The sequence below is a fragment of the Bolinopsis microptera genome, chromosome 2, assembly GCF_026151205.1.
Source record: "Bolinopsis microptera isolate Bmic1 chromosome 2, MBARI_Bmic_1.0, whole genome shotgun sequence".
In the NCBI taxonomy this organism is placed as follows: Eukaryota; Metazoa; Ctenophora; class Tentaculata; order Lobata; family Bolinopsidae; genus Bolinopsis; species Bolinopsis microptera.
This window is the reverse complement of record NC_087073.1, coordinates 4,898,338-4,970,426: the sequence shown is the minus strand read 5'-3', so window position 1 is coordinate 4,970,426 and position 72,089 is coordinate 4,898,338. Positions and strand designations below refer to the sequence as shown.

Here is a 72,089-nt window from a genome sequence, read left to right as displayed (position 1 = left end):
CTCAATGCTGTACCATACCAGGTAGTTAAGTACGCGCGCGCGCACGCGTACAAACATGTTTTTTGATATACCACAGTTGGTGATTAACTGTTCTACATCAGACCTCCACTAAAAGTATTGGGCACGATGGTGGCGACATAATGTATAAAGAAATTAAGCATAAACTAAATATGTTGGCTTACAATATATTGCAGATGGTTAAGTACGCGCGCGCGCCTACACTATAACATAAACATATAAACCACTCCACAGACAACATTTATTAAATTTTTTAATTTCCTTCTTCAACTATGTGTCAATGAACCATTTTTATTTGATTCACGATGTCAATCCTTCGCATTTCGCCGATCTGCATACGTTGCGAGAAGAATTATTTGATGCGCGGCGCGACCCAGTAGTGCATCGCGCTACAACATTTTTATTTAATAATTACCATCAATTTTAACTGTACTACTCATATTTTCACTATACTAAGGGTTTGGGTGTTAGAAGTACATGACAAAATGTCCACTAACAAATAATAATCTCGTCTTCGATGCAAAGTAAGAATGATAGTTTTAATACTTTCAACACTACTATATAACAAATAATTTGAGGACTAGCAATGGTTATGTTAACAATGAACTAGAGACCTTGTTTGGACGATGGGGGGCTCAGGGAGGATGGATCACTGCTCCTAGAAAATGAGTTGAGTTGTCAGTTCGGTTCGTCATGTGTTCACATACCACTAGTCACTACACCTAATAAAAAACCATTGCTAGTCCAAAAAAAAATATATAGTAGTGTTGAAGTATTCCAAGATAGGCATTCTCTGAATACCTGTCTCAACAAATTTTTTGCCCTGAATTTATTTATTTTTACTCTGAAAATTCTGCTCAAACAATTTTACCTACACACTTAACAATTTCAAACCAAATCACCCCATCCAAACCCAGTTTGTCCTGTTGTTGTTAGTGTGTCTGACCTTTGAATGATTTACATATTTTTGAATACTTCAATCACTCTTTTGAAAGTTCTTGAAAAAATTCTATTCAATCATATTCCCACCAAACCCACCTCATATCACTCACAATGAACCGGCTGATGCTCTTCTCCTTTCAGGTGCGGGGGTCTGTCCAAGCTGGCCCCCTGGACTCCGGACATATCTCTGATATCATATCATCATGGCTACTGCCTCAAGTGCTAGTACCCAAAGGCGTTCCCCTAGACACACTCCTCCTCCATTGGTTATAGCAACGTCATCTTAGTTTGTGGGACCAACCATCTACGAGTTGAAAATGTGCAGTCACCTGGTGATATACACCAGCTGGTAGACATTCTCCACCTGAAAATCCAGCAGATCCAGAAACTGTGCCCTAAGGCGAAGTTGTTTGTCACAGCAGTTTTACCGTCTAGACTCCCTAAGATGAATAAAAACATTATGGCATTCAACAGCTTGGTTGATGAAATGTTGTACTCTAGCTTTAACCAGACTGTATGGCACCTTGGTGTTGGCCACTTTTTAGACGGTAAAGGGTTGCTTGCTATGAAACTCACGAGAAATGGTGATGAAATCCATCTCGGAGAGCTTGGTATTGCTAAATTTGTGAGATGTCTGAAACAGTGGGTGTATGTGAGGGAGAGACAGGAGAGAGTAAGACAAAGGAAGGCCACCCGACCAGTGGGAGTTTATCCCACTTAGTTTATCATGATTATGAAACTTATCAAAGATGTGTGCGACCCCTGCAGTAAATTCATTAATATTGGCCAGCCACTCTTAAAATGTGAAAATTGCAGCAAAACAATTCATACTAAGTGCTTCAGATCCGCGAAATTTACAAGCAAAAACGGTCTATGGATGTGTAGTGATTGCTGTAGTACAATAGAAGATAGGTATTGCCCATTTCCAAGCAACCAAAGATATGATGATTCAGATAAATTCTATGATACAAACAACCAGGAAGATGTCACCATAGCTAAATTCTCTTCAATACTTGAAGACTGTAAGCGTTATGTACAAAACAAGAACTAGCAAACTCAATCAGCAAACTTTTTCCTGAGAAAAATAAAAATTCTGCTTATCTGCCCGCTCTGTTTTGCAATATAGATGGGTTTGCTATTAATTTTGACAGCTTTTTAATAGAACATAAGACCCTCCCGTGTAATTTTGATGTCATTGGATTGGCTGAGACCAACATCGATCCAAGCCAACAAGGCTTATACCAAATCCCCTCGTATACAACATTTTGTCAAGTACCATTCCCTGATATAAGGTTTTTTTTTTACAAATGTCTCAGACCCATAGCTAGATCTGTGAATTTTAGGCAGACCCACTCGACAGCGGCCAAATTTTGCGCATTATGAGCCCCAAGCCCGATACCCACTTTGCCTCCCAATTATATTATCATCTCGTAACTTCATAATGAAGGTTCCGTTATTCATTAAAAGATTAAGTTTTTTCGATTCTGGGCACGTAGCCCGACTCGACACGTAGCCGGGGCGAAGCTCCTTTGGTTGGCTAAGGAGGGGGGAAGGCGCAGCCCCCCAGAAAATTGTTGAGAAATTATGTGTTTTAGACGACATTTGGCATTAAAGAAATTTGTAGGACAGTAATAATCAGACATCACAATAATACAAAGTTGGGGGGCTAGGGGGCGCAGCCCTGGCCTTCGGAAAATTTTTGAGAAATAGGGTGTTCCAGACGACATTTGTAGGACAGCAATAATCAGACATTACAATAATACAAGGTTGGTGGGCTGGGGGGCGCAACCCCCGGAAAATTTTTGAGAAATAGGGTGATTCAGACGACATTTGGCATTAAAGAAATTTGGGGACAGTAATAATCAGACATCACAATAATATAAAGTTGGGGGGCTGGGGGGCCGGGGGGGGGGGAGGCGCAGCCCCCCAGAAAATTTTTGAGAAATAATGTGTTTTAGAAGACATTTGGCATTAAAGAAATTTGTAGGACAGTAATAATCAGACATCACAATAATACAAAGTTGGTAGGCTAGGGGGGCGCACCCCCCGGACAATTTTTGAGAAATAGGGTGATTCAGACGACATTAGGCATTAAAGAAATTAGTAGGGCAGTAATAATCCTGAGACATCACAATAATATAAAGTTGGTTGGCTAGGGAGGGGGGGGCGCAGCCAATCAGAAAATTTTTGAGAAATTATGTGTTTTAGACGACATTTGGCATTAAAGAAATTTGTAGGACAGTAATTATAATCAGACCTCACAATAATACAAAGTTGGAGGGCTAGGCAGGCGCAGCCCTGGCCTTCGGAAACTTTTTGAGAAATAGGGTGTTCCAGACGACATTTGTGGGACAGCAATAATCAAACATTACAATAATACAAGGTTGGTGGGCTGGGGGGGGGCGCAGTAATAATCAGACATCACAATAATATAAAGTTGGGGGACTGGGGGGGGGGGGGGCGCAGCCCCCAAGAAAATTTTTAGAAATTATTTGTTTTAGACGACATTAGGCATTAAAGAAATTTGTAGGACGGCGATAATACAAAGTTGGGGGTGCAGCCCCCGGAAAATTTTTGAGAAATAGGGTGTTTCAGACGACATTTGGCAATAGAAATTTGTAATTTCAGACATCACAATAATACAAAGTTGGGGGCTAGGGGGGAACTCAGTACTTGTCACATGAATGGAATAAGTACATATTGTATAGTGGGATTTGGGAATAATTTACGAAATGCTAAAGTCGATCTAATCGTGTCGTTTAATCAAACAGTCATAAACACAGCCCACTTACCAGGCGACCATGGGGACTAGGGGGCTTATTTTTTTTGGGGTTCAATTTTTTTCCGGGGGTCTTCGCCTTGGCTACGTGTCTGCATTCTAGTTGCCAGACCCACTCTATTAGAGTGCAGACTCAACATTTTGGTTGCCAGACCCACTATTCTAGAGTCCAGACCCACAATTCTGGTTGTCATATCTCCTATATTCTAGTTCATAGACCCCCAATTCTGGTTGACAGAGTGAAGAATTACCATTCTGGTTGCCAGATTCACTCTTCTAGAGAGGAGACCCACTCTTCTAGTAGGTATAGAGTCAAGACCCACTATTCTAAAATGCAGACCTACCATTCTGGTTGCCAGACCCACTCTTCTAAGGCGAAGATTTATCATTCTGGTTGCCAGCCCCACTGTTCTAGAGTGTAGACGCACCATTCCGATTGCCAGACCCACTATTCTTGAGTGAAGACCCACCTTTCGGGTTGCCGGACCCACTATTCTAGACTCTAGACTCCAGACGCACAATTCTGGTTGCCATATATCATATATTCTAGTTTAGACCCCCAATTCTGGTTGACACTTGACAGAGTGTAGACTTACCATTCTGGTTGCCAGACCCACTCTTCTAGAGTGAAGACCCACTATTCTAGAATTCTTACCCACCATTCTTGTTGCCAGACCCACTCTTAGCTAGAGTGAAGACCCAATGTTCAAGAATTCTGACCCACCATTCTTGTTTCCAGACCCACTACCCTAAGGTGCAGACCCATCATTCTGATTGCCAGACTCACTCATCTTGATTCCCTTGATTGCAGACCCACTATTCTGGTTGCCAGACCCACTCTTATAGATTGCAGACACACCAATCTAGTTGCCAGACCCACTCTTCTAAAGTGTAGACCCACCATACCTATTATTCTAGAGTGAAGACCCACCATTCGGGTTGTCCAAACCCACAATTCTGGTAGCCATATCTCCTTTATTCTAGTTTATAGACCCCCAAATCTGGTTGACAGAGTGAAGACTTACCATTCTGGTTGCCAGACCCACTCTTCTAGAGTGAAGACCCACTATTCTAGAATTCTTACCCACCATTCTTGTTGCCAGACCCACTCTTAGCTAGAGTGAAGACCCAATATTCAAGAATTCTGACCCACCATTCTTGTTTCCAGACCCACTACCCTAAGGTGCAGACCCACCATTCTGATTGCCAGACTCACTCATCTTGATTCCCTTGATTGCAGACCCACTATTCTGGTTGCCAGACCCACTCTTATAGATTGCAGACACACCAATCTAGTTGCCAGACCCACTCTTCTAAAGTGTAGACCCACCATACCTATTATTCTAGAGTGAAGACCCACAATTCGGGTTGTCCAAACCCACAATTCTGGTAGCCATATCTCCTATATTCTAGTTTATAGACCCCCAAATCTGGTTGACAGAGTGTAGACTTACCATTCTGGTTGCCAGGCCCACTCTTCTAGAGTGAAGATCCACTATTCTAGAATGCAGACCCGCAATTCTGGTTGCCAGACCCACTATTTCAGATTGTAGACCCACCTTTCTGGTTTCCAGACTCACCCTTCTAGGGCGAAAATCCACCATTCTGGTTGCCAGACCCACTCTTCTAGAGTGTAGACGTACCATTGTGATTGCCAGACCCACTCTTCAAGGGTGCAGACCCACATTCATGTTGCAAGACCCACTTCTAGATTTCAGACCCACTATTCTAGCTGACAGACCCACTCTTCTCAAGTGCAGATCCACCATTCTGGCTGCAAGACCCACTTTTAGATCGCAGACCTACCATTCTAGCCGCCAGACCAACTCTTCTCAAGTGTAGACCCACCACTCGGGTTGTCAGACTCACTCTTCAAGGGTGTACGTACACCCACCATTCTGGTTGCCAGACCAACTTCTAGATTGCAGACACACCATTTCAGCTGCCAGACCCACTCTTCTCAAGTCCAGACCCACCACTCTGGTTGTCAGACCCACTCTTGAAGCCTGAAGGGTGCAGACCCACCATTCTGGTTGCCAGACCAACTTCTAGATTGCAGACCCACCATTCCAGCTGCCAGACCCACACTTATCAAGTGCAGATCTACCACTCTGGTTGTCAGACCCAATCTTTAAGCCTGAAGTGTGCAGACCCACCATTCATCTTGCCAGACCCACGTCTAGATTGCAGACCCACCATTCTAACTGCCAGACCCACTTCTAGATTGCAGACCCACCATTCTAGCTGCCAGACCCACTCTTCTCAAGTGCAGACCCACCACACTGGTTGTCAGACCCACACTTCAAGAATGCAAACCCACCATTCTGGTTGCAAGACCCACTTTTAGATCGCAGACCCACCATTCTAGCTGCCAGACCAACTCTTCTCAAGTGTAGACCCACCACCCTGGTTGTCAGACCCACTCTACAAGGGTGCAGACCCACCACTCTGGTTGTCAGACCCACTCTTCAAGGGTGTACGTACACCCACCATTCTGGTTGCTAGACCAACTTCTAGATTGCATACCCACCATTCCAGCTGCCAGACCCACTGTTCTCAAGTCCAGACCCACCACTCGGGTTGTCAGACCCACTCTTCAAGGGTGTACGTACACCCACCATTCTGGTTGCCAGACCAACTTCTAGATTGTAGACCCACCATTCCAGCTGCCAGACCCACTCTTCTCAAGTCCAGATCCACCACTCTGGTTGTCAGACCCACTCTTAAAGGGTGCAGACTCACTATTTAGCGGCCAGACCCACGCTTCTCAAGTGCAGACCCACCACTCTGGTTGCCGGACCCACTCTTCTAGAGTGAAGACTCATTATTCTCGAATGCAGATCCACAATTCTGTTGCTAGACCAACTTCTAGATTGCAGACCCACCATTCCAGCCGCCAGACCCACTCTTCTCAAGTGCAGACCCACCATTCTGGTTGTCAGACCCACTCTTCTAGAGTGAAGACTCATTATTCTCGAATGCAGATCCACAATTCTGGTTGCTAGACCAACTTCTAGATTGCAGACCCACCATTCCAGCCGCAAGAACCACTCTTCTCAAGTGCAGACCCACCATTCTGGTTGTCAGACCCAATCTTCAAGGGTGTAGACCCACAATTCTGGTTAACAGACCCACTTATAGATTGCATACCCACCATTCTAGCTGCCAGACCCACTATTCTCAAGTGCACACCCACCACTCTGGTTGTCAGACCACTCTTTAAGGGTACAGACCCATCATTCTGGTTGCCAGACCCACTTCTAGATTGCAGACCCACCATTCTAGCGGCCAGACCCACTCTTCTCAAGTGCAGACCCACCACTCTAGGCAACAGGGGTGAATAATATCAACAAATAAAGATCGTTTAATTTTTGCAAAAAATTTCTCGTCATGTGACAACCCTTCTCAACCCCCCTCAACCCCCTACCCCTCCCCCCTAAAAAACTCATCAGATTTTTGCTTCCCGCGAACATGATTTTTTCTGAAAATTTTTGTCAAGCCAGATCTGTAAATCTATCAAATATGTAAAAAAAAAACCTTACCCTGATAAGAAAAAAGGAACAGGAGTATCCTTATATGTCTCTGATCGCCTGAATGCTGTAGTAATCGAAAATCTATCTCACTGCACTAAAGATATTGAGTGCTTATTTGTTGAAATTACTCTTAGCTCGGGTGACAAACTGACATATGGGGTTGCTTATCGTCCTCCAAATGGCTGTAGTGAGACCTTTTGTCAAACTCTTGAGGATATATCTAAGCAGTTGTCTGGTAAAAAGTTCCATATTCTTGGCGATTTTAACTCTAACCTCCTCAATGTACAAACCTCCAGCCAGCTATTTGAGGACACGTTACTTCGTAACAATATGTATCCTACTATATCACTTGCTACCCACTTCCGTCCTAACTGTAAAAACTCATGTATTGACAATATCCTCACATCAGAGATAGATCATGTACTTCTCTCCGGTGTATTGAATGATAGGATTGGTGACCATGCCTTTATATTCACCTTCACGTCAATTCCTACCGAAAACAGTACTGAAAAACTTAAACATGTTCGCTACTATGATTATTCAAGGTCCAAACTCACTAATTTTGTTAATGAACTCGAGGTGAAGGTGAATGACTTGACTCCTTCGGTAAACTTCAATGAGTTTTTGGACTGCTTCAATGAAACACTTGATAAACACTGTAAGCTTGATGAGCCAAAAGTTACCAAAAGGACTCCCAAACTCAACCGTGGATTACCGATGGAATCATTGTCTCAGTTGAAAGAAAACATGAACTCTGTAGAGACTGGTCAAGCACTGTAACAAATAGAAACCCTGAGGGTAATGTACTGCTCTATAAAGTCTTCAGTGACTACCGAAGAATGCTTAAAAGTATTATCAAGGTCGCCAAACGATCGTACTACTGCAATGAAATCTATAAAAACATAGAAAACAGCAAAAAAACGTGGCAGATAATCAATGAGCTCAGGGGCAAGAAAAAGAAGCAAACTAAGCCTCCCTTTATCATAAACAACGAACGAATCATGAATCGTAGAGTCATAGCCAATGGATTCAACTCTTACTTTGTTTCTATTGCCCCTAAGCTCAATGAAACACTTAGTAGCAGTGAGGCCTCTGGTTTACCAATTCTCCCTATAAAAACATTCTATGATTTCCTTGGAAAGAAAAATGAAAAATCGATTATGTTAGAAGACTGTACACCTAATGAGATAAAATGGAAAAGCAAGTGATATTCCTGTTAGTGTAATCAAAAGATCATCTCACGTAATTACACCGATCCTTAGTCGATACATCAACATCTTAATGTCCAATGGCACGTTCCCCGACGTTCTAAAGACTGGTAGAATAACTCCTGTATTTAAGAAGGGAAACCCTGAAGAGATAGAAAACTACCGCCCAATCTCTACTCTCTCTATATTTGGTAAAATCTTTGAAAAGATCATTTACTCAAGAATATATTCGTTTGTTAGCTCACAGGGTATAATATCTAAATCACAATTTGGCTTCAGGCAGTCACACTCTACTTCACATGCAGTTAATTACTCAGTAAACCTTATAACTGAATCTCTAAAACTTAAGCATCATGTCTTAGGCATATTCATAGACCTTAGCAAAGCTTTTGATACAATAGATCATGGTACATTACTTGTAAAATTACAGGGCTATGGGATACGTGGGGTGGCAAATAATCTTATAAAAAGTTACTTAACAAATAGATCACAATATACTGAAGTGGTTGGTGAGAAATCTGACGCCTTGAAAATACAGTTTGGAGTCCCCCAGGGTTCGATTCTCGGACCTCTCTTATTTCTCCTATATATGAATGATATCGCCAACTGCTCCAGTCTGGGATCATTTTTCACCTTCGCTGATGACACCAATATATTTGTGACTGGGAAATCTAAAAAGGAGGCACATATGCGTGGTAATTCTCTTTTAGCTAGTTTATCTTCCTACATGCGAGCAAACAAACTCCATGTCAACATGTCTAAATGCTGTTTCATTCACTTTAAACCAGCATCGTCCTCCCAGACTGACAATAATTCTGAATATACCCTAACCATTGATAACTTTCCAATAAAACAAGTTGCATCTGCTAAGTTTCTGGGAGTCGTCATCGACGAAAAGCTGACCTGGGAAGAACACATAAAATCACTTAGGCGTTCTCTCAGCCATGCAACATCAACTCTCTGCCGCCTACGCTGCTCCCTCCCAGATTTCTTACACCGCCAGTTGTATTACACTCTATTTGAATCACACCTCTCCTATTGTATCACGGTTTGGGGTGGGGCAGCCAACACTCATATAAGTTCTGTATTCAAAGCGCAAAAATATTGTCTCAGGGTACTGTTTGGCGACAGGGAGGCATACCTAGATAAATTTAAGACCTGTGCTCGTGCTCGACCGTTTGAAAACCAAAATCTGAACAAAAAATTTTTCTTGAAAGAGCACACCAAACCTTTGTTCAAGGAACACGGAATACTTGCCGTCCAAAACCTGTACAGTTGCCACTGTTTTCTTGAGCTCTATAAAATCATGAAATTCCGTGCTCCGATTTCCCTCCATGAAAATTTCACCTGCTCAAGTAGGAAACCCACCCTTATACTAAGCCAAGCAGACCCCCCTGACAACTTCAATAGCAGAACGACTCGTATTTGGAACGTAATTGTGCCTAAGCTTGGTATACGTGACTACTGTCTGAGTGTGGCCTGCCTGAAGTCTAGGATGAAGCAATCACTGCTCTTCAACCAGCATAACCATGCTGATCTTGATTGGACAAACAAAGATTTCGAATGCTCTAATTTAAATTTTGACACCAAGTCTACCCTAGGGTCCACACATCCAAAATGATTATCTTGAAATTGAAAATTAGCTGGGTGGCATTTTCCTTTGCCTTACTAACGTGTGTGAGCGCAGTGTAGTGAGAAAGTGTTTTTAACTTACGATTATGATTTATGATTTTTTAACTATTACATTGATAAGATTTATTTTTGATAGGTACTTAATAAAGTTGATGAATTCCCCTCCCTATTAAAATTTTAAAAATATTTAGTGAAAATTGATTAACGAAGATCTAGATATTGATACATATTATAACCAACATTGCTTATCCTCTGCCTTGTTAACAAAGAGCAAATTTTCTTAATGCCTTCTCCCTGTCCTAAAACCAAAACTTCATCCTATTAAAGTAAAGGCCTGTTGTTACCACAAGCTATTATACAGTCCCTCTCAAAAACATGCCTCAACCTCCATCAAAAACAATTTTAGTTTTCAGTCCTTCTAGTTTCCAAAAATGTACCGAGCTAGTGTTCTGGTGTGCACAAAAGCCCCTAAGCCCGTGCATTCCTTGCCCCGCTAGCTGCCAGTCCTTGGCAAACTTCCAATAGCAAAGATCAACTAGTCGTTTACAAATTGAGCACTATACAATTTTAATTGTTTTAAATATTTGACTTTGTAAAATGAGCTAAAACATTGATTTTATTAGTTTCATTGATTTTATTAGTTTCATTGAGTTTGCGCGGCGCGTCGAAGTCCTCCAAGCAAAAACAGTCAATTACAACCAAACTTTGCTTTTATTTTGGCGACGTTTGACTACAACTGATCATATTTATATTTTAAAACAACGTTTGAGCGAAAATTTAGTCTCAGCTCAGTTGTTGTGCACCCCGTACCCCCTTTATTTGTATTACGTCGTGACCCCACGGTCGTTTCACTATAGAAATCAAATCAAATCAAAATATAATGACACAACCATCATCACACATCATTAAAAATATATCTACTAAAGTTTAAAAATTATCTTAAATCTATTGGCCTAGACAACCAAGTTAAAATGAATCTAATTTACATACTTTCCACTACTATATACAGTTTCTACGATACAGGGGGAGCCGCGCACTCGTGCGCGGCGGGTCATACAACGTATGACAAACTAACATAATACCAGAATGAAACTAATAATAGTTATGTTCTTCTTTATTACATAACCTTGTAGGTTTATAATCTTCCAAGTACACCGGGTTTGACTCGTCGACGGTCTTGCAACCCCTTTTCGTGCGCGAAAAGGGGATGAAAAGTGTGTCAAGGTCAATTTTATATTACATTGATAGTCTTCAATTTTAAAACACAAACCTTGCTGAGTTGAACCTGGCATAATTTCGTGACTGCTCATGCTGTTGTTCTCTAAAAATATTGATTCGAAAAATCTGATGGGACTTCTCAATTGAGTGAATCAGTAGTTTATTGGCAATTTGACATACGTTGCATGCCACTTTTCGCGCGCGAAGCGCGCGCCGCCGAAGGGGATACGAAACATGTATCAATTGGCAATCAACAGTCGACCTCTGGTGGAATGGGTGGTGAAGCTGAGAGACTGGTCAAGAAGCTGGCCAGTAAGATGGAGTACCACACTGGCCAGAGGTACTCAGACGCTGTAGGATACATAAGAAAGCGCCTTCGCTTTGAAATCCTCAGAACAACAGTGATTTCTCTCCGTGGAGACAGAGGTGCGAGAAAAAACATCGTTGATATAAACAGTCTAGATCTTAACTTGGAGCCACAAGGCCAAGGGTAAAAAAATTTTTGATTGTTAAGGGAATTTTTTGAATTCTTAAAGGGTTGATTTTATATAGGGTCATTGCTATATTATGTGTATATTGTTTGAATATTTTACTACTAAGTCTAGTAGTAGTGTACTGCTTATATTACTTTCTGTGCACCGTTGTGGGATCCATCTGCTGCTCAGATCTTGATATTTTGTGAATTATCCTTGAGTTGGAGGCTGTCCATTGCCGGTTCTCATGGTTAATCAAGGGTAAAGCGATCAATGGATCACCAAAGACCTTTTTCTATTTGGCTATTATTATTATATCTGTTGTGCATTGTGGCCCACTTCATCGACAAGCCCTAAATGTAGTTTATATTTGGTTATTTATCTGGGCTGTTTTGCCCCCTGCTGGAAACAGCTCTGTAGTGAGTGAGAAATAATCTCTCGGCTACTTTAGCTGAAGCAGGATCTCAATTTATTGAAACTCATCAGATTATTTATGAGCGTGCCAAATCAGTCTACAGTAAATCTTCGAGGTTGTTCTAAAAGGGCCCCGACAGTTTAAACCAACTTGAATCGATGTGTTTTCGTACGCTGATTCAGAATCACCCCTATGACATAGGATTAAAATGTTCCTCTGGCGAGATATTGGCGAAAACTGTCTCGATCACGTGATATGACCTATAAGGAAGTTAGTCTAATTTCTCGTTAGGGTTTCAGCATATGCTTTTGTGAAGGAATGGGTTAGGGTTAAGGTTTCGAATAGGCATTTTAAAAAGTCAAGTGACAGTCGAGTGTAGAGTCGAGTGTAGAGTAAAACATCAATCATATTACAAATATATAATCCAGTAAATTTCCAGTTTTGATGTCACAGTTAAGGAATTAGGCCTTGTAAATTACACACAGATTTAAAGAGGTCCTTTCAGTTAATGTAAATCTATTGTATTTCATTATTATAATTATGTGACTACTTTCCAAATTAATAATAATGATTTTTTCTAATCGAATCAATAATTTAGGTACAAATGCGAGAGGTAAATTTGTAGCTTAAACGATGTCATTATTTGACCCCGTACCTCCTGCCGAGGTAAAGAAAAGCCAACTATGCACTCGACCAGCACTTGTTCGAGGTTCAGATGGCAAGAAAAAGGTATCTATTTCACACTTCAATGCTCTTCTCGTAGGGTTCTCTTCATGCAGATTGTAGTAGTTACTTTGTCTTAAAACCAATAAGCTTATGGGAGAATTTTTTTCCTGTGCCTATTTCATATTATAATATAAAACATGAAATGAGATCTCACCTTTACTGTTTGTTGTTTGGAATAACCTTAAACTTATTTCAGATAAAGCCATCTGCTTATTTCAAGATCACATCTCTAAGCACAGACCAAAGGTTGCTGCAGACCAAGGATATGCGTCTCCCCAAGATAATCCAACTACTGGACATATCAGCCTTTTCAAATATCAAAGATACACAATTAGCGATTGATGAGCCGCTGTTTCAACCATTCCCTTCTGAGCTCCACTTTCAAAGATTTGTTCCCTGCCAATCATATGAACTTCCATTGTCGTTGCGAAACAATGATAAAGTTGCCAGAGCAGTTAGAGTTTCTCAAGTCGAGTCACCTTACTTTGAAATTATCACACCCCCAAATGCTAGTGCAAAGGTTGCTCCAGGAATTGATATCACTTTCACGATAAAGTTTATGCCAACTGAGCAAAAAGACTATTATCATGAGATAGTAGTTTCAACTGAAAGGGAAAAGTTTTTAGTCCCAGTACATTGTATGGGATCAAGGGCTGTGCTTGATTTTCCTGACACTGTTGACTTTGGCACACAACCTGTGAAACACGAGTCCACAAAAACTCTACTGATACGAAATGTAGGTAGCAGAGAAGCTAGGTTCTCATTCAAGGTTACAGATCCATACTCTGTGAAGCCAACTCATGGATCTCTTGGTATTGGTGGATCCATGCAAGTTCACATCAGCTATAATCCATCTGTTACTGGTTCTCAGATGCAAGACATGGTCCTACAATACGACACAGGTAAACATCTTTACAATTACATAACTATTTAATTTTGAGAATTTGTTCACTTTAGAAGCATTATTTTGTATCATAAACTTTCTGACAGTTTCTTCAAATTTATCACAACGTGCTGTTGTTAAAATTATTAAATAGTGACATAATTTTAGGTGAGGATGTGTCAATTGCCTTGTGTGGAAATGCCACAGACGCTAATGTCAGACTGGAAAAGACTATGCTGAAGTTGGAGACTACGTACATAACGATGTCCACTCAAAAGGCAATCACCATTCACAACCGGAGCAACATTGTCGTTCACTATCAGTGGAAGAAGTTCGCAACTCTTGCAGAAGAGCACAACACAAAGGATGTGTAAGTTAACTTGTTAGTTCCTGTCTACCGATCTTGGTGGTGATTAATGAAAAACGCAATTTGTACTGTGAATTTATTCAAGTTGCAGCGAATTTGAAATAACTATAACAGTAACACAAATGATTATGCTGCTATTGGAGCTAGGCCATGCACAAAGTTAAGAAGTAAGAGTGCAAGTGTGATACCAAACCCTCAGCATCAATAAAGTTTTATTCCAGGTGTTTTACAGACTTGGAAAAGGATGAGGAAGACGAGATGCAGGCGTTTATAAACCAGTGCATCATTAACCCAACTAAGAGACATGAAATGTCTCTGATAACTAGATCGTATCACAACAAGAAGTCCGCTGTGAATGATGATAACATGCTCTTCTCAGATGATATCATTGTGTTGGAGCCAATGTCTGGAGAGATATGGCCCAACTCTTCTACCACTATTACAGTCATGTTCAAACCAGAAGCAGCTCAAAACTACACTCGAATGGCATATTGTGACATTACTGGAAGAGAAACGAGATTGCCACTCAAGATTGTCGGTGATGGTTTGGGGCCTAAAGCCATATTCTCTTGTGATTCGATCGACATTGGTAATGTTTTCATCGGATCACGACACTCGTATGAAGTTATACTTGAGAACAAAGGTGACATACCGATCGATTTCAATTTGATACAGCCGGAGTCGATATTTGGCCCTCTCTTTAACTTCTACCCGAGCGAAGGAAAGATTGCAGTCGGAGAATTGCAACTGATCAAGATAGTTTTCTCTTCTCACATTTTGGGAACATTCACGGAAACTTTCAAGTTTGCTATAAGAGGAGCACCCGACACATTGGCGCTACGTGTACATGGAACCGTGATCGGACCAACATTCCACTTTGACACAAACTGTATCAAGTTTGGAAATGTCAGCTACGGTTTCGTGAACTCAAAGATAATCACGCTCTCCAACACCTCTGATATCGTGATGAGATATAGGATACGTATCCCGGATGATGTGCACGGGAAACACGTGCCCGGTGATAAGAAAGGTTATTGTGGAGCAAACGAGTTCGATATAGCTCCGTGTGAGGGTGTCCTGAATCCGGGACACGAACAGAGACTCCAAGTAGACTTTGTTCCGACCAATATTGGCAGATACGATAAACAGCTCGTGGTGGATGTTCACGGGGTTGGGGAGGCCATTCTATCAGTTCCTCTTACAGCTAAGTAAGTTGCTCAGCGTAAGCTTTGACACTTAAATAATGGTTCATTTTAGTTTCCGTTATTTCTATATAGAAATAATCACCATAAATTAACCACACGTAAAGTTACAGGCCAACAAATGATATATCCACCAAACCCCTCTGAAAAGTATATCCACCATTATTAGCCCTGATTTAAATGCGTGTATCTCTGCTCATAGACATAGTAGACATTTTATTCTTTTTGTAAAAGTTGAACTATCGCAAATCCTCTGCTGAAAAAAAGTTTAATCAAAATATTGAGTTTATCCACCAAATGAGAGCTTCTAGAAGTTGAAATTTTTCCCGTGACAGATTCGTTAACATAGTTTTTGAAAGTGCCCTATACTAGTCTTTAAATGCTCTTACACGATATCACAAGTAAATAATAGGAGACGTACACTGTACAGGGTATTTCAGTTCTAACAATTCACTTTTTAGATGTATCGTGCCTGCAATTGAATTGACTACACAAGATCTAGACTTCAAAAGGACGTTTATCCACCACCACTACACTCTGAAAGCGATACTCAAGAACCCTGACGACCACCCAGCTAAGTACGAGATCCTGGACACTGAGGGCGAAGATCAGAACGGAATAAAATTCTCCAGTTCCTGTCCAAAGAGTGTAATCCAGCCTCACTCCACTATAGAAGTGCCTATAACTATTGAAGCAACCAGACTGGATGATCTTCACAGGTCTATATTCTTCAAGATTATTGGCTCACAGCAGTCTCCCCTGGAGTTATCTTTATACTGTGTGGGAGAGGGACCTGTACTGAGTATTAGCACACCTCAGATTGACTTTGGAGTGATTGGTGTCTTGAAGAGAACCTCCCTGCCATTAGTTCTCACTAACGAGAGTAGCATTCCTGCTAACTTTGAGTGTGTTCTCGAACGTGCAGTAAGTTGTTATTGTATCTTCTGAACACTTTGACAGGAATTTAACATCACAAAACGTATGATCATGTATTATATGAGATGCACAACTTTATATCAACTTAATGAGTTAAATAAACAATAATATTGACCTGTAAAATGTGTTTCTACAGAACCCAGCGTACAAAGTGACACCCCGCACTGGAACACTGGAACCACAACAGAAACTAGAACTGGACGTGTCAGTCTACTTAAGTGACAACGTGAGGTTCAGTGACAATCTGACAATTCTCGTGGAGGACAGTTCCAGTCACTCTATCTCTCTGGTGGCTGCCGGACAAGGTCCCACCATCGTGGCTTCTCCGGAGATTAGCCCTGTCATGGATCTGGGTCCTCTGTTTTCTTCTAGACCTGTTTACTACAGGTTAGCTGTTATTATCATGAAATGTTCATAATGTTTATACTTTTCAACTCTCTTGTTCCCTATTTCGCTTTCTTACTATTTGTGAATTTTCAACTTCATTTCAGGTTCCAACTGCAGAACAAAGGCAAACGTCGACAAGTACTTTATTGGACTGTAGATGGAATTAAACCTACCAAAAAGCATAACGTTAAACTTGCCAAGGTAAACTTGGTCACTCTTTTAATTAGCTCATATTACATAGCTGTTAATTCCATTAATTATTACTCCTCCAAACTTCATCTGACCAGTAACACAAAACTAAAACCTAACATTGCAGCTTCCCCAGGAGCCGGCCCCACCACGTCCCACCTTCACAGTGAGCCCCAACAAGTTGGTTATTGAACCTAATAGCACCGAGGAGATCACCATTCACGGGTTCTCTAGCACTGCTGGAGCTGTCAAACAGAAGTTACTCTGTCAGGTGACTATCCCACTTCTTCTGAATGTCAAACATTGTTGTTTTATTAAAATTAGACCAAATAATTGTAATGTTCAAGATGGTATTCTTTACAAATTTCAACATTATTTCGTCAGGCACTCATTGGGAAAAGTACCAGCAAGGAAACGGTGTACAAAGTTGATTTGTTCGCTCAGTTCATTGATCCTTTCCTCAGCTTCTCTGAAAAGAGTTTAGCTTTTACAATTCTCAAGGTTAGAATCGATAAATCCAATTCAGCTGACTGTTAGATAATGATGTGTGAAATTTTTTAAAAACATATAAACAATCATACTAAACTGCATACTGTATAAAAACCAAAAAGTCTTGTAAATAAGAAAGTCAGCCTGACACACAGTTTGATTCCAGGGCCCCAGTGATAGATTAGAGCGAGTAGAGCAGCCTCTACAAATGATAAATGTCAGCACTCTGCCCCTGACTGTCAAACTGATGCTGAACTATCCCTTCTTGCTGTGCTTGAACAACGGAGATGAAACTGAGGAGACAACTGTTCATCTTCAGAGCAACGAGGCCCTCAAGGTAGGATGGATTACAGATATAGTAGAATAGCCCAGGCCTTTGAAAAACAGCGGTTTTGTTATCAAATGAAGGTTTACAAGTCTGTGATAATACATATAAGAAAAGTTTGATCTTTACCTTTCTATTTCAGGTGAGAGTACAGTTTGATCCATCCTACAAAGAAGAAGACTGGATCTGTAGGTCCCACACCTCCCAACTGACTATCACGTACAAGGAGCACCCCCACATAGACTACATCAACCTAATGGGGGAGGTGGTCTTCCCTAATCTCAAGTTCGAGGATCAGACCATTGATTTTGGGTGCATCTTGAACGACACTGAGATGTCCAAATATGTGACTGTTACTAATACTTCCAGACTTACTGTTAACTACGAGTGGTATTTCAACATTCGGAAACAAGCCGCCTTTTTACCTGGTAGTTAATTTATTCTGTTATTTCTCTTTTTTACATTTTATATAATTTGTGCCATATTCATTGGAAAGCCATCATATTATCCTTAATTTTAAACCGCTTATGATATTCTAACGATAATTCTCATCAGAATTCAGCACACCCTATCCTACAGTCACCCACTTTGCTCTCTCCACCACACCTGATAACAGTGTCTCAATACCTTTACACGCTGGATCGCGCTCAAACACACCCGTCACATCCGTCACCCCACGCTTCACCACACCCTTGCACACTGACCACACCACGTGCACATCGTGCGCTGATCGCACTACTTGCACTGATAATCTCAACACTGATCACATTTGTCGTCCTCACGCGACTCTCTCGGAAACAGAAACTGCACCCTCAAACTCTCACTCACAGTTGAACTCGCCATGTCATAGTAACCGTATCAAATCCACAGTGAAATTCGTTGACAACGACGCTGTTGTAGAATCTATTAGCGTGAATAACGCTAACATTGAATCTATTGGCGTGGACAGCAACATTCAGGGTGAGGTGGACATCTTAGAGGAAAAGGTACATTTTAAAATAAAATCACGGTCCCCCCCCCCCCCCCCCCCCCCCCCGACCGGGGTGGCAATAATGAGTTTTGTCAGTAATTTACCAGTCCAAGTCTTCTGATATTGATAGTTCTAACTTCTCAATTTCTTTATAATTTATAACTCTGTAATAACTTATTCAGGCAAGTATGTCGTCTGGTTCTCCTTCCAACGGTGAAGGAAGCGATTTAGAAGAGGGTTACATTTCTGAAATAGAAGAAAAGAAAGATCTTGAGAAATCTGTCATCCCTATCGAGCAGGTAGCTTGCGCGGTTCTGACGTTAACCTTAACTGACTTCTTAGGAATTATAACAACTAACATTGATTCAAATAGTGTCAACCTACCACCAATGTAATGAATAATGATAACTTTGTAAGGTTGCTAGAACTTCTCTTTACCAGGTATTTGACATCCTGCCACTTCACGGTACAATAGAGCCAGGAGACAGTCAGACCTTACAGTTCTCTTTCTACGGACATGAGAACTCGGATAATGCGGTGGAGGCTGTATGCCAGGTGGAGGGAGGCCCCAAGTACAAGATACAACTCCGAGGACAGGCAGCACTGGTCCAGTATTCCTTCGACAAACACTTTATCAACTTCGGAGAAGTGGTCAGTTTCAATTGATTGTACATAATATATTGAATTTCGTAATCTATGTTTAAAACGTAGCTATATATGTCTATAATGCCTAATTATTGTCCAAGTTCACCAGTTCAGAGCTGTTTTATTAAAATCTCTTATTTAGAATTATTTCAGCACTACGATCAAATAGCAGTAGCAGAAATTGAACTGTTCAACGAAGGAAGGATCCCACTAGATTACAGCACAATGTCCACATGTGACGGAAGCAAACCGCAGCCAGGCGAGCTTACAGTCACTCCGGTGGAAATGGGGCAAATCCCTCCCTTCTCCAGCCGCAAACTGGTTATCAGATATTACCCGGGTGTACCGGCTAAGTTCGACAAACTCTTCAAAGTGCAAGTAGCTCACTTTGAACCTGATGTGATACAGGTGGTGGGCGAGGGTGTCTTCCCTAGGATCAAGTTAGATCTGCCACGCTACGGAGATCAGGATGGGATGTACGCTGGCTTCCTTACAGAGGCACACGAAGCACTCAATATTGAGGAACCAAATTGTGCACCTTTAGCTCTGAGTGGACGCTCTAAACCGTCAGGCAAAGCTTCATCTAAATATTCTGAATCAGGTCTCAATGCTTCCTTCCCGTCTGAAGATCTGTTGGAGTGTGAGGCTGAGAGACTGATGGTGAAGAGGTTCGCTGAGAATCTCATTGTGGGCCCACAACCTGTGGAACCTGTTAGAGGAAAGAAGAAAAAGCCAAAGTAAGCACACTACGTTTTAAATCATGAATTATTTTCAAACTTCACCAAATAATGTTTTCTTCGAATAAACCAAGGAATTCTATGCCAACTGCGCTAAAATCTAATCTCTTTACCTCCCACAGGGCCCATCTGGCTGACTACTTCCTAGATTTTGGACACGTTGTAGCCGGGAACACATGCTCACAAACACTGAATGTAACCAACAACGGGTTCTTCCCCGTTTCCTTTTCTGTGGACAGATCCGTAATTGTGGGATCTGGTTTCTTCCTTGGTCTGGACCGAGTGAGGCAGCTGCCTCCTGGAGAGACACTCTCTTTTAATGTCACTTTCGATCCTAAGTCTATAGATCAGGGTGTTCATTCTGCAATTGTTCCTTTCAATGTAAGTTTCTAGAATCCAAATTCCAACTTGTCTTGTTAATCTATAACAGTTTTTATATCATAAATACTGTAATAAGTTTACCAGACAAGAAGGATTCCGACCGGATCAGCTTTTTCAGCATCTAGTACTCTAGTAGTTCGTCCGATTAGTTCAAATGATTGAATTTGATGGATTGATAAAAGAATTCTTAGGTAATTAACTTGATATGTTCCTTATCAGATAATAGGAGGGCCGATATTCTCACTGAGAATGCAGGCACACGTGACCATGCCAGACTTGTTCGTCTCGAGTGACACGCTAGACTTCGGAGATGTGAAATGTGGCGAGTGTTGTATTATTACCATACAACTGTTCAACAATAATCAAGTTCCTTGCAGTTGGAATAGTCGACCTAGCAGTGCCGCTAAAAAGAAGGTAAGAGCGAGATAATTCAACATATTCACAAAGTTTAGGCACTAACAATGACACACTGAACTTAATCTCGAATCTACAGAAACTGTTGTCCGCTGATAGAAATGTCGCCCAACTCCAGAATTCATCATATTAAGTTGTAAATCCCATCAGAAAGAACGGATGATCCCGATGTACAGACGAAAGCAAGTTGCCAAGATGGAAAAAGAAGCTCCTCAAGAATTCCAGCTCATTCCATCTTCCGGACATCTTCTACCAGGACAGAGGAAAAATGTGCAAGTCAAGTTTATGCCCCTTGAAGAGGTTAGATCTCCGTTTATAATGATATTATGATTATGATTAGTCCGTAGAATTTGTTAGCTCCTCCTAGTTAAGGTTTATTGGTTTATTTTCCAGCTGTCACATTGATGTAGCTCTTATAACTCTTGTAACTCTTGTATTGAACAGGATTAAAACAGGATTACCCATAAATTTGTCAATGAGAGCCCTAACACTCACGTCTTGACTATACATCAATAGAGAAATAAACAAATAATGTGCAAGAATGTTCTCACAATAAAAATAAAAAAATCATTAAAATTTAACTTCGTCGTGCATCTTTATCGAAAGAGAAACAAGTGCAAATACAATAATCTAAAGTTCCCAATTTTCCAAATTCCCATGTTCCATAATGATATGAATTAGCAAGAAGCAACCGAATATCAACAGTTCAGTGTCATATTAAATTGAAGTTCAACTTATTGGCCGTCACTTATCTTGTATGTTCGATCGGAATTGAATCAGGAGGATGTCACGATCCCAGTTCAATATCTAAATTGTGCTTATCTTTCCTTTCAGACTCGATACATACAGAGGATACCAATCAGAATGTCACAAAGCACCAGAAAAATCACCATGACGGTTATGGGTCACGGAATGGAGCCAAAGCTAGACTTTAACATGGGTCACGTGTCATTTGATCCAATCTTACCACACTCACTGGGTGACGAAAAGGAAGTTGTTGTCAGTAATCCTTGCCCATTTGCTGTTGAGATGTACAGCCTGGAGTTTGATAAGCAGTACTTACAAGAAGAAGAGGTGAGCCAATTTAGATTTAATTATCTTCCCTAAAAAATTTTCGTTGTTTAAAATTCATAGCATTATTCTGAGCTGCATTTCCGCCACTTACCTATAACACCAAATATTTCAGATCTTGAGAGGAACAGCAGGGTATAACGAACAGGGGATGTTGTTATTACCACCTCGCCCAGCAGGAGAGAAACTACCAGAGGAGATAGTCCGGGCGTACGAACCTGACCCTGTTAGTGTTCCAACTCTGGAAGCTGATGAGAGTGTTGATCATCCTGAAGCTGATCCTGCTAATGATAGAGATTCTCAAGGAGTTCCAAGTTAGTGGCTCTTCAAATTCCACTTTGAAGAAAGTGCCGAGTTTATTCAAAATAATAAATACTTTCAGAATTCAGATATCCATATCATCTGCTAAACTTCATAACCATTAACCATATTAAAAATATCACAAAAATTGCTGACAGAACTCACCTTAGCGCCGGGAGTAGGACAAAGAACAGAACCAGTACCCGACATGGCCCCCTCAGTAACCGGGCCAGGAGGCAGGACTTCAGCCGGGGTCACCTCCCGTGTCTCATCTACTGGATCTGCACTAGGACAAGTCGAGGAGGACGCAGACAAAACAACAGGTACTAGAATATATATATTATATAAGTCTGAAGCGCAGACAATAAATTTGATTTTTTAATATTATATAATAAATATATGATTATGAGTTTTGACGGTTGAGATTTTATCACATAATGTTTGTAAACGTTAAGTGAGTACACCTATTTATAAGAGGAATCTGATAGTGGTAACAGGTTGCAGTAACTGGATATCAAGTGTTTTCAGGAGATGGAGTAGGTGATTTAGAGATAACCCCTGCAGCTGCGTCTATAGCGAGGTACCTGGGTATAGATCTCAGTCCTGAGGGGAAAGCAGCTAGGTACAAGAAGGGACTCAACGTCATCATAACTGGACCTCCTCTTAGTGGCAAAACATTCCAAGCCAAGGTTCGTTTAATAAAATTTGCAAAACTATAGTACAACAATTTTTCATATGCTAGCAAGTATCTGATTCTATCACGAACTCATTACATCAAGAACCAAGTTTCAATCTATTAAAAACTCAGGAAATCTCAACGGCTTACAACGCTGCCATCATCGAGTTGGATTCGGTGATCTACGATGCCATCGTCTCTGGGACTCTAGAAGCAGGACTCCGAGCCAGAGAGTTCTGTCACAACGCCAAACAAGCTGCTGCTGAGGAGGATGCTGCTGCTCAATCTGCCATCGACGGCAAGGGGGGTAGGGCCGCTAAGGGCGGAGGTAGGCGTATGTGTAAGTCATTATGATCTCATTATGTTTTCAAACCAAAAAAAGAGCAATCGCGCAAGGCTGATCGCTGTTGCATGTGCTGTTTATATTCCATACGATCAGTCCTCCTCAAATCAAAATTAGACCACCCAAATTGATTCATGGATCCACATTTTAACGGATCAGAAACTTCGTCATCAAACCCTCATCCACAAATTTTAGGTCACAAAATCTTTTCACCGTTTGAAGCAGAAGCACTTTTTGGAGCCCACGTTTACGTTAAAAGCCCGCATGTATAATAATTGTAGATAAGGTTTGTTTATATAATCAGATAGCCTTTTGCTTTGTTTGCAAGCTGAGCTTTGAAAGCCAACAAAGCTGAGTTTCCCCCTAATCCCCCTCAATCCCATGTACAAAACGAACCTTTCAGCCAAAGCTGTTGCCCCTGCGGGTCCACCCAAAGCCGCCGCAGCCGCTCCTAAAGGTGGGGCAACATCCACTACGAAGGAGAGTGTGCAGGCTCCTGCTGATTCTCCTTTGGAGGTGAAGCCTGAGGACGTCACCCCCTTCCCTTGTGCTCTTCCTGACGATATTGTCGCGGAAATCCTAGCCAGCAGGTTCCTCAGACAAATTGTATTTCTTTTTTAACCTTGTCTCAGACCTCAGTTCACTTTATACTAAACATTTAAAGCGTTATTTTGTCAATTGTATAATTTAAATCTATGTTTTTATATGCTCTAGAGTCTAGCTCTCTTCCCCCCAGGTTGAAGTGGTCTGATTGCCAGAACGGTATCGTATTTGATGGATTGAACTGTAAGTGGACTGGTAATGAGGCACAAACAACCCAAGTAGTCCTCAAGGCCTTGGGTAATCGACCATACATCTACACCGTCGACCTCAAGATCACTGAAGACGAGATGATTAACAAGTCAGTGCCCTGGAATAACGTTATTTTTCTTCGAGTCGATCAGCTAATAGGATGTCGAATGTCGATCATTATTGACCTTAACGATTTATAAATGCTTTCAACATTAAACCTTAGCTATAAACCTCGAAACTTGGAGAACTAACGCTAACCTTTAAGGTATATTCTCAGACAAGAAGCAATCGCTGCCGAAGCTGCCCAAAAAGCAAAGGAGAAGCGAATCGCGGAGGAAAAAGAGATAGAAGTAGATTATTTGTCGGAGGATGAGTATGATGCGCTCGAGGAGGAAGAGAAAGCCGTCTATGATCACAAGGTTCCAATAAATGCACGAAAACTAGTTTTTAAATCATTGCATTATTGCTATTTTCACAATCCTGCTGAAATAAAACGTTGCTGATCGTTAATTTCGGTATTTGCTACTCCGCTGTTTTTATTGCTTAGTGCATGCGATTTGTAATGAGACACTGAAGTTTAAACAGGTTATGAAGTTACAGCGGGAGAGACTCCGGAAGGACCGGGAGGCCCATGCTGAGCGTATCAGACGCGAACAGGAGCAGGCTGAACAAGACAAAATAAAGGAAGAAGAGGAGAAGTACGTGTTTTAAAAAAAATTTTGTTTAGAAGAGTAAATAATCTCAGTAGATTTCTACCAAATTATGAGCAGATAATGAAAAATATTCTGTTTAAATGTTGGAAAAGAAATAAGAATGCACAATAATGATAATAATATGTCGTTAACAGGAATACACGACGTAAGAGGGGAGGCAATGCACCTAAGAAGGAGGGTGCAGCTCCAGCTCCTGCCGCCGCTCCAGCACCTGCCAAAGACAGACCTACCACTACTAAAGTAAGTTATAGTATATATCAGGTTATATCTTTATATGTAATTCTCTTACATCTGCTGTCATTATGAACTGTTCAACGTCTTCAAAACTCACCCACAGGCCACTGTAAGGGGACTCACATTTAATTAGCAGGCTAAGACGTCACGGCCAGACAGTGGTAAGAACGGAGCTCCAGCAGAGAGGTCCGAGTCCAGGACATCTCACACCGGCAGTCAGGCTCCTGTTGAGAAGACGGAGAGTAGCGAGACTCCTACCAAACAGAGGTATGTGTGGTATGTGTGCCGCGCGTGCACGTGCAGTGGTTTTCTTGAGACTTTGTTTCAAGTTCTAAAAGTGTTTTATAACCAAGGATGACCTTCATTAAAATTAGCACGACTCACTTTTATTTCCTTCTCACACACCATGTTCCTGTAGACGGAAGAGTGCTATGGGTAAGAGGACCCCAACAGGAGCAGCTGGAGGAGCCAGTATGTGTGATATCAGCAAGCAGGGCGGCAGTGGAGACGAGGCCCAGCCTGAAGACGAGAGGATTGAGAAACTGCTCCACCGGTTCCAGGTGTATGACGGAGCAAACGACGAGCTGCATCACATGATCGGACAGTGGGACAGGATCAACGGTGTTGTGTACAGAAAACATGGGGATATTCCTGAAGAGGACCCCAACGCAGGTACTATTTCTTGTGTTAAAGCGATGTTCAATTATTTCTTGTTTTCATTTCAAGCCGCCTTATTGGGCTTATTTTGAGTGAAAATCATCGTCAAGCAAAAGTTTGTTTTTCCCAAAAAACAACGTATCCAATAAAACGGTCTTAAAGTAGGACTAAATTCTGAAACCGTAGATACATTTCCAGCTCCACCAGTGAGTAGCGGAAGCAGCAAGAGGAAATTTAAGGAGAAAGACAGCAGAGATAGTGTAGCTACTCGTCAGGACACCAAGGTTGGTATTGTTCAGAATTTACACTAAAATTTCAACAATTAGCATGCATTGAACACTAAATAAGAGTTTTATATTTTATTATGGATCCCTTTTCCAACAATAGGATCTCAATGTGTTCATACATTATATCCCCTCAGTCAGCAGTACAAAGTGCACCAGCACCTCCAGAGTCACCAGTAGGATCAACCGTCTCCGAGGACGTTGAAGACGATGAAAGTAAAGAGAAGATCGGCGTGCCCCTCTTCGTGATCAAAGCAGGAACTTATGATGAAGACGTCTCTCACCAAATCATGGCAGCAGGTTTGCCGACTGTGGAAGAGATTCTAGACGCACTGGGTCTGGGACCTAACGGACCTCCCATTCCACCACCTGCCACATTCTCTGTAACCAGACTACCCGTTAAGAGAAGAGATGTTAACCCACCCCTTCAGCACTTCGTATTCGTGGCCTCTTCATCTGACGACGTGTAAGTAGGCCCATTGTCAAAAATAAGTTTCACTGTACTGTTATGTAACACTTTACTGTATAGTAAAGTAACATTTCAGCTCTATATATACTTAGAAACATATATGAAGGTTTAGTGTATGCGTGATATAAGTGTTATATGAGAGGATCTTGATAATAAATATGCAGGAATGTGGAGAAAGAAGAGAAGAAAGAACCGGAAGACGCTGAGAAAGTGTCCACCCCACCACTGTCAGTTGAAACGAAGGAACCTGTATCAGTTAAGAAAGGTAAAGGGGGACGAGGAACATCTCCTAAACCTCCTAAGGGTGTCAAGGGAACTAAAACCACTGCTCCGTCTCCCATCTCTGTCGAGGAGCGTCCTAGTTCTGTGGCTGAGTCCACTGGAAGCACTCCCAAGAATCCACTGTAAGTTAAATAAAACCAAAATCGTTGTATGAACCAACAATATTGGTAATCCACTTACTGAGTACTAGCCTGTCGCTGATGGTCCTAAAATTTTACAATGCAGTGGTTAATAAAAATTGAATATTGAATCTCATGACTCAATATTTCAGACTCACCTCGCATAGATGGGTAATTGCCCCTAATAGCGATATAACCCTCCGCCTAAGATTCACCTCTACAGACCTGGGAACTTTTGATGAGGTAACAACTAAACTACTTGATTCATTTATGACTATTATTACGAAATGCACAGTTATAATCATGCGAACAACTACGTGAAATAAATTAGGTTCTCAAGAGCTTTCTGTATTCAACTCTTTACCTTGTTCAGTATATGCTTTTAGGGATACGCTGTCTTAAATCTAAAATTTTCTGGAATTTATAAACGAATCTTCCACTCAAATTTTATCATCGTGATCACAAAATACTGTTGTACTGTTATCGTACCCAGTATTATAGTTCTCTGCCAAACCAACAAACCAATGATCATATTTTGACAATAATTAGTCATTTAGTGAACCTAAAGATTTATTATATAATTAGTTTTATTTTAGATGTAATAAGCGTGGTATTTTTAAATGGCATCATGTCTAGGAGTTTACCCTTGCTGCTATGACACAGTTATCTTGTCCTGTACCCGACGCTGATTGGCTAACAAGAGGTCACGTGGTTATCCTTCTTAATGCTGATTGGTCGTAGATAGTCGTTCCGTTATCTTGCTCTTTTATCTTCCTCGGTGCTCATCGACTGACTGGATATAAAAGCTTCCATTTCGATCACGTGCTGCTGCTATCTCTATCACGTTCTATCTCGATCACGTTTCATATAAGGGGTCCAATTGGAACGTTTAGATTTACTCGGATCTCTTATCTCTTATCTTATCTTATGAGGATTCGTTGCGACGCAACAAGGCCATCGAATGAGTCGACCACCTTTGTTATTTTACTTCGGCATTACCTGCATTACAATATAAACCAGCACTTTCAAGGAAGAGCTTTACAAGAAGCCGAAGGATCGTTCCTAAGGCCAGCGACGGTTAAGGCACTATGCCACACTTTCTTCGCCCGAGGCTTCGCTGTGTTGATCAAGCACAGCTCCTCATTTAACCCTCACACCCGATTTCTCGAGCATTCGGCTGAGTGAACCGTGGGGCTACATAGACCACTCGGGATCCTTAGCAGAGCGTCAACGACGCTCACCCCACGACTAGGCAGGCAGTGGGATTCGAACTCGCAACCTCACGATTACAAAGCCGATGATTAACCAACTGCGTTACCTGGCCGGATGAACCAATCAGATATCTTAAATTTGAGACATCGAAACGTTTGCCTTGCCACACTGTGCTTTTGCTATCAACATCATGAAGCTAATGTGGAAAATTTGCGAACCAAAGGTCATTCTTTCCTAGCACATCCGTTAGGGGTTCCATATGCACTGGTTTAGCGTTACCGGTTCTCCTGAAAATGGAGTTGCTCCTGCCAATATCTTTCTTTTAATTCCAGATCCATACTTGATTCTGAGCGTGTTTATGGCACGTGTTATGTTTATGGCACGTCTTCTTTCTTGTAAGTGTAACTGCTCGAAACAGTATAAATACACTCGTGTTTGACATATTTTCTTCTTCTCAGATGCTGAACTTTGAGACAGTAGGAACTCGTCAAAGATACACACTTTGTTGTAGAGGAGTGTGCGCCTTCCCACAAATCAGTACCGATCCCAAGATGGTCTTCATAAACCGCAGAAAGAGTAAATCAGAAGAGGATATCATTCACAAGAAATATGTTCAATCTGAGGATACATACGAGTTTGGACCGCTTCTTTGCGGTAAAAACAGAGACAGGTTGGTCTAATACAAGTTTGGAAAATTGCGATCGTCACTAACATGTTTCTATTGTTTTGTAAAAAATGGCTAAATGTGCTCAGACACATGAACCATTTTAACTCTTTTTATCATCTTTTCCTTCGATATAAACTAAAACAAAATGCTAAATTGATATCACGGTTTCTTCTCGGTAAACTAACCCGAAATATCCGCAAAGGTACAAAGAGGGGAGGTATCCGGAGAACATGGAAAAGTTTAACGTTGTGAACACGTCACCGTTTGAGAGTGAGGTTTCCTTCTGTTTCCAGAACGATGCTAACGCTACCACCTACCTTCTGGATCCTCCTAACATGAAACTAAAACCTGGAGAGGCTCAGGTACTTTTAATAGCTTTATTGAATAAATAGATAAAGAAAGTCAAATTTTATATAAGCTTTCGTGTTGCTTATAACTTTTGTTTTATTTTTTATTACCGATTATAAAAAAAATATTTTGTGGTTGAACTCGTTGAGGAATATATCAGAGTTTCAGTCAAAGCTTTTGAGTAACATTATGGCATTTCATCCTAACAACTATCCTGTAACTCACTACTTTTCCAGGAGTTGAGTGTTTGGGCTTACCCTAAAACTCCGAACGAGTTTAAAGATTGCCTGGTGTGCTGTATCAGAGAAAACCCTCAACCAGTTCAATTTGCCATCTCCTGTATCGGTGTCAGACCTGAGGTGGAACTGGACAAGAAAGTTTTGCAGTTTGATAGAGTCCTTATTCACAGGTTAATATTGTTCCAGATTCTTATGTTCTGTGTTATTTTTTTAGCCTACAAGTCAGTATTTTGTCGTCCAGTTCCGTCTTTTTCTATCAAATAAAGTCAAAACCCCGCTTGCTCTGATCAATATAAACAAGTAAAATCTGCAGGAAGGACACAAGATCACTGTTTATAAGAAACAGCACCCTGCTTCCAGTAGCGTGGCGTGTTAACGGAATGGAGAACCTAGGTGATGACTTCTCCCTGTCCAGTGATCACGGGGTTATCGACCCCCGCCAGGAGTGTGAAGTGAAGCTTCATTTCAAAGCTGTCAAGGTCATCAACGTCAAGAAGAACATACGAATAGAGGTGAGTTAAATTTATTCTAAGTAAATATTTTGGTTTATTTAACATCTAGATTAATCTATAAAACGTGATTTTTAATCTTATATATTTTATCATATATATTGATCTATCAGCGTACTGATAATTGACATAACAATGAATTAATTTCAGATTTCTGATGTAGATCAGATCATGGGTCTGGTACAGAATGAGAACATCCAAGTCCAAGTTGAAGCTTACGACGTTGCTCTCGACATGAGTTTCCCGAAGGGAGCTGACGGTGGTTTGGACTTCGGCATTATGAAGGTGTTCGACGAGGCAAAACAGACCTGTACCCTCAAGAATAGGGGACGTTACGAAATTGGGTTCAAGTAAGTCTTTATTCACGGCGCCAATTTTGAAAACTTGTCAGAACAATGGCAGTGTCTCTTCTCTTTAGGATCTTATTGGTTGAACGTAAAGGAGCAACTGGCGCTTCATCTTCACTCTCCTTTTCATCTTCACTCTCCTTTTCATCTTGTTCATCTTTCTCTTCATCTTTGTCTTCATCATCCTCTTCAGTATTCTTTGTAACGTGTTCTTTCGTGTTAGTTTCCTTTTCTCGATTGTTCTTCATATCGCTGTCTAACGTTAAACTGAAGGACGTTGCGTTTATCCCGCTAATACTGGGAGTAGTACTGTAGCTGTCTTTAACTCCTACTCTATCAGCATATAAACCGTGTTGGGCCGCTGAAGAGGAGATTACTTGTGATTGTTTTTGCCATTGCCTGATGAATTCTGTTTTCTGTATCACCTCCATGTCGTGTATTATGGTGTTTCTCCGTAGATCGAGCTGGCTAAACCTCAGGGCCTTTTCTTTCGCTGATGCGTTTCTGAAAGTCCTGAAATTTTAGGTTTCAATTTATTGCAATATGTAGCCCGTATTTATCGGATTATTCTCGATGTACCGTTCAGGTAGCCGATTGTCAGATTGTGTAAGTTAATTGATTTCTATTTCACAATAAAACTTAACTTAATAAGTTAATCTGTCCACCTTACCTGACATCATCCTCATGCGGTATCCCCACAATCTCAATGTATTTAAAGTCTCCGAATACTTCATATTATAAATCGTCTCCAACTCAACAGAACACAGAACCTTCAACTTCCCAGTCATAGTGTTTATCTCAGCGATACTATCGTAGTCAGCACTTGTGTAAACAAACTCGTTATCTGTAGTACACACCTGGTTAGGCCAGGCTGTGTGGCCTTTGCACACCCACATGGGCGTGGTCAGGCCCAGGTCGTACACGTGCACGTCACGTGACATCCCCGTGACAATGATCAGCCCGTTACTGCAGCAACCAACAGATAGTCCGGGAAAAGGTAGATGGAGCGTGGTGACTATCTGTTTTGCCACTCTAAGGTCCCACAAAATACAGCTCTTATCATATGAAGTAGTAAGACAGTATCTACTATCATTACAGAACACAGCGCCCGTAACACTGTCACCATGTCCCGATAGTCTCTGCACTATAACGTTACGGTTCACGTCGTACACATACGCTATTCTATCACTACACGGCACTAGAACCCTCCTCTCATCTTGACTAAAGGTAGCGCGTCCTAGCCGGTGCTTTGTGATCCGGCACCTTTGGGGCTGGTCTAACAGGTCATCTATATCCAGCACCAGTAGAGTCCCTGTTTTAGTGACACAGGCCACGTGACGAGACGAAGTTGTGATCCTCTTTATTTTACCGTCCCTTGGGCCTGTTTTTATGAGCTTGTTGCTGAGAAGTGAGCACTCCTCAAAGTCCCAGATACGGAGCGAGTTATCTGAGGAGATCGAGTAGATGGTCTTCGTGTCAGTGTGTAGGGTGGCGAAGTTTATCTTGGCTTGGTGCCCAACCAGCGGCCTACACTGTAAGAGAGACCAGGTCAAGGCTGGCGGCTTATGTATTGAGTTTAACATTTTTTTTCACTTATAAATATTTTACCGGGGTAAGCACAGGGCTCCAATGCTCTATCTTATAGTGGTCATCCTAATCATGACCACAGCCCCCTACGAAGAAGAAGAATATAATGATTGCTTTGGTTTATAAATTTTTTAGATAGGTAACCAAAAAAAACACTCTTTTTATTTAAAAAAATCTAAAATCTTTAACTCACTTGAACTTTTGGAGTCTTACGACGGTGTTTGTGCTCCATCTCAGCTAGCAAGAAACAAATAATCAGACAAACCTGCTGTCGTCACATTATAAAATAAACTTAAGAGTCGACACAAATATAACGGCATAAAGTTACGAGCAACAGTCCACGTGAGAGGTCGTGCTCGCGTCTCATATAAGGTTGGCTATTCACGCTGTTTTAAATCGTGTATAATTGAGCTGCTGTCAGGAGAGGTTGTTAGAGACAACAGGGATCTCTGCTTGTTATCTTCTTCTTCTTTGTAGGGGGCTGTGGTCATTATCACTAATGAAAAGATCGTGACCACTGTAAGATAGAGCATTGGAGCACTGTGCTTACCCCGGTAAAATTAATAAGCGGAGAAAAAAAGTTAAACTTTGTTTTAAAAAAAATTATCATGGAGCTTAATTAGGATTACGATATAGCTCTTTCTAATAGGATAGGTGTCTCTTCAGGTGAAATTACCAGCAATATTATAATGCCAGACAAGTATTATCTCATGCTAATTTAGATATTAGTTACTTAAACAGCTGTTTAATAACTGTCTGGTAAAGGCTTTAATTCATTAAAGACAAATCATACAAATCATACTCTGCAACATGAATCTAAAATCTATTTATTAGTACAACGAACAATATCCATTAACTATTTTCCTCTCCAGGTTCACATTTGATTCCTCTGACCCAGTAATGAGGGAGGCGATGGAACTGTTCAAAGTAGACCCACCCTCCGGTCAACTCTTCCCCAACGACAAACCAACCACCGTGCACGTCATATTCAAGAGCAAAAAGGAGTGCAACATCAAGGACGTGCCTATTTTGAAGTGTCAAGTTATTGAGCCGCATCTCGGTAACCAGGGCGGAGTTATCGCTAACATCCCCGTTAAACTTAGTGCTAGGTAAGACGTTGTTGTTGTTTATGTTAAATCACTATTCATTTATCTCACTGGATTCCCAACAATAACTTGTTTAGTCAAAGATTAAAGAGTAATCGTTAATAAACGAGCATCTTTTAGGATCCCGATATCATTTTGTGTTTCAATAAAGTATTTTCAATCGTTGTCGGTATTTCTCGTTCCATGACGATCGTTTAATGCATTTGCTTCTTTTCCAGGTCGGTGTTCAGTAAATTCGCCATCCACCCACTAAAAGACGTCAACTTTGGACCGATGATAATAAACATCAAGAAGCAACGACAGTTCTTAATCGAGAACCACGGTGACTTTGAGTTCCGGTACAGTATCGTGAAAGTGAGCAACAAGGGACTTATTGGACAGAAGCCCAATAACAAGCAGCGTGGTAGTACAAGAGAGGGAGAATCTGGTCGCACATCTTCCCAACTTATGCTAGGTTATTTTATTTGTATTTATTTTAGCTTCATTTTTATGGCGACAAGAAAGAAATTCTTTTGATGCTATGCTGACCAAAGTTGGATAAATGCTATCGCTCAATAACCCGAACCTTGAACCACCAGGTACCAGAGGTCGAGGTCAGCGCAGCGACAGTCTTAGTAATGTACCGTCCACCACGCGTCGCCAGGAGATAGTTGGTGGAAACGTGCGTGCGCAGTTCGGAATGTTCTACTTATACCCAGCAAGCGGGACCATCAGCTCCAACGGCCAACAGCTAGTAACAGTGGAGTGTCTGGCTGAAAACCCCGGTAGATGCGAGGAAGTGCTCGCTATTGACGTGTCAGACAGGGCCCCCTCTGAGCCTCCAGTTTACTATAAACTCAGCGGTGAGGTAGTTATACCTGGGTTCGTCACACAGGATATGAACACGATATTTGAGGAGCATCTTATTGTGGCCAACAGTGATGTTCTCACGCTCTCGAAAGGCCCAAATGTAAGATACTAGCTTTTAAGTGATATATCTTATCTCTGTTCACATAGTTATATATTATATTATATCTGTTCACAGAACCCAAAATCACAATTGAAAATTAGCTATATAGGATGGCACAATGTTATGTAATAGGATCGCACAATGTTATGTAATAGGAATACTATTACTACTAAGGAATAGCTCAATATTTAACACTGCCAGCTCCGCAGTGCGGCATCTACTTTGTGTTGATCTCGGTCAATCCTGTAATTGTAAGATAAGTAATTATACAATTGCTTACAATAAATTGTTCAGTTCAAGCCCGAGAAAGAGGATGTTGGCGTGTACCTTATCGAGGAGAACAAGTTCTTGTTTAGCTACGTTGTGGTCGGACAGAAAGCGTGTGCTCGCTTCAAGATACTAAATTCAAGAATGGTTTGTCTTACAATAACTCTACAAAATTGCATCCAACTAGGATCGCTAAAGAAATACATATCTTACTAAAAACTGTAACTGAATACTTAAGGTTTTCCAGATCGATCAAGTGACTCCACAACCTCCCAGGTGCCATGTGATATCTCGTGCGTAGTACGGCAGCCTCAAACTAAGCAGATGAGCAAGAGTAGTAGTCACGGGAGCGACGTGTTCGAGATCACACCCTCCCGGACCACCATACAACCCTACTCACATGTCTACTGTACTGTCAATTTCACTCCCTCTGCTATACAGAACTACAACGCTATTGTAGAGGTTGGTTTTTGGCTGTGAGATTTTTATGTTTCCGGAATTTGGAGTGATTCTGAGCTTTTGGCGGGATTCTTTTTGCAACTTAACATTGTAATCTGATTTCTGTAGAATTTGTTGTTGTTGAAAGAGTTTGGTTTAAGATTAAACTGACAGCTTTGTCTGTTAAGGGTAAATAAATACTCGTGTGCTCATTCTCTCCACTTTCAGATAAACGCAGAGGGTCTACACCAGAGCATTCCTCTAAAAGACAGGAACCTGACATTTGACATCCAAGGAGAGGGCACCCTGCCCTCCATAAGTATCGTCAAGCCAGTGACCTGTACCAAGAAGAACCAGCCTGTTATCCAGTTCAGTCGTTTACTGCTGGGACAAAGTCAGAGTAAACCGCTCGTCATTGAGAATACTGGCAATATTCCAACTAAGGTTTGTACAGTGGGCACGCCAGTATGATTTTAATAGAGTATTTTAATAAAAATCTTCTTGAAGTCAGCTTCAATACCCTCACATACTCAATTTAACAGGTTCTGGTTGAGATGCATGTTCCAGACACCTCCTTCACTTTGTACGCTCCTGATGAAACTCTGGATATGATCACGGAGGGAGTGGTGGAGAAACCAGCCTCCGCTTACGGCTACTTCCTTCCTGGTCTAACTCCAATCAGGCGGCCCGTCACTCTGGAGTTACACTCCAAGGAGAAAGTGACATTCGAGGTGGTTTGCAGGAGCATTCACATTTCCAAACTAAATGCGGAGATTAAGATCATCGTAGAGGATAATAGGTAAAGTGGAAACTATCGGTTGAATCAGCTTTAGACAGACTTGTATCGGGATGTTCATTAATTTAACGTTATCTCGGAGCGAATGTTGCTTGCTAAAAAACTGTTTGCAGCTTGTATTCATGCTCCTTGCTTTCAAAACATCGTTACTACGCGCGCGGTCATATTATGAACGTAACGCGCGAACTCCGTTCGCAATGTGATTGATTAAAAAGTGTTGCTGCGAGCACTTTTTGTTGCTAGGGGACTTGTTTCCATAGCAACCAAAAACTTTATAATTTACAACGATTTTACCCATTTGACTGATCGACAAAAAATGTTTACAGATTTGAAGACAGTACAATACTGGTTGTCGGCGAGGGATACGAAGATGACATAACTTTGGATAACGTGCGAGGCAGCAGCAAACAGGGCACTGAATTTGCCGAGGACAACATTCTAGAGTCAGTGACTGCCGATATTGGCGCTGTGCACTTGAACTTCGGTGACTGTGCTATCAACGAGCTTCATCAAATGACATTCACCCTCACCAACCACTCGAGCACAGATCCGTACAGATTCTCATGGGGACCTCAAGCCAACATAACCTTCGTACCGAACATTGGCCACTTGCATCCGAGGTGCAGCAAAGACATAATTGCTGAGTTTAAGGCTGGAGAACCAGTAAGTTTCCAGAACCAAGCTATCCCCTGCAAAGTGGTGAAAATAACTTTCCCTCAGCCTTTAGCTCAAGTTGCCGACTGGGATGACAGAATGAAGATAATAAGGTGGATATCAAAGAAACCCAGGAAATCTCTCGGCTCTACTGCCGATGAAGAAAGAGTTGCATCTCCTTCAAAAGCGACCAAGAAAGACTCCAAAGCAGAGAAAGAGAAGAAAGCTGCTGAAAAAGTTGAAGTTGTTGAGCCTAAGCCAGAGCCAGTGGTAGAAGACAAGTCTCAAAAGGAGAAGGTGGTTGAAACTGAGCCAGAACCAGCAAATACGACGATTGATGACTCAGCACGTGAATTGCCACTTTGTGCAAGTGCTACAGCAGACTTTGCTAGTTTCAGTGTCGACTGTGAGGAGATCATATTCTCAAACACTCTAATGTTCCAAAGCAGAGTGTTCAAGTTCAACATCTACAACAACGGCAATATCCTGTTGGACTATCACTGGTCTTTATCTGGTATGTTAATTACTGTTGTCTGAGGAATTGTTAAGATTTCTTCATTTTCTTGATAACAGAATCTGACTTTCTGTGAATGCACAATAATGCTTACTACCACACTGGACGATCAGATAATTGGTAGGAGTTTTATAAACAAATTTTCATCCTCCTATTTCATAATTTTACTATCAGGTAAAAATGGTTGTGAGAAGGTCAGTTTCGAGTCCAATGCCAACGCAGAGCGGCCCCAATCCGCTGCCGGGCAGCGCCGTCGTGATCTGACAGAAACAGATATAGAGAAGCCCCCATTTATGATAGAGCCGACATCTGGTCATGTGCTGGTGGGCCAGCAGCAAGAATTCAAGGTCACATACTCGCCTCTTGACTGTGTGACCAGTGAGGGATGGCTAGACTGCAGGTTAGTAACTATTTTATGAGAGCCTCGCCTTCAACTGGCCAGTCATTTTGATGGTTATTTTACGTAAATTATTTGGAGGCGGTTAGTGCACTTATATAAATATTCAATACCTTACGAGACATATTTAAATGGTACGAAAGTCGGTGGTTTTTCGAAAAAAACACAATTTTTTCGGACAAAATTTAGGTCACCATCATTATTTTCCCCAAATTATTTTTCATGTTGACTTACTTGACTTAAGGCGGGTAGTATTCCCGAGATCCTTTGACAACAGTTCTCCATAGCTTTCTGTCCTCCATCAGTCTAGCTATCTCATCTACTGATTTCAGCCCAGTATCTGCTTTTAGGTTATCTAGTAGTGTTAAGCAAGGTCGCCCCCTGTTAGTATGCCCATGACTCGGCTTCCAGAGGATCAGTTTGTTCAGTGTCAGCTCCAGATGTTGGTGAGCATGACCTGCAAGTCTGAGCCTTCGTTGGGTTATCTTGGAGCTGACTTTGGGAAGATCACCGTACAGGCTGTGGTTGCTGACATGGTCTCGATATTGATTGATGTTAAGGGCCATTCTTAACATTCGTGTATACTGTATAGCAACCATCAACCATCTTCTTTAGCCTTTTCGTCATAGTCCAAGTCTCGGAACCGTATAGAAGCACCGACTCGACTAGTGCTGTAAACACTCTGGTCTTGTTACACTTTCTAAGATTAGATTTCCAAAGTTTTTTGAGAGTGTGGCATGCTCCCCATGCTCCTCCTTTCCTAACTCTGATATCACTCTCACTGTCTCTGATTCTAGAACCAAGATAGGTAAAGTCTTCCACGTGCTCTATTGTGTTGTTACCCAGGGACTTGATGGTATCAGGGTTCTCGATGTTCTGAGTAATGAATTTGGTTTTCCCTTCATTCATTTTAAGTCCCACTGTAGCAGCAACCCTTTCTACTTCTAGCATCAGCATCTCTGCCTCCTTAACAGTATCTGCTATCAGAGCAATGTCATCTGCAAAACAGTGTCTGATATGTTTCATGTATTTTCCTTAATTATAAGTTTATCGATTTACTATCAACTTATCAATATAGTAAGTTATAAATATGATTCATCTAACAATTAACGAACACTAGTATTCTATCATGAATTGCTTTAAAAATGATTTTGGACACGTTCCATTAAAACTAAGCAAGCTCTGTCACTATGTGATAGTGAAATTTCGGGATTAGTGGAAGATAACAAACACTGTCGGTCTCCTATACCCTCTGGAGGATTATAAGTTAAGTCGAGGCTAACTTTCAAAGGCTCCTGAGAAATTGTTTACAAGATGAAACAGCTGATCAGAGAAGATTTTTGTATTTAATTTTCTCAAATATTGGGTTTCATTTTTGTAAAATAAGGACATGAAAAAAATCCCCGAATACTATGATTTAATTTGGGGTACGAAATGTGGCGGTTTTCGGTAAAAATGTCCATATTTTCGTTCCCAAATCATTTAGGTCACCGGAATTATGTCGAACATAAATAATAAATATGTCTCGTAAGGTATATCGAATATTGAAACGTAATATAAGTATTAATGACTTTATGCACTTCTAGCTCCAGATTTTAAAATGGGTTCTGCTGAATAATGGGATGCTTATGGCGGCTACAATCCATCTAAATTTTAACTTTACAGGATATCAAATCTGGCGGAGGGTAGAATACAACCCCAGATAATGCTGCGTGGTACCGGACTAATGCCGTTCTGTCACTTCGAGCTGGAAGAATCGGACTACATCACTGGAAACAGGAGAAAGCCAGATCTGAAGGGACCCAAGGGATCTCCTCCTGGTGTTTCCTTAGATCAAGCCACCCGTGTCATTGAGTTCTCCTCCTGTGGTGTCAGCGTGTTGAATACTGTTTCTTTTAATATTCTCAACCCTACCTCGGAAACATGGAAATTTGCAATTATCAACGAGGGTGGAGAAAAATCGGGTATTTAATATTTATCGCCCTTATTAAGATTTATGACAATTGACAATATCGATCATTGACATTACACATATTATGACGTAAGCCAAAATTCAGACACCCACTTATTTCTTATTTTAATCATATCTCCGCCAATTCTAGGAAACGAAGTTCAGTGTAAAACACTAAACGGACTCGTGTCTCATGGTAAGAAGGCAACAATTACCTTCGAGTTTACCCCATCCTCCCTGGAATTGGTGGAATCGTTCTGGCGGTTCACTATCCCATCTCTCGGGCTTAGTGTTCCTCTTCTGGTGGTTGGTCAGACCAAGGAACCAAGAGTCGTTATCGACAAGAGTCAGGTTCGTTTCATTGTAAATCAGCTTTAAGCTTAGTTTATATAAGTTTGACGGTGTATTCGATTAAAGCTGAAACCTGTTAAAACTTTTTAATGGAAACTTGAGACAGAACGATTTAAAGTTGATTTGATGTTTGATATCGATGATTTTCATTAAATGTATGCCAGTGTTAATCACCAATTTAAAATCGAACCACCAATAAATCAACATCTTCCTTCAGATCAACTTCAAATCACTGCTTCTCAAGAAACACGCTGTTGAGCGCTGTCACATTATAAACAACGAGGAGACGCCTTTTGCGGTGGCGTTTGACGAGAAATGCTTAACCGCTCATTCTTCTACAGCAGTACTTCAGGTCCAGCCAATGCAAGCTGTTATCCCTCCTAAATCAAGGTATTAATCAATAATCTCAACTTGGAAGAGCAATAATTTTAACAGCCGTCATTTAAATTTTTTCCCGTCAAATATTTACTGGCAGACAAGCTGGCATTTATTATTATATAATTTTATTATATAGTATTTATTATATACTATTTATCATATATAGTATTAACGTGGATCTGTTTTGCAGTTTAGCCGTGGATATAATATTTGAACCACATGCGGAGGGATTATTCAACTACAACCTGATAGTGGATGTCAAGAAGAAGCCGTCACCACTTCAGATAAATGTTAAGGGAGAGGGGTATAAGATGCAAGTGGCTTGTTCCGTACAGGACGATAAAGGAAGCCAACTGACTTTACTTCCTGGCAACACCAATAATATTGTCAACTTTGGTGAGGTAGGTCAAACTTGAGAATTTGCTTCCCAATAAAATCGATTTATTAAAGTTGTTCGTTTAAGAACTTACCTACTGTATATCTTTATACGGTTAAACGGTTAATATCGTTGAAATTGTGTTGCAATAAATTGTCTTCGACTTGATGATAAATTCATAAATAGATACAAAATTATTTTAATTATCTAGATTACGTCATGTCTCGTCTCCCACTAACCACTGGGTTTGCAGATAATATATTCAATAAAAGTGATCAAACACTTGCAAACTTTTCTGGGGAACCAAGCAACAACTAATTATTAGTTTAATATTAAAATATAATATTATATTATATTACATTATGTAAATAATCAATAAATCGAATCAAAAACATTGATATTGTTAACAGGTGCAGCTAAACGAAAAGAGCCTACAAAAGGTAACCCTTGTAAACAGTGGGAAGTTCGACTGCCTCTACGACTGGAAGCTGAGCATCCCACCGAGATTCGGGAAAGTTCCCCCAATAATAACCGTTAGCCCATCCTCTGGGGTTGTTAAACCTGGCTCCAGAACATTCTGTGATGTCGCGTTCTGTCCGCCTCATAAGCTCACACTCCGAGATGTCTCTGCTGTTTGTGAGGTGAGTTTTGTAACAAAAATTTCAGAGGTTTAAGAACTGAGGTTAACGTTGTGCGTGTTCTTTTTAAACCGAACTCTGATTTTTAGAGGCGACTTCAAAACGTGAAAGGAACACAACTTTAAATCTATATTTTTTATAATTATCATGATACAAATACATCCTTACAGATAAAGAACGGCAGACCGTTTCCAATCAGCTTGATTGGAGCAGGAATCCTTCCTGACCTACACTTCTCATTCAAACACCACAACTTTGGACCTTGCTTCCTCTACCAACCGGGAATGTCTCACCAGAAAACCACCCTGATCGTCACAAACCAGGACATCCGGGACATCTCAATAGACTGTCTGTACCAATCTAATGCGTTCCTCGAGGTAACGAGCAAGCCGTGTGTGATACCGGCAGGAAAGCGGACTGAAGTTACCTTCTCGTTTTATCCTCGTCAGATCATGAAATACCGTGAAACTGTTACCTTCCTGGTTAACGGGCTGAGCCATGTTGAGGTTGTTATAGGCGGACAGGGCACTGAACTCCGGGTTGGTACATTTTTATTGGACATTAATTCTTAATACTCAACTTGATCTTTGTTTTAGGTTGCTTAAACATAAAAATCTGGAAATTTGTCCTATATTATATGTCAGCTGTCTGCGGAAGCTGTTTATCAAAATAATCATAATATTTGTTCGTATTAAAACATTTGATAGGCATATTGCATAACATGATATTATGCCATTGAGACTATATCGTGCCACAGAGCACTGATCTTAAACGTCTAAAAGCTTAAAAGCTCCTTTTCCTCCCAAGAATGTTAATAAATAATGTCAACAATTATCACAGGTAGACGTGGTGACTCCTAAAAAGAAAGTAGTAAACTTCGGGGCCCTCCAGATAGGGGAGACCTGCACCAGGACCGTCTCTCTGGTAAACAAATCTCTGGCACCAGTGTCATTCCTACTGGTGGCGGCGCCTAATGCAGCACTTCCTTCCGGCGTGCTCAGCATTAACCCCGCCATGGAGATAACCATGAAACCTAAGGGGTCTACACTAGACGTCCAAGTTAGATTCGCACCAACCACCAGAGTGCCCTACTTCAGTGAAGAGGTAGGATATTTCAAGAGTTTGTTGAAAATTCTAGAAATTTCAATTAGACACGTCTATAACTTTACCATAATCTTTATTATTATTTTGCATTTTAACGTCATTTGGCATGGTTATAGACGCTTACTCTTTAAGTTTAAGGTAGTTAGGCTACGATCACATGATTTAACTACTTCCTCACTAGAATCTGCAGAAGAGATTACATGTGTACCAGATAGTCATTTTGCTAGCCACTAGGCAGAAATATTTAAATATTCAAAACTGTTTCGGCTTATTTATTGAAAATATTAAACGATTAGTAACATGCAGAATTGTAGAATTGTAGATTAAATTTTGAAGATGGGCGTTTAAACCTGCCGGTTTATAACTCTCTGCAAAGTAAAGAAGGGTGTATCCAAATGTTATAACGCCTATTATATGTTATAACCAACTAACCAGAGAACCAACCCCACAACTCACACAGGTTATGCTGGAGTGTGTGGGAGGAATATCAGTGCCACTGTTTACCATACAAGGTAGCTGCCAGGCTGTGGGAATAGAGCTTGACACTGAACACATTCCGTTTGGTGCGGTTGTCCGTGGTGCACAGAGCACGCGCAAGTTGGTCATGTACAACACAGGAGACATAGGTGCTCGCTTCAGATGGGACGAGACAAGCTTCGCACCCGACTTCTCCATCTCACCGGTAGAGGGATACGTTGCCACGGGGATGCACGTGGATTTCACGATCACATTCCACCCCGTGAAGCACGAACGTGACGTGCGCTACGATAACTTGATATGTGATATTGAAGACGGAACACGACTTTACCTTACCATGACTGGTTCTTGTATCCCTGCTACTCCTACTAAGGAGGTACAATTATTGCCTCATCAAACTACAATTACTATCTTCCTTTTTATTAGATTACTTCTTGAGCACTGTTATACATAGGTATTTATCGTACAAATCAAATGCTAATTTCTTTACAATTACTCAGGTACTAAACTTTGTGTGCTCGGTAAGGAGCAAAGAAACAAGAAGTTTGACTCTGCACAATAAGACAGGAACTCTGTGGACTCTTGGTCCTGTTATTGAAGGAGAACACTTCTCAGGTGGGTTTTAAAAATCCTTTATCTTCAAATAGAGTTGCATTGAGAATATGATTTCGGACCAATTTTATTTTCATTCTTAATTGATCGCCTACCGTGGAGTCGACTATCAGATCCAAAAAAATCACTAAAGGAACTTCTCAGTGATCAAAATTTATCGTTTGAATTTGAGAAAAGGTATACAAAATTTAAAATTATGATGTTTTTCTCATATATGTGACATTCTTACTTTTCTCGTCGAAGGGAGCCATCTTTTTGCACGGCTTCTGGGGCGGAAGCTGCAATTATCCAGTTAAACTATAGCTATAATTAGTATTACTCAGCATTTTACAACCGAAACACCCATTCGCTCGATCATACACGGATGTTTATTTATTTGACCTGATTTCCTTCAATCGATAGAAAGAAATCAGTGGTTAGTAACAGCGTTTGACCGTATATTACAATGACCGTAACGGAGTTCACTATTAGATTATTAACGGCGTCCTTAACGTTAAGTTAATGTTAATTACTATTACGATGATATCATCAAGAAAAATTTATCAGAATTCAAATTTCTGTTTGTTGTTGTTGTACAACCCGGACTGTTCGTTTCATTTCAACTGATGTTCGTTCAATGGACCCAAAATTTGATATACTCTTTATATTAATAAATTATATTACTAGCCAGCGCCACGATTTAAAGTTTCCAGAAGCCCTCTAGGGTTGAGTATGGTCGTCACGATTAAATTAGTTCAGACGTGAAATTAATTTATGTAGGCCACCGCCCAGCTATAAAATGTTCTATAAAATGTTCTAGAATATTCATGACACATGAGCATTAATTGTCTCGATATAAATGTTAATACATTTTTTATAAGAAAATATATTTTATATACGTATTGACAATTTTTCTAAATTAAAAAAATTATATATTGATCCCAATAATCGTGACGTCAATTCTGTTAACTGATAATTTTATTTTGTCACGTTCGTTTATTTATTCTATATTGGGTATATTCACCAAATTGGCTCCTAAAATCACAAGACTAACCCCTTCTCCCCTTTTTATGTGCAATTTGATTAGTCACTCTGTTTTTTCGTACTCATCTCATGGGAAATTAAAAGGAACAACAATATAATGTTCAATCCGTTCAGCAGTTACAGTAAGAATGTCGTTATTAAGCCAGGGAGGAACTTCAAGTCCAGACTTTATCATATTCCTACTGGTCCTCACCTTTGGTACCCTCTGTGTTTCTCTCAACCTGGTGATGTATCTCCACAACCACTTCAAGCCCCACTGTCCAGCTACCTTTCTCTTCAGGATCCTGGCTCTCCTGGACCTATTAACAGGGATAACTCAGCCTGTAGTGGTTGCCCTACATGCTTTCAGCACTTCCCCCTCAGAACTTGTCTTCCCCGGAGATCCTGAAAATCTTGACAAGTGTGCGGTTTCAGATCGCGTCCTGGGATGTGCTTGCTTGGTTCTGAGGTTCATGCCCATATCAGTGGTGGGTGTGCTGGCTATTTCCAGATTTGTTCAGATTAAGTACCCGTTTAGCCATGTGAAACGCATCTACCTGGTAACCCCTCTAGCTCTTATTAGTGTTTACACTCTGGCTGTATCCGGGTACGTTTCTTTTCACAATGATTGCAGATGGAACCCTTACTTGCTCCAACCAAGCATCGGCATCCTGTCCAGCAGTGTTGCTATCAGTGGGGCCATCATGACTTTTCCTAGCGTAATCCTGACTGTGGTATCCAGCTTCTGTTCCCTTTTAACTATCTATGAGTTAGTCAAACGTGGTACTCAGAGAGAGAGTTTAAGAGGAGCTCCTGTTCGTAGTGCTCTCAGAGGGATTGTGGTGGTTCCTGGGGGAGCCCCTCTGAAGATCGCTCGGGTTTCATGGCGGCGGTCTTGTTTTAAGATCGTGGCTATGAACTTTACAAACATCAGTTTCATGTTGCATTACTTGATTCTGATCAACACCGTCTCAACTGATGGTATTCATGGCAACATTTCCGATGTTTCCAATTTTATAGTCCTGTTCGGTACATGTACTTTACAGCCCCTTGAAACTTCACTGGTGAACCCTGTCGTGTTTTTGATCTTCGCAGGAAATCCTCTGTCAAATATTTTCCGAAAACTTCCGAGAGGAATGAGTTATTTTAGCAGTCGAGGATGATATATTTGAAGTTTTAAAACATTTAAATGCATTATAGATGACAACTTCATCATTTGAGATGTTCATCATTGTTGCTAAAAGTATTCAATTGTTCTATATTGTATAATTAGAAATCCCGAAGTATGGTGCGATATAACAAATAAAACAAAAATACAGGACAGAACATGTTTTGATTTTTTAAAGATATACGAAAATATTTTTGATGGCAATGACCTTGGTTAAGCTGGTCAAGTCTTGCAAAAGGATGAACATATGAAGTGGATTTTATCTTATTTTCATAAGAATTACTTTGTACTTTCAATCGTGATTTTGAAAGTGGTAGTAACTTTTGTTCTTCAAATCTTAATCTTACTATATATAAAGCGAGACGATATATATATATTTATCTGTGCCATTTTACTGACACCACGGCATCAACTTTAACACGACTTTCCGCAAAAACCGTAAAAGATATACAACTGAAACTTTTTTGACTGGGTCAAATGCTTTAATGGCCTTCAAATCAGCATGAAAAAATAAAAAATTGGCCAAGAAATAGGAGTTTTAGAGCCCAAAATTTGGACCTCCAAGTGGTGTCAAAAACGCGAATTAAATAGGTAATAATTATTTTAGTCTCTTGATTCTTGACACCACTTTAGGGTTAGACGGGTTCCAATGACCTTGGTTAAGCTGGTCAAGTCTTGCAAAAGGATGAACATATGAAGTGGATTTTATCTTATTTTCATAAGAATTACTTTGTACTTTCAATCGTGATTTTGAAAGTGGTAGTAACTTTTGTTCTTCAAATCTTAATCACTATAACGCTTAACTGCAATTGCAAGACATCTGAATCGTTTAAGGTAGTGTCTCCAATATCTTGCACTTCACTGAAATATGATAGTGGTTACCCTATAACGTTTATAAAATTCTAGAACAATCCACCATATATATATAAGTATATAGCATACAGACGAGAATGATGAGGTCCTCCAACTCTCTCGTGAATTACTTCGAGTACTTTCAATCATGATTTTGAAAGTGGTAGTAACTTTAGTCCCTCCAATCTTTTAAGGTAGTTTCTCCAATATCTTGCACTTCATTGGACTATGACAGTAATCGCCTCTATAACCTCTATAAACTTCTAGAACAATCGATCATATATAGCCTACAGACGAGAATTTGGACATAGAATAATAATGGGGTCTCCAATTCTCTCACAGGAATTAAGCTTCAACAGGGGCAGATAATTAAGTGGGTAGTGGGTACCACGTCACACTGCACTTTTTAAAAGGCATTTTTATCGCCAAGGAAGTAGAAAGTGAGTTAACTAATTACTATGAGTGAAACTTCTAATTTCTATCATGATCAACCCAACCGTATCCATAAACCCAACCTCTACTCCTAGGTATCGAACTTACGTTAGCCGATTCAACATAGACCTATGGGAGGGGTTTTGGAAACGCTTACTAGCGTAATTTCTATTTCTATACTAGCTATGTTTAAAATGGCTTACGGACTACGGAGGGGGGGGAAGGTGCGTCTTAAATGGCTGAAAATTGGGAATTTATTGTCAGGTCACAATTACCAGGTTGATTTAAGCAAAAAAATACGTATGTATTAGTTTTTAGACGAATGGCAATATCAACCAGCGCAAAATTCTGATAGTTTATCAAACTGTCTCGACGATTTAAACAATTTAACTTAAATGCAATTCTTAAATTCTTAACTGATTTAAATATTAATATCTCAATACATGGGAACTCAGTAATAACATCTATTTAGAAAATAAGTTGCTACACTTTATAGTTACAACTCTTAAAAAGTTGTTCATTATATTCACATAGAATATGTTGATGGTTTGTAGTATCGTTCGCACAGAACTGAATTTGTAAAGTTTCCGGCTTTGGAGTTAATAAATGAAGGCCATTTATCCACCGTTTAAAAAGTCTGAATCTACTCAGAATTCAATTAATCTGATATTTTTAAATTTGAGCTATTTCAAGAAATTTAAAGGATTTCCTAAAATATTTAAACTGCTCAGATTGATCAAATCTGCAAATAGATATTGAATACATATTTAGCAACAAATATTGCTATATTCGGCATGGAATTATGGGTCGGCGTCCAAGAACTTAAATAAATTTAAATAGAGTGGTAGGTATTCCAACGAATTTATGCATTATTGGAAACTCTCACAAAAGTTCTCTCTAGATCTTAATAGCCAAGACGAGACTCAACTGTTCTGTGTAGGACAGAACTTTGTATTCCAGGATTTTCTGTTGATTATTAACTAATTATTAAATCATCAATAACCTATAATATATTTATCATCAATAACCTGTTTGGTATTTTTAGGTGCCGAACAATTGGTGGTGGAACCAGGACAACACAGACAGTACGAAGTTACCTATCATCCTCTAACCATGACGACCGAAAACAGAAAACACAATGTGAGTTGTTTACTTTAGCTTGGGCCGTAATCGTTGTTTCATCGATTCCCCTGGTCTTGAAATGTGTCTCTGTGGAACGAAATGAAACACAGGAATTCAGATATTGATAAATGAATTAACAAATGGATTAACAAACAAATTATCGAATAACACGATAACAATTCGAATTAAATGATTTAAACGATCGTGTCTGGGTAGTTATCCAAAAACAGCTGGGTTTAAAAGGTCGTTCAAAAACATCAAGGAAAGCTAACTCTTTGAAAGATGACAAAGAAAAAAATATGGATGTTTTCAAACTCAATTCCAAAAACGTATTATGAATTTGTCGAAATCTTTATAAATTGAGATCTACATCATTGTCTTGATAAATCTAAAATTTCATCATTTCTCTAACACTAGATTTATGACGAAAAGTTGTCTTAACTGATACAGTGGTAGTATGATCGTGAGTGTATCTATTCAATGTGGGAGACGGTCTCATCTCTACTGAATAACCAATATGTTTCCTGGCATTTTGTCTTTTAATGTTCTGTCTCTTTATTGAAACCTTAACCGTCACCGGGGAAACACTGCTTTTAGTATTTCCTTTTACAGGAGATAATTTTCCTTTAAGCGCTCTTGGGGATATTATCACTTTGGAGGTGTCCGTCATTCCGTCCTCAATGCTCCTCATGTAACTCCTCGACTTTGACGCCCTCCTTGGTCGGAGAAGGGCCATTCTAATTTTTTCGTAGTTCCTGGCTGTCACGATGATGGGGTTCAATGTGGAGGTAAGGATGGGCAGGAACCCAAACAAGACGTCGTGGAAACTGATTTGTCCGGGCTTGGCGTTCGCGTAGATTATGAAGCAGATGGAGGTTAAGTAAGGAATGTTCATCAGCAGGATGGTTACACAACTCCGCATTCTTTGTCGTATCATAGAAACGCTGCTGTTGCAGTGCTCTTGGAATGTCTGTTGAAGTGTCAGAGCTTGAAGGTAGGTGCACCAGAGCAGATAGACGGAGGTGATGACAGATGTTATGATTCCAGTGCTGCAGTGAACCAGGTTCAGCAAGAAGCAGGTGTGGACCAGGATCGACATCATGGTCCCTCTCTCTTCAGCTCCACTCATCTGCACGGCCAGCGAGCACGTGCTGTTCACCGCCATCAGCGCACTGTACCCTGCAATGTAGATCAGAACAGACTTCTTGCAGACCATGGTAAAAGGGAGTATGACCCTGAAGAAGCGGGTAACAGCCAGCATCCAGGTGATGACTTGCGAGGTGCAGCCCAAGATGCAGACTAGCTGGCGGGTGAATGTGGCCAACTTGTTCTTGCAGGGATACAGTTCAGAGGAGAACATGAGACTTGCATACAGCCAGGGAGCGTAGACTGTGGTGAGTAGGTCCACCAGGGACAGGCTCTTGAACAGGAAGTTTGTAATGTTAGATTGTTTGAGCTTGTTGAATCGGTAGACCACGTAGTTAAGAGTACACGACACCACAAAGCACACCATCAAGACCACTCCGGCTATCAGGTTTATCATCCTGTCTGTACTGGTGGGAACATAGGTTGTATTTCCTGGAACTGACTCTCCTAGGTGAGCTGAGAAGTCTTTGTTGTAAAGAGGGGCATCCTCTATGAACACTAGCTTCCAGAATATCAACATTTCCTGAACAGTGAACTGGTTAATATACATTTATTGAATCTTGTACATACTTCTCAATCTTACGAAAGTTTGTATCGAATGATTTTGCAATAGTCATAGAGCGATTATATGATTTTACTTCAGCGAAATAGGGTGGATAAAATAAAAGTTAGAATATTTCAAACATCATAACCATTAGACTTTAACCTCAAGTAAATATAGAATCTCGATATTGCATTAAACTGGTGCTCCTGTTCTAACCATAAGGGGTCGTTCACCTATTTGTAACCCTCCCTCCCCCCTCCGTAATCAATTTTACACATAGCTATTGTGTTAAAATTACACTAGCGTAATCATTTGGAAACTCTCTCCCCCTCCCCCCTCGGCTGACCCCTAAGTGAGAAATAAAAGCGAGGACAATAACCGGTTTGTAGTAATGTACATTTTACAATGGAAATCGAGACGTATAAAATAAAACAGGTGGTAATTAACGGAACCTAAAAATCAAAGCTGCTGATGTTTTTAGTTGAATTGATTATGCTTTTAGTGTTGCCGTTATATAGATCAAGGTACCGAGACACAATCGTCACGCCCTGTTGTGCGTGAAAACCCATTCCAGAGATCTCGATCACTATTTAGGTGATCGTTTACTGGCAAAGTAGGTTTTACGAAGCATGATATACCCATGTTCTCAGACTTGAGACTGCCGGAGAGGTAACGCAATCTTGCTCTGACACATGACAGCGATTTACGATTGTGATAGATTTCCGTTGCGCCATGATACTGTATCGGAGTTGTGCGCAACCTCCTCGCCATTTTTCAAGTCTATCATAGGCTATTAATATATATATATATATATATTAATATTAATATATATATATATAACAGATGCTGTGTGTCTATCAACTAAACAAGTGTGTTTTCAACTCTAAAATTCCCACAAACAATTGGGTAACAACAAAAATGATCTCTTCGTTTGATGAGATGTCTTGACATATTCTACCTCAAATACGTTTATATGTTAAAAGACGAATGGCTAAAGGCTAACACCTGGAATCTCGCCACCATTTACTTAGTCCTTGAGTGGTAAGAAATATGACAAGGTAACATCATAACGTCTTATTAAAAAAGGTTTCGGCTAATGAACTGGCAAACGCTAAATCGGGAAGAGCATCCCCGCCTCACAAGTTTGATCAAACAAGCTATAAACGATACGAAGTTAACTCCTGGGAGTTGGGTAATGGGTATGCTGGATGATACCATACCAGGAGATACAAACAGCTGGAGTTAAATACTGATTTTATGAGATTAAAGGTATTTAGTATCATCGATCGAGAGTCGAGACCCATATAAACTGTTTCAAATGAGCGTGGTCGCTGCAACATCAACATGATACCAGCTCTCACATAAAACGCGTTTCCCCGCTTGATGATGATAACGCTTTAACCGTTGGCGTTAGGGTGGCTCTGAAAGTGCATTACAGTTATAGATAAACAGCTCTTACAACAGCTCCCATATTACAGACTTCGTGGGTGTCTTTCCCTTGTTGACTGTTGAACATTGAGTACAGTTAGTGAACCCAATTAGTTGATTGTAGGTACTATAATATTGCGTTTGGGGGTGAATGGCTCTGTCTGGTTTCTGAAGGTTGCTATTTTAGCTTCAAGTTCAGAGTCTGAACTTTTAGCTCATGTTGGTTCGAGTTCTAAGTTTGTTTAGAATGAGTCTCGTCTCACGATCGCCAGGATTTTCCAGCGTATATTCGAATCAAACGACTGGGTAGTAACTGGGTGCTTTAAGTAACATCACTGCAGTTTTGCGGGGCCGGGCACATCCTATAGTAAAAAGTGGATAACGGCTTGTTGATGATGCTAACTATCAATCGGAAAAATTTGATGAAATTTCATTACCTAAAAAATGCCATCACCAAGAAGGTTTCATAAGTCCAGCTATTAAAAGTAATTATCTTTCGGATTTCATTTTTATTCATTCTCGTTTAATTTAACAAAACCTATTTATACCAGGGCTCGATATTTTTCCCGTTACCAGACGGAACTGGACTTCTGTACAACATGACAGGTTTCAGTGATCAACCCAGACCCATTGCAACACTGCCCATCGACATTCCCGCCAAAACTCAGCACACCGAGGTAATGGAGACGTTATCTTTCAAACTTCGAGGTCAAATATTGACGTCAGTTAAATAACTAACCCATTACACAGTACAGACCTGTCAAAATCACGTCGCAATCACACAAATTCCTCAATTTCTTTAAATCTAGCAAGTTTTCGTTGCTGTCTCCACTCCAAACATAATACCACCCTGGTCATTTTAATGAAACAGATCTGTCAAGCAGCAGTGATATTATTATTAGATTTAACCTGACTATAATCCCCAGACTCTGAGAGTTCACAATTGGCTTCGAGTCCCACAGCGGTTTATCGTGATAAGAGAGATTTTAAAGCCAGACCGTCCTGATCCCGCAACTAACCTCAAAGGTTTTGATTACATTGACGTGCCGGGATTGAGTGAACGAGAGTACAAGCTTCAGTTTGAAGCGTACAAAGAGGGAAATGTCCACTCGAAGGTAAGACTAGTTTGAACGTCACCTAATTAGTAATTTATAGTGCTGCGTTACGGAAAACCCGGAATAAACGGATAAATAAGTATCAGATCAAGGGATAAGATTACTTTATAACTGCATATTTTTTATTTTAAAACCATTTTACTATTTAGTCGTCTAGAACATTATTGGTTTCTGCTGGTAGTCCTAAATTCAATAAGATATCGCTACATAAGATTTACTGTGCTGGAGCAGTGAAATAGCTCCTGGGTTCCATCCCAAATCATGATAGTTATAGGTTAACACTTAACTGCTATAAATGATGGATTATATTAGTAGACGAGCGATTTAATCAAAAGTTAATTTACTTCAGCTTCGAATGGTATCTGTTAGGCATATGGTTACATGGTATCGCACACCTCAAAATGTAGTTTAAAACGTCAGAGACTGAAAGTCCGGTAACCCCTTAAGTATTTAACATGTTCTATTGCCCGTTTAATTTACAAAATGAAGTATGGCTTATATTAAGGTCAAAGAACGTCAAGGTTTGAGTGCAAATGAAATAAGACCAACTTTTAATCATATTCGACCTCTTTAGTGGTGACCACTGCTCGGTTTAAATAACAGCATCTTCTTTAAAGATCTTTTAAATAGAAAAAATTAATCAAATCATATACTAGGGGTTCAGTGGTCATGGTTGGTACAGATGCGAAACTAAAATGTAAAATAATATTTGGAATTAATACTTAACAAAGGGGTGAGGAGCAGTTCCATCCCCCCGTGTACAATCAAGGGATTCAAGGCGGAACCTGTACTGTATTTCATTTACAACTGTTATTAATTTGCAACAAGAAATTTACGTTATTGAAATATCTAACATGTTATGCAATTGCCATCGCGAGCTCTTGAAAGTTTAACTTATGCAACTGATACTTGAGGTATGATTCCTTTAAATATACAGATATTGTAACTTTGTAGTTGAACGCCTCTCCGGTTAGTATCTTGTGCTTGAAATGTTGCCAGCCTTGAAATTCTCAGAAATTGCTCGTTTGTCAGCCAAACATGATTTTCTGTTCATGTTGATCGCTTCCTCAACACGCACATGTCAAATAAAAATCTAGCTGGTTTAAGCAGTGACGTTCGAAACGTACTTTAAGACCAAGTTGACAAATATTTAAAATGATCTGTGTACAAAAGTTGATAAAAATAGTAAAACAGACCGAATTTAAATGCAAAATTTTTTTAAATTTTAAAATGTTTGTAGGGTATTATAGGGTATATATATTATAGGGTATTGCTGCGTTTATAGGATATTGCTGCGCTTGCCGCTTATCTAGAAGAAATTCAAATAATTAAAATTCGACATGATCGAATAACGCAGGACGAGTTTCTATAGAACTGATAAAGCAAGGAACGATAAATCTTGTATCATATTATTATTATCTAGACATAATTTTGATTGCAATTACTGCTGTAGCTGCTCGCAGATTTGATTGGTCGCCGATTCCTTAAGTTAATCCCTGCCAAGCGCGATAAAATGGCAGCTTGTCTAACACCAATGTGATTTAAAACCATTAGAACTTCAGTTTCCGAGCTTCCTGTTTCGGAGGAAATGATTTAGTTGTAGCAACTACCAAATAAGCGTAAAGACGAAAAATCAAAATGTTTTTTATCGAATAAACATTAAATTGCTTCGGGTAAAAGTCTAGTCTGCTTTATCTTAAGGGGGCAGGGGGGGGTCTTTATGAAATTTCTCTCGAAATTGATTTTATAGTTGTTTCTGATAGAGGGGAGTGATATCTACCAGATGTTTTTGGTCCCATGGAAAAATTTTGTTCCTAGCCGAAATTATTGCCGGTCAAAGGTCAGTGCTCATGTGTAATTGTATTGCGCGAGCGATTTTCAATCGCGCGCCCTGAAAATCGAGTCTAAAAATCTATCTTCTCCTACATTTTTTGAGCAATCACCTTGAAACTTTCAGGATATGTTCTAAGGACCATTTAGAAACTTCTGGTCTATCAGAATTTTAAAATAGGCCTTAGAAAAGTTTTTATTCGATTTTGAAAATCTTGGACCTGAAAAAATCGTCAAAAAACGAGGTCCAAGATTTTCAAAATCGAATAAAAACTTTTCTAAGGCCTATTTTAAAATTCTGATAGACCAGAAGTTTCTAAATGGTCCTTAGAACATATCCTAAAAGTTTCAAGGTGATTGCTCAAAAAATGTAGGAGGAGATAGATTTTTAGACTCGATTTTCAGGGCGCGCGATTGAAAATCGCTCGCGCAATACAATTACACATGAGCACTGACCTTTGACCGGCAATAATTTCGGCTAGGAACGAAATTTTTCCATGGGACCAAAAACATCTGGTAGATATCACTCCCCTCTATCAGAAACAACTATAAAATCAATTTCGAGAGAAATTTCATAAAGACCCGTACCCCCCCCTGCCCCCTTAATTATGATAAATTCTCCGTCTTCAAATTATATTGTTTCAAAAATAGCAAAGTACTTTCAAAGATTGCAAAGTAGTTTTGTAAATAGCAGTGCAAGATAATATTACGGATAGAAATGGCTTAAAGGTTCAGAGACTTCATCAGCTTTTTTTTCAGCCTGACTGGAAGTGGACCGGTTCTTTGTAGCATTTTTTCTTGAACACTTAATCAAGAAATTGTTAATGCCCTTTTTGGCTTTTTGGTAGGTGCTTTTTTTCTCAAACGGAAGCCAGGCAAATGGGGATTAAAATCGTCTGAAATTATCGGGCCGAATCAGGATTTTTTAAATTGATGTTTCAGTATATCAATCTGAACCACGTGGCTTCAAGAAAGAAGAGATTTTGATAAGACACTTTTTTACCAAGATATGGAAAATATTATTATTTTAAATCAGTTGATATTAAAAAGAATGGATCGTTGATATTGATAAAGCTCATTGAAATTGTTAGACTCGGTCGACAGCAAGAGAAACTTAAAGCAAATCATCGCTAAGGTTATCAGTTTTTATCCTATACCAATTTGAACGATATTTGACTTGTCAAATCGGGCGCGTATCTCGACGTAACGCCCGACATGACATGACATGTGGTAAAACACCGTGTTTGACGCATGCGTCTCGCAGATAACGTTCAAGAACGAGCAGTCGGGAGAGTTCCAGTTCTACTTTGTGACTTACAAAGTGTCTGCTGCGGGAGTGATCGACACGATCAAACTGACAGCACCAGTTCGTCAGTCAGTGAGCTACACAATACCGCTGTTCAACCCTCTGTCAGTATCCGTTACCCTCAACACCCAGCTTCACAATTCCACAGAGATATCTCTCCTCCCCACTTTCACGGTCCCTGCTAACTCGGAGGGACTCTTCTCTTTCGAATACATGCCACTTAAAGCCGGGAGAAGTGAAGCCAAGATCGTTTTTAACTCCATCGATCTGGGACAATATATCTACGAGGTTTGTAGTTTCAGTTTTATTTTCATCTCTTTGATTTTTAATGGTAACAAAAGTCCAAAGTCAAAATTAGCGTGTGTCCATAAACGCGGGCACACTCTTACAACCATATTTAGCGAATATCATTTCTTTAGAATTTCTAAAGAAACCAACAGGAGATTTCGGTGCATTATTCTTGCGATTTCTTGAATATAGTTTTATGACAAATGGAGTTAAATTGTAGTTGTGAATATGTTAAATATCCAAAACTGGATTTTGCAGGAAATTACAGGGTGGCCCAGAAGTAACTACCCACACGCAACCCTTTAATATCATTAACTCACGTAATTCGTATCAGAATTGCTCAAAAATGTCAGGGAATATAGATATGGGTCTAACTTAGACTTCCTGAAAATGTTGTAAAATTTCATCGATTACAAAGGATGTGGCACGCCACTCCCTCTGTTTGCTTATTGTCACCATAACTTTAGGACGCTTTAAGCTAGGAACTCAAAAATTTCTAGACACATTTAATTTGATAATTGAAGTGCTTTCCCAAAATTCCAAGTTGGTTGTTTCGGTAACCTTCCCCAGGGTTGCCACACCCCAGAGGTAGACAGAGCATCTCAATGCTATCCTCTCGTGGGCTAACTTGGCACAGCCTCTCTTTTTTTTTAAGAAAGAAAAAAGTTGGTTGTTTAAAACCAAGCCGAGTTATGACCATTTCAAGGTCTGGCGGATGCATGATCCCGGCACTTAATCAGTGATCTCTTCGCCCAATCAATGGTGTGATTGGTTGAAACCTGCTTAAAGGACAGCAACTGAAGCGCTATAACGTGAATTTCTTTGATTTTAGGAAAGTCACAATCAGTATTCACTCAAACTGATCAGATTCCTCAACATGCTCGGTACCACCGAATGAAGCTCACTGATTGGGTGACGAAATCACTGATTAAGTGCCGAGATCACGTATCCGCAAGATATGAAAAGGGTCATAACTCGGATAAATTGTAAACAACCAACTTCGAATTTTGGGAAAGCACTTCAATTATCAAACCTGTATTTAAGTTTGCAGACATAACATGTTATTTATGGCATTTATGCCATATTCAATAAGATGAAATCCCCCGGAATTAATGACGCACGAAGTAAAGACAAATTGCTGGGAAATATATGGTAACGATGGTTTAACTATTTAATTTAGAAACACGCTTCATACTACTTGTAGTTGTAACAGTAAATAAATCGTAATGTCTTATAACATAAGAAGCAATAGATGTTAACACAAATTAAACGCCAGGTTGAATTGCTAGCTACTCCAGCGGGACCAGAACGAGCGCTGATCTTTAAAACGGGACTCGGAAACAGTCAGGTGCTTCAAGCTCGTCTCATCAACTACAGCAAGACTAAGGTTGATTATACAAGCAAGACTGATAGCAATGATTTCCATGTGGAGAAGAATACGCAGCCCGCTACAAGCGGTGGAGTGGGTGGCACTGAGGTCACTATCGAGGTTACTTTCGAACCCTCACAACTGGGTGACTCCAAGGGAACCCTCATCGTATCATCAGGTTATTTTTTATGTTGGTATTATATTGACCGTGTTTTTGTTGAACTTTTATAGATCAAAATATTTAGCGAATAAATTTAGTACTAACCCTACAGCCAGGGGTTTTTTGAATGAAAAATAAGTTTTAGGTTGATCCTAAAACCAGGTGTCCAACCTAAAATGTTAGATAAGAGTGAGACAAGATAGGAGTGAGACAAGATAGGAGTGAGACAAGATAAAAGTGAGACAAGATAAGAGTGAGACAAGATAGGAGTGAGACAAGATACAAGTGAGACAAGATAAGAGTGAGACAAGATAAGAGTGAGACTAGATAGGAGTGAGACTAGATAGGAGTGAGACAAGATAAGAGTGAGACAACATGAGAGTGAGACAAGATAAGAGTGAGACAAGATAGGAGTGAGACAAGATAAGAGTGAGACAAGATAAAAGTGAGACAAGATAAGAGTGAGACAAGATAAGAGTGAGACAAGATAAGAGTGAGACAAGATAGGAGTGAGACAAGATAAGAGTGAGACAAGATAAGAGTGAGACAAGATGAGAGTGAGACAAGATAAGAGTGAGACAAGATGAGAGTGAGACAAGATAAGAGTGAGACAAGATAAGAGTGAGACAAGATAAGAGTGAGACAAGATAAGAGTGAGACAAGATAAGAGTGAGACAAGATAAGATTGAGACAAGATAAGAGTGAGACAAGATAAGAGTGAGACAAGATAGGAGTGAGTCTAGATAGGAGTGAGACAAGATAAAAGTGAAACAAGATAAGAGTGAGACAAGATAAGAGTGAGACAAGATAAGAGTGAGAAAAGATAAGAGTGAGACAAGATAAGAGTGAGACAAGATAAGAGTGAGACAAGATAGGAGTGAGACTAGATAGGAGTGAGACAAGATAAGAGTGAGACAAGATGAGAGTGAGACAAGATAAGAGTGAGACAAGATAAGAGTGAGACAAGATAAGAGTGAGACAAGATAAGAGTGAGACAAGATAAGAGTGAGACAAGATAAGAGTGAGACAAGATAAGAGTGAGTCTAGATAGGAGTGAGACAAGATAAAAGTGAAACAAGATAAGAGTGAGACAAGATAAGAGTGAGACAAGATAAGAGTGAGAAAAGATAAGAGTGAGACAAGATAAGAGTGAGACAAGATAAGAGTGAGACAAGATAGGAGTGAGACTAGATAGGAGTGAGACAAGATAAGAGTGAGACAAGATGAGAGTGAGACAAGATAAGAGTGAGACAAGATAAGAGTGAGACAAGATAAAAGTGAGACAAGATAGGAGTGAGACAAGATAAGAGTGAGACAAGATAAGAGTGAGACAAGATAAGAAATAAATGTACTTATTTAATTATAACTCTAAGACCTTCCAGAAAAATGATTTCCCAACAAATAAATTGTTCCTCCAGTCCCCCTACTATAACTAACTTATAAAGCAATACATGACCCCCGTAGAAATTGCAAACTAATCAAAAAGTAAAATTGTCGAATAACGGATTTATTGAATCGGCACTAATGGATAGAGCGTCTTTTTATTAAATCAGAACTTCTGCGCGCAAGATTATTAGAAAGTTTAGAGCGCACTGCATGGAATATCCTTGAGCAATACTAATAGCAAAGTAACAGGCCACCATATAATGAACCACTATTTTATATATCTTAAGTTCGATGTTCGCGACAGTCCACAAGACTTTTAATTTTATATTAAACCTCCTAAACAGAGGTCTTGAGGACTGACGCGTTAAATAACTAGTGCACTGGTTCATGACCATCCATTTAACGCCAACGCAGTTGTGTGTCATCATGCCATCTTACCGTTAATTTCACGTCACAGCAAAACCGCGTCACGGCAAAACCAAGAACGTTCGAACAGTAATTTGCAATTTATTTCACGAGTAAAAGTTTAATACAAATACAATCACATGTAATAACACATTACATTACGAATCGCACATATTAGAAATTAGGGTTCTTTTGCGATAGTCAAAACGCGACAACTAGCGCTGGATGGCGACAACTAGCGCTATCCAGCGCTAGTTGTCGCCATCCAGCGCTAGTTGTCGCTATCCAGCGCTGGATAACGCTGGCCAGCGCAAAATATATATGTTCGATAATTGTCGCTATCCAGCGCTAGTTGTCGCCATCCAGCGCTAGTTGTCGCCATCCAGCGCTAGTTGTCGCTATCCAGCGCTATTTGTCGCTGGCTATGCGACACTGTCGCAGGCGATAGTTTGCGATGGCCAGCGCAACTGGCCATCGCAGAAAACAGTTCGATAACTAGCGCTGGATAGCGACAACTAGCGCTGGATAGCGACAACTAGCGCTGGCCAGCGCTGGCCATCGATATCCAGTGCAAAATTTTTGCGCTATTACCCGTCAGCTAGCGCTGGCCAGCGCTAACCAGCGCTAGCCAGCGCTAACCAGCGCTAGCCAGCGCTAACCAGCGCTAGCCAGCGCTAACCAGCGCTAACCAGCGCTAACCAGCGCTAGCTGACGAGTAATATCGCAACTATATTGCGCTGGCCAGCGCTGGCTGACGAGTAATACTAATATCGAGCGTGCTAAATCACTCTACAGTCGATCTTCGAGATTGTTCTAAAAGGGCCCCCGATGCAGATGGTTGTAAACGTGTAACCAACTTCATTAGTCCTGGAATGCAGCTAGCAGGAGTTGCATTCTGTGGGCACGGCGAGAAGGCCTCCATCTTTATCGTAAGAGGCCAGAAACCGTTGACCAGAACAGAGAGAGAGAGAGAGTAACCAACTTCAATCGATGTATTTATATAATTAATAATTTCTCGTTAGGGTTAGGGTTTCAGCATATGTTTTTGTTAAGGATTGGGTTAGGGTTAGGGTTGAGATCAGATTAGAGGGTTAGGGTTTCGAAAAGTCGTTCAGAACCAGCTAGAGTCAGAGAATGGGTTAAAAAAGTCACGTGACAGTCGAGTGTAAAGTGATTAATCATCATCCGAGTAATATCGCAAGTCTATGATTTTGATACATTGCGCTGGCTAGCGCTGGCTAGCGCTGGCTAGCGCTGGCCAGCGCTAGCTGACGGGTAATAGCGCAAAAATTTTGCGCTGGATATCGATGGCCAGCGCTGGCTATCGCTTAGCGCTGGCCAGCGCTAGTTGTCGCTATCCAGCGCTAGTTGTCGCTATCCAGCGCTAGTTATCGAACTGTTTTCTGCGATGGCCAGTTGCGCTGGCCATCGCAAACTATCGCGTGCGACAGTGTCGCATAGCCAGCGACAAATAGCGCTGGATAGCGACAACTAGCGCTGGATGGCGACAACTAGCGCTGGATGGCGACAACTAACGCTGGATAGCGACAATTATCGAACATATATAATTTGGGCTGGCCAGCGTTATCCAGCGCTGGATGGCGACAACTAGCGCTGGATGGCGACAACTAGCGCTGGATAGCGCTAGTTGTCGCCATCCAGCGCTAGTTGTCGCGTTTTGACTATCGCAAAAGAACCGAAATTAGTATTAGGTGAGCCATTCGTTTAAGGGGGCAGGGGGGGTCTTTATGAAATGTCTCTCGAAATTGATTTTATAGTTGTTTCTGATAGAGGGGAGTGATATCTATCTGCTGCTTTTGATCCCATGGAAAAATATTGTTCCTAGCCGAATTTATTGTCGGTCAAAGGTCAGCGTTCATGTGTAATTGTATTGCGCGAGCGATTTTCAATCACGCGCCCTGAAAATCGAGTCTAAAATTCTATCTTCTCCTACATTTGTTGAGCAATCACCTCGAAACTTTCAGGATATGTTCTAAGGACCATTTAGAAGATTCCATTCGATCAGAATTTTAAGATAGGCCTTAGAAATTTTTTTATTCCATTTTGAAAATCTTGGACCTCGTTTTTGGACGATTTTTCCAGGTCCAAGATTTTCAAAATCGAATGAACAATTTTCTAAGGCCTATCTTAAAATTCTGAGAATCTTCTAAATGGTCCTTAGAACATATCCTGAAAGTTTCGAGGTGATTGCTCAAAAAATGTAGGAGAAGATAGAATTTTAGACTCGATTTTCAGGGCGCGATTGAAAATCGCTCGCGCAATACAATTACACACGAACGCTGACCTTTGACCGGCTTGTATTGCGCGAGCGATTTTCAATCGCGCGCCCTGAAAATCGAATTACACATAAGCGCTGACCTTTGACCGGCAATATTTTTGGCTAGGAACAATATTTTTCTATGGGACCAAAAACAGCTGATAGATATCACTCCCCTCTATCAGAAACAACTATAAAGTCAATTTCGAGGGAATTTTCATAAAGACCCCCCTGCCCCCTTAATTAATAATGATATGTGAATGACCCTTTACTGTGAAAAGTGGTTGTGCAATTAAAATTGACAATTTAAAAGATCGCATTTGAACGAGGAAATCCTGACAAATGTACTAATATAATTATTTTGTCAGGCGGAGGTGGTGAGTACATTTTCCCACTGATCGGTCACTGTCACCAACCCAAACCACAAGGCCCCTTCACCATTAGAGCTGGACAGAGTATCCCAGTACAGTTCAAGAACGTGTTCCCCACCCCTACTACGTTCCTCCTATCCGTGGACAACTCACTGTTCTCCGTGAAGCAGTCCGAGCTGATCAGAGCGAAGAAGACCATTAACATTATGGTCACGTACAATGGCAGTCCGAGGTTAGTTGTTTTTGTGGATCTTGATTGGTCACACAAAGGTCACAAATACTGTAGTTTCGTAAAATGATTCTGGCATCTAAGATCGCAGAAGATTACTCTGCCTGTTGTTCATGTTTATTTCAAGTTAAACAGATAGTGCAACAACTCCATTCAAGGCAATTGCACCTTGCACAACTAAATTCAATTTTAAATCCCGTTCAAATATTCCGCTAAAGTTCTAGTTCTAGTTCGAGCAAAGCTGTTCGTAGAACATCAGAACATGGTAACGCTTTAAATACCGTTAGTACTGCCCCTCATACAGAAGCAATTCTTAGAAAACTTTGACAAGTTTTGACCGTATAATCTTTTAATCGAATCTACTTCCGCGACTAGAAATGTGATTTACAAGTGGTGTGTTTCTATTTTTGAAAGACTGCTTAGAGAACCATGAGATTCTTTTTATAAGGAATTATGTAATAGCAGCAGTTAAAACAGGCTTTAAGGGGGTATACACCAAAACTGCCATCCCAAATGACCTCATAGGAAGTTATGGTATGGAAAGGGTGCGCTAGATGGTTACTGAACTTCCTATGAGGTCATTTGGGATTGATAGACTTAGTGAGTTAGTCACATCTGATATTATTTCCAATGTGTACCTTTACCGGGCACCGGTCGAAAGGTCGGTTGAAAAAGCAAATCCAATCATATAATTATATTATTAAGATTAATATCATAGTCCACGAAATACGGGTCAGCAAGCCTTTTATTAATGTTTGCTTGTTTAGGGACCAGCTTTTGGTACGCTGGTTAATGGCTATTGGTTAATGTTTGCTATAAGTTTAATATTGAAAAATAATTAAATCTGATAAATATAGCTACCCGTGGGACATATAACCAACATATTAAAAATCAAACAAAATTTCGACGTTCATGCAGATCAATCATGAACTATACTGTAGTTCATTATAGTTTATAATTTATTTCTGCCATCCTATTAATATTGAGTGTCAAATGAGCGTTAGTTAGTTCCCCGGCGTGTCAAAAATAATAAATTCCACCTTACAGCTGGGTCAGTATTTTATTATTGATCTTAAATTTCATGAGGTGATCCCTCTGTTATTTATGATAAATCGTATTTCATAATTTTAATAAATATATAAGACACGAGAAACGCCATCTTTCTCTTGGTACGGGATGAGGATATGATATTTCCTTCAATTTAATGGAGTAGAACGTGAGTAATAACAACAATTATATTAAAATTGAGTTCAAAATTGGATTTTAAACTTAATTTTAAATGGCTATTATATACGTGTTAAATGATCATATAAGGTATCAACTATCAGATAGAATAACATAATACAACGTAACCTCATTTAATCGGACCTATGGGAGGAAAGTTAAATCGAACGTCCAGTAAAATATAATTTAAAATCATGCTATATTTTAAAATTTTATGTTTTAGCTTTTTTGAATATACTCAAAAAAATCGATCGCAGTGGGGCTGCAGAGTGCAGCCATTACATATACTAGCAGGAACCCCTTCTAATTCTAAAGTGGTGTCAAGACACAACGACATTTGTTTATTTTGTGATTTTTAAAACACCGGTGGTCCAATTTCCGGAACCTAATTATTTATTTCTCGCCCAATTTTTATTTCTTCATACTATTTAAAAAGTTAAAAGACTCTAAAAGAATTCGACACAGCCAAAAAAAGTTTTAATAAATATCTCTCACGGTTTTTGCGGAAAGTCGCGTTAAAATTGATGTCGTGGTGTCAGTAAAATGGCAATATGTATATATATATATATGTCATTGCTGAACTTCTACACAATAAAAAGCGGTCGCGGTTGTGACTAGATCCTCGTAATTCTTTTAGAGACGGTAGATTATTAAATGTTGCATCTGATCTGAATAAATGATGTGAAACGGATTAGGAATGACGAAATTATCAAGCATTTTGTGTACCTCGTTATCAAAATTGACTGGGTGATTATGTGACACCGTGACACGACACCTTAATTGGGCAGCCTTAACGATTCCCATAATGTTTAATGGGGTGGTTAACGGGGTCACCTTATCACGTGATTAGGTAAGCCAATCACCTGATCACACGTAATGAATAAACTCGTTAGGTATGCTTCGTATCTCGGTCATCTGAGAAGCTACTACTCTAATTTTATCAGGACACACGTAATTCGAATGGCCAAACACAATTCAATAAAATTTAGCTCGATCCGACTATCCAAACTATCAAATAAATGCGAAAATGAACCTTCATTTGAAAAAATGAACACGAATATTTTCCGAGTTGACAAATTCCTCGAACCAGTGGTGGTACTAAGTCATACCAGAAAGAATTATTTTAATTGGGCACTCAGTGACTGAGCTATAAAGGCCAACGTATGGATACAAAGTCATTCACTTCATTGTATAGAAATAACAAATCTTTTCGAAACCCCCTCCCCTTTGGTCGAATGTCAATGATCCCATATTTTGCAATGTTCCAATTGGTTGGGAAGGTTTGTGAAGTCTGCCTAGAATATATGCTTTTTATACGGTTCGGTCTCGTCCTGAACTCGGCACCATATCTCTTCAAATTTAAAAGTACAATTTACCGATCACACCCAAATTGCTGTCGGAAATGTACCACGCATTATATGCCCCCACCCCTACATTCTGATCTTGCCAAACTGTCTCAAGTCTGATTCATTATTAATTTTATGGACAAATTTGCGTTGAATTCTCCGAAATTTGCGCCATAAAGTTAGTACTTGATCTTAAATTAATAATTTTGTCGCCCCGAGAAAGTACCATTTACAATAACCAGCTCGTTAAACTCATTGCACTACTCTCTCACGTAAACTCATACACTACAGCTTAAGACAACTCAACAATTACAGGGTTAAGAACCACTGTGCCTTAGCCTCGCTTCGTTAGTTAGTTAAGTTACCTTCAAGTTTATATGTGCGTCAAGTTATGCCATCGACAGATTACCAAATTGCTTAATTGTCTAGAAGCAAATGGTGGCGACGACTCGACTGTCCAGTGTTCATTTTTGTTCTCTTGATGATGGAAGTTGAACTTGCTAAGAAATTCCTAAAGGATAACTAGCTATGTAGCAGTAATTTGTCACTTTGTGACACCGGCTTAGCAGAGGAAATCATTATGCTGCTTTTATTGCTTCCTGGGGTGCACTGTTTTATTTATCCAAATTTATGGTTATGTAATGTTACTCCTTATACACTGTTATAATTCACTGTGAAATCGCCGTATATGTGTGTGTGGTTCTGCATTCTAACTGTATGGAGTGCGCGAAATAGTGTGGTCAAGCTCCGTCTGGCAAGCCGGGGCTTGAACCACTCTTTAGTCTATAACTATCAGGAGTGCGTGGTTTGAATTTTCCTTTTTTTTAATTGTCTCAAAACGAACTTTCATTTTCAAAGCAGGACTTATAGTCCGTAGCGCGAGTATGATACCGCTAGTATAAATAACTCTATTTTCCATGACAACAATCTAACCTTTTTCTTAAATATATGTGAAATTGAATTATACTACCTGGCAATTTCTTCGTTATGCTCGATCTTGAAAGTGGAAGTTCAAATTTTAATCGTAGGATTACTTCACCTTTTAAGGCATTAAGATGCTTAAAGATATGTAATCATGTATGTAGTCAATCTCAAAATATCAACCGAGTTGAACTGTCGATCTCCATGCTAATGTGAATATAACTTACAAAATACTCATAACTCATAAAGTTCACTATTTCAGTGGTCAAGCGTTACCAGTTCAGACAGGGAAGCTAATTATAACAAATCCAAAGAGCACGTCCGGACAAACAATACACTGGGTGTTTTACCTGAAGGGAGTATCGGAGAAACACTGAGTTTCTGGTTACTAGTGGTTACTATTAGTTACTATGACTACTAGGAGAAACACTGAGTGTTTCACCTTGAGTCTTGGCGATTGTTACATTTACAACACAGACATTTCACTCGGGTTCTCAACCCAACTCGGTATTTCACTTTCAGTACAGACATATTTCCATAGCTCATTGACTTTCAGAAATTGGTGTTAGCATATTCTCAAGTTTTCTGTTTTCCATATTTGTAAAAGATCGTTCTCCGATCGTGAACAATGTACAGTATTTGTAGAATAGTATTTTCTAAGTTAATGTAATTTTCTGCGCTACATATAATTTGAATAGTCTGGCTTTTATTACGAAGTAAGATGAGAAAGAAGTATTTAAATGTCGTGAAGGGCGAATCATGCACCTTTTGACGTTTACACTCTTCTTTGGGAAACAAAACCCAGGAATTCACCTCTCGATATCCCTGGGTTTCATTCCTATCATTGTGAAACTCATCTCAAGTAATCCCTTCTTTTTATCTAATTTATGCGTTGTTTTTATTGAGGGTAACGCTGGACTGATTTTGATTGTATGTGGAGTTATAGTTATAAATTTTATCGGTAAAAATGAGTTTGTTTCCTTTTTATCATTGAAATTTGAATACCTTGAATTGATAATACAGTACACCACAGCTCAGTAGTCCACATGTACAATCTCCAGGAAATCCTGGGATTCTGGAATCCCGATGTCGGGATTGACTTCACTAGTGCACTACTTTGCCTGGGGTCATAATATTTTGAAGAGATTTTAGAGGCTTATCGCCGTATAATGTGTCGAGCGTGCTAAATCACTTGACACTTGAACTTCGAGACTTTTCTAGAAGGGCCCCAGTTTAAAACCAACTTGAATCGACGTATTTTTGAACGCTGATTCCCAATCACCCCACATGACATTAGGGTTGATTAAAATGCTCCCCTGTACCCTGTTCAGTTATCAGTGATAACTGTTGCGATCACGTGACATGACCATAATACAAGGAATTTGTAGCATATTTGCTTCAGTACTTAGGGATTGGGTTAGGTTTGGGTCAGATTAGAGGGTTATTGTTTTTAATAGTCCATGAAGGTCATCTAAAAAGAGTGTAAAATAAAAGTCACGTGATACTGTCACTGAAACTGAAACTGATAGTGGAGTGTAGAGTGACATGATTAATCATCATCCGAGTTGCTTCACAACTCATCGACGATGTTATGCTTCAAATGAATATTGTACGGATATCACCTGCAAAACGTCAGAACAGATTTAAGCACGACAAAAAGTGAACCCCTTAGCTTTATATGATAATCAATGACGCGGTCTCCCTGCATGTATGATGTACAACGCAGATTATTTACACTAAATCTGTCATCGGCATCCTAATGCTAATACATATATATTTTAAAAGCAATAACTAATTGAACAAAAAACAACCATGAATCAAGTGTCAAGGCTTGATTCATGTGCACAGTGAAAAAAATTTTTGTCCCGGCTGGCGTGATAAAAGAAACACGGTACAAAGTTGGGAAATCTCTGACAGTGACTGATCTCGCAAACAAAGCGTGATATACACATAATCTCAGATTTGAGACTGGTGGAGAGGTGACGCATTTTTTTCTGACACATGATTTACGATTTTGATAGATTTCGGCTGCGCATGGTTTGTTAATCGCCGTAATTCGAAGTTTTGTGACATCTCCCCGCCAGTTTAAAAAATATGGTTTGACTAATTAATTGGGAAACATTATAATATTTATATCAAATATTGGGAATGAACATTTACATATGAACATCCTCACCTCAAACATTAAACCAAACGAGCTATACTTTTTACTTATAATTGTAAATGATACCAAGTTAAATCCTGGGAGTTGGGAGTGCTTTTACCTGGCTCGCCAATCCCTGTGCGTGTCGCTCTTTTCAAGCTTCCTGAGAGAAACGAGCAATAGACTAGCAAGCTAGGAGTAGGAGTAAGACTAAGTAATAAGTATGCTTTCACCCGTGGGTCAGTCAGTTAAACTTATAAACCAACAAAGTATGCTAAATCATACCATCAACCATACCATACCATACCATATAATACCATAATAATACTACTACTACTAGTACTTTGCTAGATGAAAGCAGCTACTGCTAGCGTTAAATATCGATTTTACGAAATCAAACATTAACAATTAAAGCATAAAGGTACTTAACATCATCGAAAGTCGAGACCAATATAAACTGTTTGAAATGAGCGTAGTCGCTGCTAGTGTTACATCAACGTAATCAATGATAATGATATGATCGCTCTGATGATCATAAACCCAGGATGCACTACATGAAGAATTCGTTGTAACTTTGTATGAAAAGCATTTATACAACATATCAAGCGCGTTTCCCTGCTTGATGATGATAACGCTTTAACCGTTATGGCGTTATATTAGGGTGGCTCTGAAAGTGTATTACAGTTATAGATAAACAGAGGTAGCTCTAACAACGAGCGTGCTAAATCACTCTACAGTCGATCTTCGAGATTGTTCTAAAAGGGCCCCGACCGTTAAAACCAACTTCAATCGATGTATTTTCGAACGCTGATTCCGAATCAACCCCCATGACATAGGGTTAAATTTAAAATGCTCCCCTGACGAGATATTGGCGAAAAACTGTCTCGATCACGTGATATCACAGTGCTGGCAAGCACGACCGTTGCATTTATTGTGGGTATACTATGTACCCCATTTACTATTATACCCCCTTTACTATTATACCCCCTTTACTATTATACCCCCTTTGGTACACATTACAAGCCTCCGGCAGGAGTTTTTCAGGCATTAAGACTCATCGGAAGTCGTTCAGCAGATTTATTTTTAGTTCAAAACATTCTAATTTGATGTCAAAGATGACAGGAATAAAAAATAGTTATGTTGAGATTTTTAAGAAATTTGCATAAAATACTCGCCAGCACTGTTATACGAAATTCGGTAAAAAACCCAAAATCGCCATATTCAGGTGCCTTAAAAACCATGTTAAAATTGAGTTAGAGATCTGAAATTTTTCAGGGCGTCTAGACGTTGACCAAATCGACTGCAAAAAAAGTTTCAGGTTTCAGGATTATCGGGAAATGGGTTTTCTAGAACCCCTGTTTTACGATAGATTGTCGGGACATATACAGATATACATATACAGGGTGGCCCAAAAGTGACTACCAGTACCCACACGCAACCTCTTAATAACTCGCGTAATTCGTCTCCAAATTGCACCAAAATTTCAGAGATTATAGATATGGGTCAAACTTAGATTTCCTGAAAGTTTCGTAAGCCACGCCAATTACAGTGGGCGTGGCGTGACACTCCCTCTTTTTCACTATTGTCTTCATAAAATGATAACGCTTTAAGCTAAGAATTCAAAAATTTTTGCAGACATTTGGCTTGATAATTTAAAACATTTCCCAAAGTTTCAAGTTCATTGTCTAAAATTTGGCTGAGTTATGACCATTTCAAAATCCATCGGATACGTGATCCGAGCACTCAGTCAGTGATCTTTGCACTCAATCAGTGATCTCGTTACCCAATCTGATCAAGAGTAAGGCGTTAGCGTGTATTAATGAGGTTCATTAGGCTTTACCAAACATACTGAGATGACTATTTGATCATGATTGATTGGATACCGATAAAGATGTTTTCTTCGGTCCTCGCAGTTCGTCTACTGCCGGCTCTTCGCCGACCGTGTGCAGAAAAAGTGAACTTAATTTTGTGATGCATATCAAAGCAGCTTTTCCGGCAAGGGGATGGTCGGTTGAATTTCATCTGAAATTGTCGTTTAATCTGAGGGTAGAACTCCCCAATCCCCATTCTCTTTCTTCAGGTAGACGAACAATCGTTGTTCCGCAGTATAGGGAGAATAGTGAACCATTTTCGATGATTCAATGGATGGTTCATTCCTTTTTATTGATTGTAAGAAACGAACCTGTGATTAGCAGGGCTAACAAGCCCTAAAACGGTGACACCACCATTAATTCGTGTTATAGCGTTTTAGGTGCTGTCAGCTGTATAGGCCGGCCCATAAGCAGGCTGCAAACAATCAAGCGGTGCATCTGAGCCAAACAGGCCGTTAACCAAGTGACGAGATCACTGACTGAGTGCTCGGATCACGTATCCGATGGATTTTGAAATGGTCATAACTCAGCCAAATTTTAAACAATGAACTTGAAACTTCGGGAAAGGTTTTAAATTATCAAGCCAAATGTCTGCAAAAATTTTTGAGTTCTTAGCTTAAAGCGTTATCATTTTATGAAGACAATAGTGAAAAAGAGGGAGTGTCACGCCACGCCCACTGTAATTGGGCGTGGCTTACGAAACTTTCAGGAAATCTAAGTTTGACCCATATCTATAATCTCTGAAATTTTGGTGCAATTTGGAGACGAATTACGTGAGTTATTAAGAGGTTGCGTGTGGGTAGCCACTTTTGGGCCACCCTGTATATTCAGGGATAGACGCTTTGCCAGTAAATTAAAGCCTGTATTTAAGTGTCCATAGATTCAAAAGTATAAAAGATATAGCCATTTCCGACCACAGGTCTTGTAAATAATTATTTACTCTTTAGTTTACATTGTATAAAAAAATTATTTGACGTCATGAACACCCCTTGATGACGTCATCAAGTTCCCAGAAAAGCTTACCGGCTGGCCGTGGTACTAGAGGTGGTTGTTTTTCGATGGCACGTGTGTCAGCGCGCGTGACGTAACGTTCACTGCATCAGCATGATCGCTCGCGTGAATTGCAATCTGGAGTCATGACAACGACATTACTTCGCAAAGTTTAAAAGCTGCGATCTTTTATTTAGCCCAAAATCAAACTTTTCGCGATAATTCAAAATCTACATTGTTTTGAATTTGGCTCCTGGGGAGCCTACTTTAGTTTTACGAGACGGACATTTTGTTGAAAACCTTACGTTTCTATCTCTTTTACTTCCGAAGTTAGGCCCCTAACGGTAAGGTTTCCTGGGCCCAGTTGACACGTAGCAAGGTATTTTCGTTCAAGACTGTAAAGAATCACAAAAGTAGCCGTATAATTCCTCCAAACTTAGATGACTTAGATGAACTGTGAACTAAAGTAAGCCGTTAAAATACAGCTTACACTTTTTACCTTATGATTGGGTCGTTGTTCTAAACAAAATTTGTCAAGAAGTGTGGCCCTCACCGGTCACTTAATGTCACTTAAGAGCTCAATTAAAGCGACCATGGTCTGACGACTGGCTGCAACAGGTGCATATAATCTGTTACACGAGATATCCTTGTGTTTGGCTTGTACTAGCTGTAATTGGGTATTTCGTCACAAGTCATGCGACTTGATACATATACAGTTGACACGTAGCAAGGTATTTTCGTTCAAGACTGTAAAGAATCACAAAAGTAGCCGTATAATTCCTCCAAACTTAGATGACTTAGATGAACTGTGAACTAAAGTAAGCCGTTAAAATACAGCTTACACTTTTTACCTTATGATTGGGTCGTTGTTCTAAACAAAATTTGTCAAGAAGTGTGGCCCTCACCGGTCACTTAATGTCACTTAAGAGCTCAATTAAAGCGACCATGGTCTGACGACTGGCTGCAACAGGTGCATATAATCTGTTACACGAGATATCCTTGTGTTTGGCTTGTACTAGCTGTAATTGGGTATTTCGTCACAAGTCATGCGACTTGATACATACCCAGAAAAGCTTACCGGCTGGCCGTGGTACTAGAGGTGGTTGTTTTTCGATGGCACGTGTGTCAGCGCGCGTGACGTAACGTTCACTGCATCAGCATGATCGCTCGCGTGAATTGCAATCTGGAGTCATGACAACGACATTACTTCGCAAAGTTTAAAAGCTGCGATCTTTTATTTAGCCCAAAATCAAACTTTTCGCGATAATTCAAAATCTACATTGTTTTGAATTTGGCTCCTGGGGAGCCTACTTTAGTTTTACGAGACGGACATTTTGTTGAAAACCTTACGTTTCTATCTCTTTTACTTCCGAAGTTAGGCCCCTAACGGTAAGGTTTCCTGGGCCCAGTTGACACGTAGCAAGGTATTTTCGTTCAAGACTGTAAAGAATCACAAAAGTAGCCGTATAATTCCTCCAAACTTAGATGACTTAGATGAACTGTGAACTAAAGTAAGCCGTTAAAATACAGCTTACACTTTTTACCTTATGATTGGGTCGTTGTTCTAAACAAAATTTGTCAAGAAGTGTGGCCCTCACCGGTCACTTAATGTCACTTAAGAGCTCAATTAAAGCGACCATGGTCTGACGACTGGCTGCAACAGGTGCATATAATCTGTTACACGAGATATCCTTGTGTTTGGCTTGTACTAGCTGTAATTGGGTATTTCGTCACAAGTCATGCGACTTGATACATACCCAGAAAAGCTTACCGGCTGGCCGTGGTACTAGAGGTGGTTGTTTTTCGATGGCACGTGTGTCAGCGCGCGTGACGTAACGTTCACTGCATCAGCATGATCGCTCGCGTGAATTGCAATCTGGAGTCATGACAACGACATTACTTCGCAAAGTTTAAAAGCTGCGATCTTTTATTTAGCCCAAAATCAAACTTTTCGCGATAATTCAAAATCTACATTGTTTTGAATTTGGCTCCTGGGGAGCCTACTTTAGTTTTACGAGACGGACATTTTGTTGAAAACCTTACGTTTCTATCTCTTTTACTTCCGAAGTTAGGCCCCTAACGGTAAGGTTTCCTGGGCCCAGTTGACACGTAGCAAGGTATTTTCGTTCAAGACTGTAAAGAATCACAAAAGTAGCCGTATAATTCCTCCAAACTTAGATGACTTAGATGAACTGTGAACTAAAGTAAGCCGTTAAAATACAGCTTACACTTTTTACCTTATGATTGGGTCGTTGTTCTAAACAAAATTTGTCAAGAAGTGTGGCCCTCACCGGTCACTTAATGTCACTTAAGAGCTCAATTAAAGCGACCATGGTCTGACGACTGGCTGCAACAGGTGCATATAATCTGTTACACGAGATATCCTTGTGTTTGGCTTGTACTAGCTGTAATTGGGTATTTCGTCACAAGTCATGCG

The 72,089-nt window shown here is 40.1% G+C and overlaps 1 protein-coding gene across 1 annotated transcript; it reads left to right on the top strand.

Annotated features, from left to right (window-relative positions):
- Positions 1 to 12,811: 12,811 nt before the first annotated feature.
- Positions 12,812 to 65,637, top strand: LOC134811994 (hydrocephalus-inducing protein homolog). The gene is made up of 64 exons (XM_063819169.1): positions 12,812 to 12,947; positions 13,141 to 13,846; positions 13,996 to 14,197; positions 14,416 to 15,402; positions 15,858 to 16,320; positions 16,469 to 16,719; positions 16,824 to 16,920; positions 17,036 to 17,179; positions 17,293 to 17,409; positions 17,564 to 17,734; positions 17,865 to 18,150; positions 18,278 to 18,708; positions 18,875 to 18,991; positions 19,134 to 19,343; positions 19,491 to 20,074; positions 20,197 to 20,455; positions 20,675 to 20,869; positions 21,020 to 21,169; positions 21,704 to 21,943; positions 22,056 to 22,254; positions 22,411 to 22,563; positions 22,769 to 22,929; positions 23,049 to 23,256; positions 23,663 to 23,849; positions 23,996 to 24,160; positions 24,329 to 24,470; positions 24,637 to 24,749; positions 24,899 to 25,004; positions 25,132 to 25,265; positions 25,417 to 25,670; positions 25,842 to 25,939; positions 26,077 to 26,405; positions 26,573 to 26,812; positions 26,962 to 27,052; positions 28,480 to 28,691; positions 28,891 to 29,050; positions 29,273 to 29,445; positions 29,589 to 29,787; positions 29,935 to 30,134; positions 32,591 to 32,827; positions 33,043 to 33,278; positions 33,403 to 33,773; positions 34,068 to 34,187; positions 34,317 to 34,502; positions 34,707 to 34,922; positions 35,021 to 35,277; positions 35,601 to 36,442; positions 36,617 to 36,842; positions 38,505 to 38,803; positions 38,942 to 39,141; positions 39,359 to 39,531; positions 39,710 to 39,920; positions 40,306 to 40,536; positions 40,704 to 41,076; positions 41,378 to 41,637; positions 42,098 to 42,490; positions 42,615 to 42,729; positions 47,226 to 47,320; positions 50,972 to 51,097; positions 51,347 to 51,535; positions 54,630 to 54,959; positions 56,236 to 56,506; positions 60,926 to 61,160; positions 64,911 to 65,637. The coding sequence occupies exons 1-64, from the start codon at positions 12,852 to 12,854 to the stop codon at positions 65,023 to 65,025; spliced, it is 15,537 nt and encodes a 5,178-aa protein (XP_063675239.1). The 5' UTR covers positions 12,812 to 12,851; the 3' UTR covers positions 65,026 to 65,637.
- Positions 65,638 to 72,089: the final 6,452 nt, after the last annotated feature.

Excerpts from the sequence above, each read along its gene's own strand:
- LOC134811994 (XM_063819169.1), top strand. The coding sequence starts at position 12,852 with ATGTCATTATTTGACCCCGTACCTCCTGCCGAGGTAAAGAAAAGCCAA. Across the intron at positions 25,266-25,416 it reads GAGACTCCTACCAAACAGAG|ACGGAAGAGTGCTATGGGTA; the intron begins GTATGTGTGGTA and ends ATGTTCCTGTAG. Across the intron at positions 42,730-47,225 it reads TGAAGGAGAACACTTCTCAG|GTGCCGAACAATTGGTGGTG; the intron begins GTGGGTTTTAAA and ends TGGTATTTTTAG.